This window comes from Capra hircus, chromosome 1 (genome assembly GCF_001704415.2).
Source record: "Capra hircus breed San Clemente chromosome 1, ASM170441v1, whole genome shotgun sequence".
In the NCBI taxonomy this organism is placed as follows: Eukaryota; Metazoa; Chordata; class Mammalia; order Artiodactyla; family Bovidae; genus Capra; species Capra hircus.
This window is the reverse complement of record NC_030808.1, coordinates 129,779,332-129,851,420: the sequence shown is the minus strand read 5'-3', so window position 1 is coordinate 129,851,420 and position 72,089 is coordinate 129,779,332. Positions and strand designations below refer to the sequence as shown.

Here is a 72,089-nt window from a genome sequence, read left to right as displayed (position 1 = left end):
TTGAAGAATTTTCCACAGTTTGTCATGATCCACACAGTCAAAGGCTTTGGCATAGTCAACAAAGCAGAAGTAGATGTTTTTTGGAAACTCTCTTGCTCTTTCTATGATCCAACAGATGCTGGCAATTTTATCTCTGGTTCCTCTGCCTTTTCTAAATCCAGCTTGAACATCTGCAAGTTCTCAATTCATGTACTGTTGAAGCCTGGGCTGGAGAATTTTGAACATTACTTTGCTAGTGTGTGAGATGAGTACAATTGTACGGTAGTTTGAACATTCTTAGGCATTGCCTTCCTTTAGGATTGGAATGAAAACTGAATTTTTCCAGTCCTGTGGCCACTGCTGAGTTTTCCATATTTGCTGGCATATTGAGTGCAGCACTTTCACAGTGCTTGAAATAGCTCAGCTGGAATGCCATCACATCCACTCGCTTTGTTTGTAGCCATGCTTCCTAAGGCCCCCTTGACTTCACATTCCAGGATGTCTGACTCTAGGTGAGTGATCACACCATCATGGTTATTTGGGTCATTAAGATCTTTTTTGTATAGTTTTGTGTATTCTTGCCACCTCTTCTTAACATCTGCTTCTGTTAGGTCCTTGCTCTTTCTGTCCTTTATTGAGCCAATCTTTGCATGAAATGTTTCCTTGGTATCTCTAATCTCCTTGAAAAGATCTCTAGTTTTTCCCATTCTGTTATTTTTCTCTTTTTTTTTTTTTTTCATTAATCTCTTAGGAAGGCATTCTTATCTTTCCTTGGTGTTCTTTGGAACTCTGCATTCAGATGGGTATGCCTTTCCTTTTCTCCTTTGCCTTTTGCTTCTCTTCTTTTCTCAGCTATTTGTAAGGCCTCCTCAGACAACCATTTTGCCTTTTTGCATTTCTTTTTCTTGGGGTGGTCTTGATCGCTGCCTCCTGTACAATGTCGCAAACCTCCATCCATAGTTCTTCAGGTACTCTATCAGATCTAATCCCTTGAATCTATTTGTCACTTTAACTGTATAATCATAAGGGATTTGATTTAGGTCATACCTGAACGATCTAGTGGTTTTCCCTACTTTCTTCAATTTAAATCTGAATTTTGCAGTAAGGACTTCATGATCTGAGCTACAGTCAAGTCCCGGTCCTGTTTTTGCTGACTATATAGAGCTTCTCCATCTCTAGCTGCAAAGAATCTGATTTCGGTATTGACCATCTGGTGATGTCCATGTGTAGAGTTCTCTCATATGTTGTTGGGAGAGGGTATTTGCCCTGACCAGTGTGTTTTCTTGGCAAAACTCTGTTAGCCTTTGCCCTGCTTCATTTTGTACTCCAAGGCCAAACTTGCCTGTTACTCCAGTTTCTCTTGACCTCCTACTTTTGCATTCCAGTCCCTTATATAAAGTAGATAGCCAATGGGAATTTGCTATATGACTCAGGGAACTCAAACATGGGCTCTGTGACAATCTAGAAGGGTGGGATAGGGTGGGAGATGGGAGAAAGGCTTGGGAGGGTGGGGACATCAGTGTACCTATGACTGATTCTTGTTGATATATGACAGAAAACCACAAAATTCTGTAAAGCAATTATCATTCAATTAAAAAATAAACAAAGTGAAGAAAAAAAAAAGCTCAGGTTCTCTCTCTTTTTAAAAAAATAATTTTTTTTATTTATTTATTTTTGGGTGTGCTGGTCCTTCATTGCTTCGAGCAGAAGCTACTCTTTAGTTGAGGTGCTTGGGCCTCTCATTGCTATGACTTTTCTTGCTACAGAGCATGAGCTCTAGAGCACAGGCTCAGTAGTTGTGGCACACAGGCTTAGTTGCCCTGTAGCATGTGGAATCTTCCCAAACCAGGGCTCGAACCTGTGTCTCCAGCATTGGCCGGAGATTCTTTACCGCTGAGCCATCAGGGAAGCCCAAAGGTTAGGTTCTTGATGTCTCATCACTGAAAGCATTCAGTGAGAGACAAAGTGATAGGTAGATTTATTTATAGAAAAACACACTTCACAGCGTGGCCCATGTCAGAATGTGAGAACAGCACCAAGGTATGAGGTTGTCTTTTTTATGTGTGCGGACGTGCTCAGTCATGTTTGACTATTGGCAACCCCATGAACTGTAGCCCCCAGAATCTGTCCATGGGATTCTCTAGGCAAAAATACTGGAGTGGATTGCCATTTCCTTCTCCAGAGGATCTTCCTCACTCCGGGATCAAACCCACATCTCTTGTGTGTCCTACATTGGCAGGCAGATTCTTTACCACTTCGCCACCTGGGAAGCCTGTCAGTTTTCATAGGAGTGAGTAATTTCATAGGCTAATGAGTGGGGAAAGTATTACAGCTAATTGGGGGAGGTGCCCAGGAATTGGACCACTGCCTACTTCTTGAACTTTTTGATTGGCCTTTGAATTGTCTTGACACATGTAGGTGTGTCATTTAGCTTGTTGATGTGTTACAATAAGGATAAGCTGAGGCTCAAGTTCTAGTGGAAGTCCACTTGTCTGCCATCTTGGAATTTGTCAGGAAGCATTTAACAGGAGGCTTCCTGTGTGCTGTTTTGGATCTGTCAGGAATCCTCTCTTCCTTATTAATTCCTGAATATTCAGGAATTAAGAGGAGATGCAAGCCTCTCCTGGGGCTGAGGGATCCAGGCATTTCCTTCGTTAGTTTTTCAATATGGTGATACGTACCCTCTTCCTTCTTGTGAACCGTGCGGTAAAAGTGATTGTTTATAACTCTCTCTCTCTTTAATATGGATCGCCTATGTTTTGTAAGTCTGGAATTTTAATCTTTATCTTTGCTGAGAATAACTACAGTATATATGCCCACATCATGTTGATTAAAACACCTTTGCTCCATCAGAGCTTTGGTCCCCGTGTCTTGCTTTCTCTCTCTCTTTCAGTGTATTTCTTTGGAGAGCAGAGGTCCTCTGGGTTCACTTTCCTGCCCAGGCTTCTAAGTCCCTCTGGAGAAGGTGCTCTGCGCCTTCACCCCATTGAGAGGGTGCCCGAGGCCTTCGTGAACAGAGCAAGCCCCGTGTCAGGGACTTTATTGGTTTTCTGTGTAAACCAAGGAATATCAGCCTCTTTTTCTCTCCTTTACTTTCTTATCGTCAACTCCAGACCACTAGGTTCCTGTCCATTAAAGGACCTCAACAGGACTTGCTTTGTTCTAATCAGTTTATGTCATGTCCTCAGGCTATATTATTCTTTTTAAGGTTGTGCCCTGCCCCCTTCCCTCCTGTTTTAGAAGTGCCAAGTGGTAATCACTGGATCTACAGGGAACTCCCTGAATAATCCATTTTTAGAATACCATCTCTATAATAAACTATAAATATATATATACACACAAAGTTTCACATATATAATTTCTGGGCTCTTAATTTTGTTTCATTAGTCTATCTGCCTAGTGTTTAAAAGCAAAATTCAACCAAGTAAATTTGAAGAATTACAATTGGCTTCATTGGGCACTTCATGATTTTTGTAGAGCCTCATTTAGCAACTAGAAGAACCTCCAAAGATTTGTACAAAATGGAAGGTTTTTATAGAAAGAAGGGTGGGGAAAGGGTTAAGTGCTAAGTCGCTTCAGTGGTGTCTGACTCTTTGAGACCCCATGGACTGTAGTCCACCAGACTCCTCTGTCCATGGGATGGATTCTCCAGGCAAGAATACTGGAGTGGGTTGCCATTTCCTACTCCAGGGGTACTTCCCAACCCAGGGATCGAACCCTGTGCTCTTAAGTCTCCTGCTTTGGTAGGCAGGTTCTCTACCACTAACTAGCACCACCTGGAAGCTCCATGTTGGGGAAAGAGAGCTATTAGCAAAAGAAAAGAAAGGATTATCTTTAGGCCAGGGCATCTATTTTAGAAGAAAAGGAATGGCGAAAGTTTTATCATGCAGACTGGCACTTCTTGAATGGAGGAAGAGGGGTGGAAAGGGAGAGGGCCAATGTGATAGATTACTTTACTGGTGTCAGATCTGAAAATTCCAGGCTGGTTGGTTCAGATTACATTTCTGGAAGAGGGTGAAACTTCAGGTTTGTTTTTGTTGTCCAGTCACTAAGACATATCCAACTCTTTGCAACCCGATGAACTGCATCAAGCCAGGCTTCCCTGTCCTTCACTATCACCTAGAGTTTGCTCAAATTCATGTCCACTGAGTCAGTGATGCTATATAACCATCTCATCCTCTGTCAACCTCTTCTCCTTTTGCTCTCAATCATTCCCAGTGTCAGGATCTTTATCCAGTGAGTCTGCTCTTCACATCAGGTGCCAAAGCATTGGAGCTTCAGCTTCAGCATCAGTCCTTCCAAAGAATATTCAGAATTAATTTTCTTTGGGATTGACTGGTTTGATTTCCTTGCTGTCCAAGGGACTCTCAAAAGTTTCCAGCACCACAATTTGAAAGCATCAAATCTTTGGCGCACAGTCTTCTTTATGGTCTAACTCTCACATCTTCACATGACTACTGAAAAATCCAGAGCTGTAGGCAAAGTGATGTCTCTGCATTTTAATACACTGTCTAGGTTTGTCATAACTTTTCTTCCAAGGAGCAAGCATCTTTTAATTTCATGGCTGCAGTCACCATCTGCAGTGATTTTGGAGCCCAAGAAAATCAAGTCTGTCACTGTTTTCACTTTTCCCCCACCTATTTGCATGAAGTGACGAGACCAGATGCCATGACCTTAGTGATTTGAGTTTTAAGCCATCTTTTTCACTCTCTTTTTTCACCCTCATCAAAAGGCTCTCTCGTTCCTCTTCCCTTTCTGTCATTAAAGTGGTATATTATCTGCTTGTCTGTGATTATTAATATTTCTCCTGACAATCTTGATTCTAGCTTGTGAGTCATTCAGCCCGACATTTCACATGATGTGCTCTTCATAAAAGTTAAGTAAACAGGGTGATAATATATAGCCTTGATGTACTCCTTTCCCAATTTTGAACCAATCCATTGTTCCCTATAAGGATATAACTGTTAATTCTTGTCCTGCATACAGGTTTCTCAGGAGACAAGTAAGGTAGTCTGGTATTTCCATCTCTTTTTAAGAATTTTCCACAGTTTGTTGTGATCAACACAGTCAAAGGCTTTAGTGTAGTCAATGAAGCAAAAGTAGATGCTTTTGTCGAATTCCCTTGCTTTCTCTATGATCCAATGGATGTTGGCAATTTGATCTCTGGTTTCTCTGCCTTTTCTAAACCCAGTTTGTACGTTTGGAAGTTCTCAGTTCACATACTGTTGAAGGCTAGGTTGGAGGATTTTGAGTGTAATCTTGCTAGCATTTGAAATAAGTCCAACTGTATGGTAATTTGAACATTCTTTGGTATTGCTTTTCTTTGGGATTGGAATGAAAACTGACCATTTCCAGTACTGTGGCCACTGCAGAGTCTTTCAAATTTGCTGGCATATTGAGTGCAGCACTTCCACAGCATCATCTTTTAGGATTTGAAATAGCTCAGCTGGAATTCCATCACCTCTTGTTTCTAGTAATACTTCCTAAGACCCACTTGACTTCACACTTGAGGATATCTGGCTCTAGGCGAGTGACCCCACCACAGTGATTATCCAGGTCACTAAGATCATTTTTTGTAGAGTTCTTCTGTGTATTCTTGCCACCTCTTCTTAATCTCTTCTGCTTCTGTTAGGTCCTTGCTGTTTCCATCCTTTACTATGACCATCTTTGCACAAAATGTTCCCTTGGTATCTTTAGTTTGCTTAAAGAGATCTCTAGTGTTTCTTATTCTATTGTTTTCCTCTGTTTCTTTGCATTGTTCACTTAAGAAGGTTTTTTTTTTTTTTTTTTTAATCTCTTCTTGCTGTTATCTGGAACTCTGCATTCAGTTGGGTATATCTTTCCCTTTCTCCTTTGCCTTTTGATTCTCTTCTCTTTGACTTTTCTCAGCTATTTGTAAGGCTTCCTCAGACAACCACTTTGCCTTCTTGCATTTTTTTTTCCTTTTGGATGGTTTTGGTCACCATCTCCTATACATTGTCAGGAACCTCTGTCCATAGTTCTTCAGGCAGTCTGTCTAACAGATCTAATCCATTGAATCTACTTGCCACTTCCACTGTATAATCACAAAGGATTTGGTTTAGCCCCTTCCTGAATGGTTTAGTGGTTTTCCCTACTTTCTTCAATTTAAGGCTGAATTAGGCAATAAGGAGCTCATCATCCGAGCCACAATCAGCTCCTGGTCTTCTTTTTGCTGAATGTTTAGTGCTTCTCGGTCTTCAGCTACAAAGAATATAATCAATCTGATTTCAGTATTGACCATCGGGTGATTTCCATGTGTAGAGTTCTCTCATGTGTTGTTGGAAGAGGCTGTTTGCTATGACCAGCGTTTTCTCTTGACAAAACTGTTAGCCTTTGCCCTGTTTCATTCTGTAGTCCAAAGCCAAGTTTGCCTGTTACTCCATGTATCTCTTCACATCCTATTTTTTCATTCTAATACCCTATGATGAAAATGACATCTTTTTTCGGTTTTAGTTCTAGGTCTTGTAGGTCTTCATAGAACTGTTCGCCTTCAGTTTCTTTGGCACTAATGGTTGGAGCACAGATTTGCATTATTGTGATGTTGAATGGTTTGCCTTGGAAATGAACCAAGATCATTATGACATTTTTGAGACTGCAGGCAAATACTGCATTTTGGACTCTTGTTAACTATGAGGGCTACTCCATTTCTTCTAAGGAATTCTTGCCCACAGTAGTAGATATATTGGTCATTTGAATTAAATTTGCCCATTCCTGTTCATTTTAGTTCACTGATTCCTAAACTGTCCATGTTCACTCTTGGCGTCTCCTGCTTGACCATATCCAATTTACCTTGACTCATGGACCTAACATTCCAGGTTACTATGCAATATTGTACAGCATCGGACTCTACTTTCACCATCAGCATGCGAGCTAAGTCGCTTCAGTGGTGTCTGACTCTTTGTGATCCCATGGACTGCATCCTGCCAGGCTCTCTAGGCAAGAATACTGGAGTGGGTTGTCATGCCCTCCTCCAGGTATCTTCCCAACCTAGGGACTGAACCGACATCTCTCACAGTCTCCTGCATTGGCAGGTGGGTTCTTTACTACTGCTGCCACCTGGGCACCAGACACATTCAGAGCTCAGCAAGGTTTGTTCCTTAGCCTAGCCCCTTCATTCTTCATGGAGCTGTTTCTCCATTCTTCCTCAGTAGCATATTGGACACCTACCGACATGGTCAGCTCATCTTCCAGGGTCATATCTTTTTCTTTTCATTGTGTTCATAGGGTTCTCAAGGCAAGGATATTGAAGTGATTTGCCATTCCCTTCTCTAGTGGACCGCATTTTGTCAGGCCCTGACTAGCAGGGACATTAAGTCAAGTATTAAATCTAGGCTTTGTATCATGGACTTTTAAGAGCAGTCATGCCGTTTTTAGGACTATGATTTTTCTTTTAACTTTTCTCATGTCACTTACCATACTGTTTTTGTTATTCTATGCTTAACATGTTTAATTCCTGGAAGATATGGTCATCTGTTTTTCTCAGCTATCTTGTGGATTTTGTGCTATTTTTTGAGCAAAATAGCTTTTAAGTATTTTTTAGCACAATGGCTTTGATCTATTTTGTGGATACTGAAACTGCCTCCAGGTGGGAGAAGTTAAGGTATGCTGCCCACAAGCATGTAGACCCTAGACCAGTTAAACCTGAAGGCTGACGATGTTGATTCCTACTTACCTCACCACCAACCCATCAGAAGAATGTCCATGAGCTGATCACACCCTCTTTCACTATAAAACGTGTCACTATCTTCCCCAAGTTGGGACACATGGTTTTGAAGGCATTAGCCTGCTGTGTCCCCCTTTGCCTGGCATAGCAACAAAGCTATCTTTTTCTACTCTCCCCCAAACTCTGCCTCTGAGATTTTATTTGACACAGATGTAACTTATACACTGAGCACATCATGAGAAATGCCGGGCTGGATGAGTTATAAGTTGGAATCAAGATAGGTGGGAGAAACATCAACAACCTCAGATATGTGGATGATACCACTCTAATGGGAGAAAGCAAAGAGGAACTGAAGAATCTCTCAATCAGGGTGAAGGAAGAGAGTGGAAAAGTCAGCATAAAACTAAATATTAAGAAAACTAAGATCATGGCATATGGCCCCATTACTTTATGGCAAATAGAAGGAGAAAGGTGGAAGTGGTGACAGATTTCCTCTTCTTGGGCTCTAAAATCACTGCGAATAGTGACCGTAGCCACAAAATCAGAAGACGATTGCTTCTTGGCAGGAAAGTTATGACAAACCTAGACGGTGTGTTGAAAAGCAGAGGCATCACTCTGCAACAAAGGTCCAGCTAGTCAAGGCTATGGTCTTCCAAGTGGTCACATATGCTTGTGAGAGCTGGACCTTAAAGAAGACAGAGTGCCAAAGTATTGATGCCTTCTAACTGTGGTGTCAGAGAAGACTCCTGAGAGTCCCTTAGAGACCAAACCAGTCAATCTTAAAGGAAATCCACCCTGAATACTCATTGGAAGGACTGATGCTGAAGTTGAAGCTCCAGTATTTTGGTCACCTGATGCGAACAGCCAACTCATTGGAAAAGTCCCTGATGCTGGGAAAGATAGTGAGGGTAGAAGGAGAAGAGGGCATCAGAGGAAGAGATGGCTAGATGGTATCGCCAATATAGTGAACATGAACTTGGGCAAACTCCAGGAGATGGGGAGGGACAGAGAGTCCTGGCATGCTGCAGGCCATGAGGTCGCCAAGAGTCAGACACAACTGGCCTACTGAACAGCAACAAAGAAGCTAAACTTTCAGCATCAAAAGGAATTCATACATGTACATGGAACACTGGGTAAGTAGATGAGGCTTTTTCAGTCCAAGATGATGGTGGTGGTAGGGAGCAAATCAGGCTACTCCAGGCCCTACTTCCGATGTGGGTGCTGAGGGAGCCACAGGTGGGACATGGTGAACCCCCACTGGGGCACATTATCTGGGAAGCTCTTCACTAGAAGGTCCACTCCTTTCCTCTCTCCACTTCTCCCTTCATTTCTGCTCCCCAGATTTGCTTTTCTTTCTAGACCTAAATATACCAAGCACATTCTCTTTCTTTCTTTCTTTCTTTCTTGTGTGTGGCTGAGCTGGGTCTTCGTTGTTGTGAGCAGGTTTTCTCTTGTTGCAGCAAGGGGGTCTACTCTCTAGTTTCAGTGCACTGGCTCTAGGGCTTGTGGGCTCAGTGCCTGTGGCCCACAGGCTTAGTTGCCCCTTGCCATGTGGGATCTTCCCTGACCAGGGATCGAACACTTGTCCCCTGCATTAGCAGGCAGATTTTTAACCACTGGACCACCAGGGAGGTCCCATATTCTCTTTTTAGGACCTTTGCATTTGCTCTTCCCTCTGCCTAGCTAGCTGTGGCCCCAGAAGTTCACGGAGCTGGCTACTCATTCTCTAGCTCACTTGATGATCTTGCCTAAAGGACCACCCCTCTCCTGCCCCAAGTCATGCTGCTTTCTTGGTATCACATCTGTTTTAGAAACTCCCAGAAGATATGTGTGTTTGTTGTCTTTCTCCCTACCACTAGAATGTAAGTTCCAAAAAGGCAGAAGTCAGATCTCTTTTGTTCTCTTCTATCGCCAGGGTCTTACTCAGTGCCCTGCCCATGCATTCAATAAATATTTGGTATATGAACGAGGGAGTGGGCTTCCTACTCTAGATCTTGGAGGATATTTTTTATGACCACATCAGTTCTTATTCCCAGGTTGACTCCTCTGTATCCATCTACTTCTCACAACCAACCAGTCTGATCAAAGGGCTGTTGGAGGTATTTGTCTAGCTATTTATGATTCCTGCTATCTACACTCTGTTTCATTTTTTGGGCATCTTGGCCACAGAGACACCACAGGACCTTATCATCCCCCTTGCAGAACCCAGATAATACTATGCCTGCAGTATTCTTAGAATCTATTCATTTAGTAACCTTATCAAAAACGGAAATGAGGTTAACTTGGCAGGAAATGAGGTCAGTTTGGCAACTGGTAGTGAAACACTGAACAATATGAGAGCTAATAGTCTGAATTAACAATGCAAGACACGCACAGCAGTGCAATAGAAAGATCAAATAGACTATAAGCCATGCAGGGCAATTTGGGCTCAGAGAGAGAAGATTCCAGTAAACTGGTGATTGATGGCTTTCTCTGTACCTTGTGCAGGTGAGTATATAGTGGAGCACTGCTGAGTCCTCCCAACCTGGGATAAAGATCTCTCAGGGTGTTGAGGGGGAATGGCTTCAGTTAAAATTGATAAGCACCACTTATTAAGCTTCCCATACCCTGTATTAAGCATCTGTTATCTCTACTTCTGCTTCTAATCCCTACAAGTAGGTGATGTTAACCATTTCAGAGAGAATGAAATAGAATTTTAAATGACTAAAGGACATAACTAGGGTCACTGGGTGCATGAAAAGGCAGGGAGGGAATCCAGCCCACACCCCCACCCCAATTTGCTCCCCCCATTTTTTTTCTTTTTTTTTAAATTATTTTCTTTTCTTTTTTTTTCTATATTAAATGAGGTGGAAAATGCAAACATAGGGCTCTAATTTTTTTTACCTTTCTGGCAGCAATGTGCAGTATGTGGGATATTAGTTCCCTGACCAGGGATCTAACCCACACCCCCTGCAGAGGAAGTGTGGAGTTTTAACCAGTGAACTACCAGGGAAGTCCTCTAAAGTATTTTTTAAAAATTAAAGTATGGTTGATTTACAATGTCATGCTAATTTCTGCCATATACTCAGTTATACACACACCTGCTGCTGCTGAATCGCTTCACTTGTGTCTAACTCTTTGTGACCCTATGGATTGCAGGACTGTGAAGAAGGCTGAGCGCCAAAGAATTGATGCTTTTGAACTGTGGTGTTGGAGAAGACTCTTGAGAGTCCCTTGGACTGCAAGGAGATCCAACCAGTCCATCCTAAAGGAGATCAGCCCTGGGATTTCTTTGGAAGGAATGATGCTAAAGCTGAAACTCCAGTACTTTGGACACCTCATGCAAAAAGTTGACTCATTGGAAAAGACTCTGATGCTGGGAGGGATTAGGGGCAGGAGGAGAAGGGGACGACAGAGGATGAGATGGCTGGATGGCATCACGGACTCGACGGATGTGAGTCTCAGTGAACTCTGGGAGTTTGTGATGGACAGGGAGGCCTGGCGTGCTGCAATTCATGGGGTCACAAATAGTCGGACACGACTGAGTGACTGAACTGAACTGAAGGCTTCTCTATCCATGGGATTCTCCAGGCAAGAATACTAGAATGGGTTGCTATGCCCTCCTCCAGGGGATCTTCCTGAACCAGGGATCAAACCAGTGTCTCCTCCAGTATTAGTAGGCAGGTTCTTTACCATTAGTGACACCTGGGAATCCATGAAAGTGAAAGTGAAAGTTGCTCAGTTGTATCTGACTCTTTCCAACCCCATGGACTATACATATGCAGTTCATGGAATTCTCTAGGCCAGAATACTGGAGTGGCTAGCCTTTCCCTTCTCCAGGGGATCTTCCCAACCCAGGTCTCCCACATTGCAGGTGGATTCTTTACCAGCTGAGCCACAAGGGAAGCCCATACACACACATATATATCTTAAAATATTCTTTTCCATTATGGTTTATCCCAGAAGATTGGATATAGTTCCCTGTGCTATACAGTCTAATGAATTCTTTTGCAAGTAAATGTTGGTTTGAATCTACCTACTTAAAAATGCTTAATTAATTCTGAAATGTATATTTAAGTCTTTGGAATTATTCTTGTTAATGGGCCAAATACTAAAATAGAAGTTAAGAGTCAAGAAAATCTACAGAAAAGTCTAAAATAGTTATTAAAGATGATCAACACACTCAAATTTCCAAATGTCACAGTCCATCAAAGCCAATAGCCATAAAAGCAATCAAAAGAATATATCTATAAATAAAAATAATGATGCTGCTAATGTAGATGAGGGATAACAGTTGAGCCCATTTACCTCTTGTTTCAGCCAAATCTTTTCTGAATTTGTGAGGTCAATGAGGCATTTATAACCAGAAAGAAATGAGGCAGATTAGAATTATACTCCATGCGTAGGACACTAAATGTTTTCATCACAGAATCATATGTCCCCATTTCTTTTGTATTATCATTGCCACTGGTTGCCTCTTCTTCCCCTCTGCTAACTAGCCCTCTATTTGAAAAGACCCTGATTCTGGAAAAGACTGAAGGCGGGAGGGAAGAGGACAACAAAGGATGAAACAGTTGGATGGCATCACTGACTCAATGGACATGAGTTTGAGTAAACTCCGGGAGTTGGTGATGGACAGAGCGGCCTGGCATGCTACAGTCCATGGAGTCGCAAAGGGTCGGAAACGACTGAGTGACTGAAGTGAACTGAACTGAACTAGCTCTCTGCCTGCCCCACCGCAACCTCTCCTGCCCCACTGACTCTAGTTCTACACCAGGATGTTTGAATTGGCACTGGGGGAAGGAGTAATGTTCTTGGGTGGGGTAGCTGGAAGGTGTAGTCTGAAAACTGCCAACAGCTATTATTACATTCTCTTGTAGTAACTTGTCTGCAAGAGAATGGTTAACATACAGAGAGATGCACAGACAAGAAAAGGAGGGGAGAGAGAGAGCCAGTCTTAGTTGTCATTGCCCTTGAGGCTCTTTCTGTGGTTATCTAAGCTAGTAGAACTGGGTTTCTTTCACTTGCAGCCAAGAGGCTGACTGTTTACTTTTTCATTCCAAACACCTCAGACATCAACCTTCTATTGACTGTTTGAGGTTCATCCTGTCTGATGGGGGAGAATTCGGTTCTCTGTGTGTGTTCATGAGGCCCTACCATTCTCTCCTGGGAAATCTCCCTTCTAGGCTCTTCCCCTTCCAGCAATGTGTTTTCAGGGACTATACATAAGCTTTAATACTCATTTACTTGAAATAAAATTAATTCTACTTTTTGAGTCACCCTCATTTATTTAAAAATAATCTGTTGGTGTTTTTCTTTCATTTTATCCCTACAACTGGGTGTGGGGAAGCCTTAGCCTAAACTGTGTGGTGTAGTAGATAAAGCACCAGAGTCAGAACTCGGGGCCAGAATCCTATGTGATCTTGAACAACTGTCTTGAAAGTTTTTGAATCTGTCTCCATCTGTTAAATGACACGAATATGTGTAAACATCTAGTACAGTGCCTTGTACACACTGTGATGCTGAAAGTTCAGCTTCTCTGTAGGAAAAGGAAAGAAAGGAAAGTGAAGTCACTCAGTCGTGTCTGACTCTTTGGGACTCCATGGACTGTAGCATACCAGGCTCCTCCATCCATGGGATTTTCCAGGCAAGGGTACTGGGGTGGGTTGCCATTCCCTTCTCCAGGGGATCTTCCTGACCCAGGGATCAAACCCAGGTCTCCCATATTGCAGGCAGACGCTTATACTGTGCTTTGCCAGGCAAAGAGGGAGACAGCAGGCTTATGACCTCTAAACCTCTAAGTGTCTCAGCTTGGGGAAGATAGTGAAATTGGAGGAGGGAGCACAGAAAAGCCTTGTGCCCAGGAGCCTCACAGGTCCCTGCATGGTGCCAATCACATGCTCAGTAAATGTTTGTGAAATGAATAATTTAATGAGGGAATTGAACCCTGGTGTACCCTTTTGAGTTTACTATATGGACAGTAAATTCCTTTTGGTTTTTAGAGCTCTACCCCTCTCTTAGTCCACTGAGACCAAAGGTTATACCCCTTCTCTCCTGTTTGTTCAAATAGCAATGCCCTGAGAGAGAGCATTTGATTGGCAGAGCTTCTGTCACATGCCCCAAGGGAACAGTAAGGGGAATTTCCTACTGAAAGTATCTTCTCCAGACACTTGCCACTTCCTGCTAATTAATTTATGCTTAGAATACCAGGGTGAACTTACCATAAAATTATCACACTACCAAATCAAATATATTCACAGAGTCAATTATTTGTGCCTTTTCCCCGTTCCTCTAAGAGAATAATCAGATTTGAATACAGAAAGTCAACAGCTTTGCCATCAACCAAACACATTTATTAATATGAAGCTTCTCAATGTGGGAGAAGAGCAGGGGATGTAAAGAGGTGGCAGGTCCAAACTTTAATCATGAAGACCTTGCCCATTCCAAAGACAATATTTCTGTAGTAGTGTCCATCTGTAGATCAGCAAGTATGTTTCCTAAAGGAACATCTCAAATCTTCTAGGGTTTAGATTGGGATAGTAGAAGATTAGATTTTTTGGGGGGGCCACACTAGGCAGCTTACAGGATCTCAGTTACTTGACCAGAGATTGGACCTGCACCCTCAGCAGTGAAAGTGCTGAGTCCTAACCAGTGAACCATCAGGGAATTCCCAAAGAGGACTTTATTTTTTACTTTTCCCCCAGTCTTGCTGTGCTGTAACTGACATTATATTACATTAAGGTTTACAACATAATGATTTGATATGTGTAACTATTGCAAAATGATTACTGTTTAGTGAATTTGAAACACCTAATCTGGATAACTTTTATTTTTGCATCTGTAATTGATTTTCATCTCCTTATTGACTCTTGTACACTAAATTTCCTCTGATTATAAATTAATTTATCCGTGGATTTCTTTTTAAAAGCTCCAAACTCTTTTTTTTCCCTATTTTAATATTTATGTATTTGGCTATGCCAGGTCTTAGTTAAGGCAGGAGGGATCTTCGATCTTCGTTTTGGCATGTGGCATCTAGTTCCCTGACCAGGGTTGAAACCCGGGCATGCTGCATAGGAGCACAAAGTCCTACCCAGTGGACCACTAGGGATGGCCTGTCTATGGATTCTTATCCCATAATGTACAGGATCACAATTAGATAAAGTACAGATGCCAACATAACTCCTTCCCTGGACGCCAGGACAGGCTCACACAGACACAGGTTTTGCTCAGCCCTAGCTGATGTGATCCTGGGCAGGTACAGCTGGGACCCTGAAGGACTAGCCTCTGGCTAAGACTGGGCAAGCTTGGTTTGCTTCCTGAAGTTAAGTCTAACAGGGTATTTTCCAAGGGTCTTTTTTAAACCAGAAATATAGATTTGCCCTTGTGGTCTAAGTAAACACTTTCCCCTTGAATTAGGCTCAGTGTTAAGCAATCGCCGACTGCCAGAGCATGTGATGCAGTCAACACCTTTACCCTGGTTCTCATCGCCTTGCAACCTGAATAGAGGAAGCAAAGTTCAGTTGGTGTGGGGTCCTGATCCTGGCAGAAGCAGTGCCCAGTCTCTCCTGAGGATACTTCCTTTACCAGTTGTTGACTTTGGAGTAGTTCTTTTCAGTAATCAAAGTTAGCCACATCCAGGGTGTCCTCAGTTCTGTATTCTGATCCCCAAGCCACCAGTTCTGCACCTTGGAATGCCTTTACTTCCCAGGGGCCTCAGAAGAGTATGAAGACTGAGGCTCCTGCTGGGCCATTCCTGTGCCCTGGGGCTGTATCTGGAGTTTCAAGCTGTCAGCAAGAGAGTCCTGGCAGAGCCTGAAGAAAGATAGTGACTTCAAAGGAAGAGGGAGAATTCCACACTAGAGATAAACTCTAGAGAAAGTTAAAGCAAGAATGGTAAACAAAATTTAAATACCACTCAGTCTCCTGGGTTAAAAAATTAGTTACAAAGAGAAGGAGCTGAAAAGATTAACATTAGCATGTTAACAGATTCATCTTTTAAAATGCGATTACAGCTAATTTTTCTTTTTAGAAAATTTTTATTGAAATGTCCTTGATTTACAAGGTTATGTTAATTTCTGCTATACAGCAAAGTGATTCACTTTTTTCTTTATATCTTTTCTATCAGTAGGTGTTAGCTTTCCTTTTATTAAGTTTTTTTATTTTGCTGCTCTGTTTATGGGGTTTTAGTTCATGACTAGGGGTTGACAGTGACAGCACCAAGTTCTAACCACTGGACTTCCAGGAAATTCCCTTAAGTTGTTTTTTAAATCACGAAAGTATTGGAGGATCATTGTAAAGTGTTCAAATCACACAGATAAGTGTATATAAAAAAGGAAAGGATCACTTCACCCAATCAATACCAGAGCCCCTCCTCGCAATTCATAACCACTGATAAAATTTTATTGTAATTGTATACATGCATGGGTATATATGGGCCTTTCCCAGTCAGTGTTAATGGTAAAGAACCCGCCTGCAAAATGCAGGAGTTGTACTAGATGCAGGTTCACTCTCTGGGTCGGGAAGATCCCCTGGAGTAACGGCAACCTACTCCAGTATTCTTGCCTGGAGAATTCCACAGACAGAGGACCCTGGTGCGCTAAAGTCTGTAGAGTCGCAAAGAGTTGGACACAACTGAAACTACTTGGCACTCACTCATAGGCATATATATTTAAATGTATGATCAAAGTTTTTTCTCTTAACAGTGAGTATTGATGACTTCTCAATGTTAGGTCTATCACTTTTAAATAGCTGTAAAGTATTTTGTAAATTAATATTGTAATTTGACTAAATATTCTCATTAATGTTTAGTTTATTTCAAAAATATTTTTCAATTACAAATTCTGTTATATTCAATATTATTGCATGTACTAACCTGTGTACATCTATGTATCTTTAGGATCAATTTAGGGAAAAGGGCTAAATATCTATCCACTTAAATTCTGGATAGAACTTGCTAAACTGCCTTCCAAAAGACTTACCAATTTATTTTCTGCTCAACAATAAAACAGAGCACCCATTTCTCCATAGCTTTGTCAGTAATGGACATTACTGGATGTTTAAATTGTTGCTAATTCTGTCCTCCTCCCTCCAAATCATTTTATGCTATTTTAATTCACATTTCTCTGATTCCTAAGAATGTTGAGTAACTTTTCATATCTTTATTGGATGTTTATATCTCTCCTACAGATTGTGTCGTTGTTATTCAGTTGCTAGGTTGTGTCTGACTCTTTGCAACCTCATGGACTTCAGCATGTCAGGCTTCTCTGTCCTCCACTATCTCCAGGAGTTCAGATTCCTGTCCACTGAGTTGGTGATGCTGTTTAATCATCTCATCCTCTGCTGCTCATTCTCCTCCTGCCCTCAATCTTTCCCAGCATCAGGATCTTTTCCAATTAATCAGCTCTTCATGTCAGGTGGCCAAAGAAGTGGAGCTTCAGCTTCAGCATCAGTCCTTCCAATGAATATTCAGCGCTGATTTCCTTTAGGATTGACTGATTTGATCCCCTTGCTGTCCAAGGGACTCTCAAGAGTCTTCTCCAGCACCACAATTTGAAAGCATCAATTCTCGGGGCTTCTTTATAGTCCAGTTCTCAGATCTACACATGGCTACTGGAAAAAACCATAATTTTGACTATATGGACTTTTGTTGGCAAAGTGATGTCTCTGTCATCTAGGTTTGTCATAACTTTCCTTCCAAGGAGCAAACATCTTTTAATTCTATAGCTGCAGTCATTCACTGTCCACAGTGATTTTAGAGCCCAAGAACGTAAGATCTGCCACTGTTTCCACATTTCCCCATCTATTTGCCATGAAGTGATGGGACTGGATGCCCTGATCTTAGTTTTTTGAATGTTGAGTTTTAAGTCAGCTTTTTCACTCTTCTCTTTCACCTCTTTCATCAAGAGGCTCTCTGGTTCCTCTTCACTTTCTTCCATTAGAGTGATATCATATATATATCAGAGATGTTGATATTTCTCCTGGCAATCCTGATTGCAGCTTGGGATTCATCCAGCCTGACATTTCATACGATGTACTCTGCATGTAACTTAAATAAGCAGGATAACAATATATAGCCTTGACAGGTGGATTCTTTTACCTTCTTAGCTGCCAGGGAAACCCAAGAATATTGGAGTGGGTAATCTATCCCTTCTCCAGGGGATCTTCCTGACCCAGGTATCAAACCGGACTTTTCTGAATTGCAGGTGGATTCTTTACCAGCTGAGCTACTAGGGAAGCCCCACACTCTAGAGGGCTGACTAAAAAGTTGTGGCACCTGGGCTCGTTGCTCTGTGGCGTGTGGAATCTTCCTAGACCAGGAATCAAACCAGTATCCTCTCCACTGGCAGAATTTTTGTCCCCTGCACCACCTGGGAAGTCCTTCCTTCTGTTTTAAGTTTTGGTTTTTTGACTACAAGACATATGGGATCTCAGTTCCTCAAGGAGGGATGAAACCTGCACCCCTCAAGTGGAAGCATGGAGGCTTAATTACCAGACTGGCAGGGAAGTCCCTTTAATACTTTCTTGGGTTTTTATATTGCACTTTGAAATCTGTCTGGAATTTTTATTGACATGTAGTGTGAGGTAGAACATAATTTCGAAATATTCATTTTTCTAACACCAGGGTTTTTTTTTAAGATTTATTTATTTATTGGCTGTGGTGGGTCTTCATTACTTCAAGTAGACTTTTTCTAGTTGTGTCTAGTTATGGCAAGTGGGGGCTACTTTTTGTTGTGGTGTGCGGGCTTCTCATTGCGGTGGATTCTTTTGTTGAGAAGCACAGGCTCTAAGCGCATGGGCTTCAGAAATTGCAATGCATGGGCTCAGTAGCTGCGGCAGACAGGTTTAGTTGCTCCATGGCATGTGGGATCTTCCAGGGCCAGCGATTGAACCAGTGTCCCTCGTGTTGCAAGGGAGATTCTTAACCAACAAGGAAGCCCCTCCAACATCAGTTTTTTACTGCGATTTGCTATTTGATAAGGCAGCTCTCATTATTAATCATTTTTTAAAAATGTTCTTTTCTCTATTCTTGATTTTCTTTTTATTATTATTATTTTTTTTAATTATGTACTCTTGATTTTCAACCTGAACAACCTTTGAGACTCAAAGCTTGAGGATGACTTTATGGTCATTTCAATAGATGTCAAAATAGCATTTGATAAAATTGAAAATCTACAATATGAAATATGCAGATGTCTAAGATAAAGAGAGACAAAGAGCAAGAAAAAGAGCTTTTTGTACCTTAAGGGAAAGAACTCTAATACAAGTGAAGAAAGCAATAAAACAATGCATCTTATGAATCCTTTAATTAAAGAAAAGTCATGTGCATATATGCCTGTGTATGAAAATATATATGAATTCCAAAACACAGGTCTGGAGGGATACATGTTTCAATGTCAAGGCTTTTGTTTCTGGGGAGAGATTAGGAGGGTACGGATGTCTTGGATACTGTGTGGTGTTCTGTGGATGCCCTTTCTTGGGACCAGCACACTTCACCCAGTTGCGAGAAATGTTGCCTATTGCCGGCTTATACAGAGTGCCTCTCCAGACAGTGCCCTCAGCTGCAAGAAGCTACCTTGCCAAGCCGAAGTTCCTCCCTGGGGACAGATTGCCTCCAATGACGGGCTCTTATGTAGTACAAATGCATGTGCCCTTTGCTTCAGTTTGGCACAGTGATGAAGGGCAATCCTAGCTTCAGAGCTCCCCTCAGGGATGGCTGCAACCTCTGTTGCAACCTGCAACTACTTGGCAACCTGTTTTCTCTTGGCTTCATCTTGCTCCTCTCTTCCCCTCCCAGATGTTTCTGAGAGTACTTCCCAATAACTTGCACACAAGTTTCCTTCAGAGTCTATATCTTGGGATACTCAGCCTACAACAATGGGCAATACATTATTGACTGGTGGAGGGTAGGTGGTTTTTTTTTTTTTTTCTTCACATTTTGCTCTCTTACTTAAACTGGAATAATTTATTTACTTATAAGACTTGAATAATTTTTACTTCATGTTTAAATATTACCATTAAATAGAAATCTAACAAGGATGTTGAACTAGCTTTTTAAAAGGAACTCTCCTGCCATGCATATCTTTACCCCTTCCCACCCAGCAGTCTCACTCCTTAGCACAAGTCATTTTATTTCTATGGACTTCCCTGAGCAGGGATCACACACAGCCTGGCTTGCTGTGGTGGAAAGAACCATACGATAATAGACAGTTTTCATACAGGTGGACATTTCAGTGCTGTATAAGAATGATAAAAGAGCAAGGCATCTTTGAACCAGAACAGCCATTCAAAGCATTCTGAGAGCGGTTGACTCTGCCTTGGATCCGGAGCAGGTGAGTGAGCCGCATTCCTTGAACAAGATTCCTGGAGGAACGTCACATCACAAACCTCTGAGCTAAAGCACCAGAATTGAAATCCAGGGTTCTGAGCTGCAGATTCTCAGTGCAGCTTTCTTTCTACCAAAGGAAGTCTCCATTTTCTACAGATTGAATATGCTCTGATTAGGATCTGCCTCCAGATGAACACAGCAGGTATCAATTTTCTGACAAGGGTAGAGGAATTCTTGTCCTTTGAAAGGAAGGGAATAAAGAAAGTTATTCAACCCTGAGGAAGTAGTTGTGTATTCCACAGGGCTGAATATTCCTTGAGGGAAGTGAGTGAAGTCGCTCAGTCCTGTCCGACTCTTTGTGGCCCCGTGGACTGTAGCCTATTGGGTTCCTCCGTCCATTGGATTTTCCAGGCAAGAATACTGGAGTGGGTTGCCATTTCCTTCTCTGGGGGATCTTCCCAACCCAGGGATCGAACCCGGGTCTCCTGCATTGTAGGCAGATGGTTTACCATCTGAGCCACCAGGGAAGTCTTATTCCTTAGCTGCTCAGAAATTCCTTCTTCCCCCAACTTTTCTCCAGAGAAAAGTTTTCAAGTTTCTCTGGAGACTGATCTCCAGAAGCTGTGGGGAAATACTCTCCCACTAGTTATTCTCACACTTCTGGGAAACCTCCTCTTTAGGAGCCAAGAGCTCAGATTAGCCAATGAAAACTTAAGCAGAATGAGGTTGTTGGAGACTTTCCTAAAAAACGAGGAATCTCAAAATTGTCCTGGATCAATTGTGTTTTATTCTTCCTCAAACAAACTTCATACAACTCCAAATGCAGCAAATAACAAGTGCTGATGAAGATGAGGATGTGGAGAAATTGCAGGCTTTGTGAATTATTGCTAAGAATGTAAAATGTTCCAGCCTCTGTGGAAAACAGTATGACAGTTCCACAAAATATTAAAACTAGAATTATATGATCCAGCAAACCTACTTCTGGGTATATACTTGGAAGAACTGAAAGGAAGGTATCAAAGAGAGATTTTCATGCCCATGTTTACAGCAGCATTATTCACAATAGCTAAAATGTAGAAGTAACCCAAGCATCCACCAACGGATGAATGAATAAACAAAGTGTGGTATATACATACAATGGAAGATTATTCAGCTTTAAAAAGGAAGAAATCCTGTCACATGCTACAACATGGATGAATTTTTTTCTTTATAAAATTTTATTGGAGTATAGTTGATATACAATGTTGTGTTAGCTTCAGGTATACAGCAAAGTGAATCAGTTATACATATATATTAATCCACTTTTTATTTTTAGACTCTTTTTCCATATAGGCTATTACAAAGTATTGAGTGGAGGTCCTTGTGCTGTACAGCTGGTTCTTGTTAATTACCTATTTTATATATAGTGGTATGTACATGTCAATCCCAATCTCCCAGTTTATCCCACCTCCCCTCCCTCCATAACAATGTTTGTTTTGCTCTGCCTTTATTTTATAAATTAGCTATTTGTACCTTTTTTGTTTTAAGATTCCACACATAAAAGATGTCGTATGATGTTCGTCTTTCTGTGTCTGACTTACTTCACTCAGTATGACAATCTCTAGGTCCATTCACGTTGCTCCAAGTGGCATTATTTTGCTCTTTTTTATGGATCAGTAATATTCCATTGTATACATGTACCGTATCACCTTTATCCCTTCCTCTGTTGATGGACATTTAGGTTGCTTCCATGTCCTGGCTATTGTAAATAGTGCTGCAATGAACATTGGAGGGCATGTATATTTTCAAATTACGGTTTTCTCCAGGTGTATGCCCAGGAGAACATGGATGAACTTTGAGGACATCATACTATGTGAAATAAACCAATCACAAAAAGACAAACACTGTATATGTGATTCTACCTATATTAGGTATTTAAATTAGTCAAATTTATAGTTTCAAAAAGTTGAAAGGTGGCTACCAGGGAAAGGAGAAAATGGGGAGTTGTTTAATGGGTGTAGAGTTTCAGTTTTACAGAATGAAAAATTTCTGGAGACTGGTTGCACCAGTAATGTGAATATGCTTAATATTACTGATGTGCACTCTTAAGAATGGATAAGATGGTAAATTTTCAATTATGTGGTTTTTCTTTACAGTTAAGAAATATATGGAATTCCCTGGCAGTCAAGTGGTTAGGACTCCATTATTTCACTGCCGAGGCCCCAGGTTCAGTCCCTGGCTGGGAAACTAAGATCCCACAAGCCATGTGGCATGGCCAAAACAAAACCAAACAAATACATAAAACAGGAAATGAACAGGTCAAAAAGCAAATTAAATGTAATTGAAAAGGGAATTAATAAACTAGAAGACACAACTGCTGAAAGTATTCCGAATGCAAGACAGAGGAACAGATGTTAGGAGACATGAACTACGCAATGAGAAAGCCTAACATATAGACCACTGGGTTTCAGCCGGAAAGAAGAAAATGAAAAAGAAATATTATTCAAAGACAAAATGCTTGAGAAAGTTTCCAGAATTGATGATGAGTCCTCTGATTTAGAAAAGAATGAATCTCAAGAATAAAAATAAACCCGCATCTACACTTTTCATAGGGAAACTACAGAATATTGAAGTCAGGGAGAGTATACTAAAAGTATCTTGAGAGCTACCCAGATGAATGATCAACTAGCGAAGGCAGTAGGTAAGTGGGTAAATAGGCAGCGGTACATCATACAATGGGTACACTGTACATCAGTGCATGAAATATTTAGGGCTAAAAAAGAAATGAGCTATCATACTTCCCTGGAAGTCCAGTGGTTGACTCAGCACTTCCAGCGCTTCTGCTGCAGGGGGCGAATGTTTGATCCCTGGTTGGGGGAACTAAGATCTGCACACAGGACATGACAAAACTTTTTTTTTCCATAAACAGACTTGAAGCTGCCAAGTCAGGGGAAGGGTGGGAGAAGGATATATTGGAGTTTGGGATTAGTAGATGCAAACTGTTGTATATAGAATGGATGAACAACAAGGTCCTACTGTATGGCATAGGGAACTATATTCAATATCCTGTGATAAACCATAATGGAAAAGAATAAGAAAAAGAATTTATATATGTATAACTGAATCACTTTGCTGAAAAGCAGAAATTAACCCAACAGTGTAAATCAACTCTACTTCATAAATTAAAAAAAGAAGCAAGTATGTTTATTATCCAAATTTGAAAAGCTGTGAAAAAAATTTTAATACACATTAAAAAGAAATTTAAAAAAATTTTAATGCACATTAAAAAGGTTGGTTATTGCTAGGTATGGTCATGCCCTATTCCCTATTCCCTTCCTCTTACCCTCTGTTGTCTTCATTAATGTGGATGATAGCTTTTATTTTGTAAGTAGAAGAAGGAATAGGCCAAGGTGCAGGAAGGGAGGAGAAAGTTTATTCAAGGAGGAAAGGGTGTTTGGTTTTAAATAGTGATATTGACCTTGGGAGAGAAGAGATCCAGAAAGGCCATTGGTCTGTTTTCATTTAGGGTGGTAAAATTCATTCTACTTCAGTCTCTATGGGGCAGGGGACCACTGCAGACAGTCACAATGCTGGTGCCCATTCACGGGAGCTTAGAACTCTAGATACACGGCCATCTCTGAGAGAAGTCATTCACCAACTCTGTCAGACAATGTCAACCACAATCTTTCTAGATATCTTGGTTGGTCTATATTATCTGATATGTATTGCCTGAAATTTTGCAGATTCCAACTTTTTTTTTTTTGCTTGTAAGCAGAGCAAGGTAGGATAAGGTTTTGAAATTTTTTATCTGCAGTTTGGATCTTTCTCAGAAACCCCAGACTGCTAATTGAATACTTTCATTAGAATGTCTAAAGAAGCATCTCAAATTTAATATGTCCAAATATCAAGCCCTTGATTTAATACTTTCAACTTGCTTGTCTTGCTGTTTTTCCTCTCAGAAAATGGCAACACCACCCTTTCAGATACTGAGGCCCAAAACTTGGAAGCATCTTTCTCTTCTTTCATCTCTCATACCTTATGTCCACTGCTTCAGGGAATTCTGTTGGCTCTGTCTTTCAAAATACATCCAGAGTCCACCCACTTCTCATCACCCCCACTATGATCATACCGGTCCAAGTCTTTTTTCTTTTTTTTGGCTGCGCTGGGTCTGGGTTGCTGCAAGGGCTCTTCTCTAGTTGCAGTGTGTGGGCTTCCCACTGCAGCGGTTTCTGTTGGTGTGAAGCATGGGCTCTAGCTGCACAGGCTTCAGTACTTGGGGCACGTGGGCTCACTAGTTGCAGTTCTTGGGCTCTAGACATAGGCTCAACAGCTGTGGCACACAGGCTTACTTGCTCCGAGGCATGTGGGATCTTCCTGGAGTGGGCTCATACCCATGTCCCCTGCTTGGTAGGCAGATGCTTTACCACTGAGCCACCAGGGAAACCCTCCATCATGTCTTACTTGGATTACTGCAATAGCCTCCCTAACAACCACCCATGGTAGGACCTGAGCAAATAGTTGTTGAATGAATAAGTGAAGCAGTTCCTACATATGAGTTATCTTTGGTGGTTCGATGGCGCATAGTTACTTTTGAGACCCTTTGCCATATTTTGGAGAGAGAATAGGAAGAAGTATATTTGGGCAGCGAGTACTGTGGGCCCATGGAGGAGACAACAGGGAGGAAAGTTGAAGCAAGCATGAAAAATACAGGAGACTGATTCATGGCAATGCATGGCAAAACAACTACAATATTGTAAAGTAATTAGCATCCAGTTAAAATGAATAAATTTATTTTAAAAATACAGGAGAGAGGAGTCAGTGGAATTGGGAGTCTGAGTGGGAACCAGCAAAGACAATCCAGGTCACTGAGTGCCCCTGTCCCTGCTGTTGTGATTGCCTATTCTTTGCATGTATAGAGAGCCTGACTGGATACCGGTTTCTGCCTGCTGACCCATCCAACCTGGGGTCTGTGAGGTGATCTCCATGAAGCTGGACAAGTGAATGACCCTCACTGAAGATCAGGTGAAGAGTGAGTTTCCTTCTGAGTTTCAGAGACGCATTCTCTAGAGGGAGGGAATTGAGTGGATCAAGCAAGATCTCAAAACTGGGGCTGGAGAGAAAGGTAAGGGAGACATCTTGGTATGGCTTCACCTAGGATTGCTTCCTCTCCTCCTGGGGAGCCCTGTGACCCTTTCTTCTCCCTGTTCCTGTAGGAGATCCAGCAGCTGCTTCCAGCAGTCTAGGTCTTCTGCCTATGTTGAGTCCTTCCGGAAGTTCATCCTTCTATCCCTTAACTCTTCTGTCATTCTTCCACTAGGCAGCTAAGGTGTGGTCCTGTCCTCTTGGTCACTCAGAGACTCGTCTCCAGACTAATGGCTAATGGATTATGCTTCAGGGAAAGTGCTTGGCTTGGTCCCCTACATGTGAGTTCCATTTCCTCCCTTGGGTGTGTTTCAGTTTCCAACTGGGATCTTTGCCATAGTAATTATAACAATCACACTCTGCATAGAAGATCTTAAAGCTATGTAGGCAAACAAACATAAAGGGATTCTTTTTTTTTTTTTTTCTTTTTAATATTTATTTCTTTGGCTACATCAGGTCTTAGTTGTGGCATGGGAGATCTTAATTATGACATGTGGGATCTAGTTCCCTGACCAGGGATCAAACCCGGGCCCCCTGCATTAGGACCATGGAGTCTAAGTCACTGGACTACCAGCGAAGTCCCCACAAAGGAATTCTTAAGGAAAGTCAAGTAGTTGTCAGAATCTCCAACTCCACCAGACCCAGAAGCTTTGTACTCACCTGCCAGTAACTGCTTGGTGAGGCTTACTTAAGCAGCTTGAAATTCTTTCTACAATCACATTGAAATAGGATATCCTGAGGGAAAGGGAAGTTTCCCACCCCAACCCTGCTCCTCCCCAAGCCTTCCCCTTCCAGCCAGTAACACTGTTATTCACCTGACTGCTTGAGAGAAAAGCCTAAGAGTTTACCTTCACTCTTCCTTATCCCTCACCTCTCATCCTCTCTATCAACAAGGCCTATGGTGTGTGCAACTAGAGATTATCACACTAGGTGACTAAGTCAGAGAGAAAAAGACAAGCGCCATATGATATCACTTATATGTGGCATATAAAACATGGCTCAGGACTTCCCTGCTGGTCTAGTGGTCAAGAATCCACCTGTTAATTCAGGGAACACGAGCTCAATCCCTGGTCTGAGAAGATCTCACATGTTGAGGAGCAGCTAAGCCCATGTGACGCAACTACTGAAGCCCGTGTGCTCTAGAGCCCATGCTCCGCAACAAGAGAGTAGCCCTCACTCACTGCGGCTAGAGAAAGCCTGTGTGCAGCAACACAGACCCAGCACAGCCAAAAAGAAAATAAAATGTGCACAGAAGAACCTGTCTATGAAACAAACAGGATTAGGAATGTAAAGAACAGACTGGTGGTTGCCAAGGGGAAGGGGGCTGGGGGAGGGGTGGAGTGGGAGGCTGGGGCCAGCAGATGTAAGCGTTTACATATAGAATGCAGAAACAGCAAGGTTCAACTGTATAACACAGAGTACTACCTTCAGTATCCTATGATTCGCCATAACGGAAAAAAGTATACAAAAAAGAATGTATATATATGTATATGTATAACTAAATCACTTTGCTGATAGCAGTAATTAATGTAACATTGTAAATCAACTATACTTCCATTAAAAAACTGATTAAAAACAAAACAAAAACCATGAGCTTTTGTTTACAAAACATGCCCAGAATCTACTTTCTTCTCCCCACTTAGTGACCTTTGCATTCAAGTTGAACAGCTGCAGTGATGTGCTAACCAGTCTTCCTGCTTCTACACATCTTGCTCCAGATCACCCTCTCCAGAGCAGCAAGAGCCATTTCTCAAGGACAAGCCCCTCCCACTATTCTGCTCATAACCCTCCAGAGGCTCCCACAGAACTTCTGACATATTTCAAACTTCCTACCGTGGTGCAGGAGGCGCTGCATGATAAGTCTCCAGCCTTCCTCTGTAGCCACCTGTCTTACTGCTCCCCTCCTTGGCCTTGCGGCCTTGCCTGCTCCTTCAGTGTGCTTAGAGCCATGGGATCTATTGCCACTGTTGCTGGCAGTGCTTAAAAGGCTTTGTGAAGATTTCTTCATGAATGGCTCCTTAGTATTTAGAACTGAGCTCAGCACTATAGATCCCTAATGAAATACCTCTGAACTCAGTGGCTTCAAAAGAGCAGCTATCTATTTCACTTACGATGTCTCTGTAATTCAGGCAGGGCTTCAGGAGGAAGATGCATTTTTGTTCCACTCAGCATCAGCAGGGGCAAATCAACTGAGGAACTACTTCTAAAGCGGCTCGCTTCCATGGCTGGCCCACTGAGACTGGCAGTCACCTCTTGGTTAAACCAGGGTTGAGGGCAAGGGATCTTGGTTGGGTCCCAGAAAAGTCAGGTGGAAGCTGTGCTGTCTTTTTATGACAAAGAAGTCACACAGCATCAGTAACATTGAACTTGGTTATTAGTTATGCAAACTGAAACACCTGTACAAGTTCAAGTGGAGAAAACAGACTCTACCACTTGAAGAGGGAACGGCAGAGTTCTGCAACAGAACACAGCAATAGGAATATCGCTTTTCTGGATGATTCTATCTGCTGTTACCTCCTCAGTGCAGCCTACTCTGACAGTCCTATATAAATTATCTCCTCCCCCTCACCCCAAATAGTCATTCTTACCATTGCAGTCTCTAGTGACTTCATAGCACATTAAGTTATTTTGCTCATTGTTGGCTCATGTGCAGCCTATTACAAGAATATAGCCCCCACCTCTCCCACCCAAGAACAGGATCCTTGCATGAAGGGATGCCAGACCAGAGGCTGTTGCATTAGACTCTGGCACATGCAGTCGGAGAGGTAAAGACTATTTCAAGATATGTAGAGATGAAGATATTGGTATTTTTGATTGAGGATGTAGGGGATGAGGGGGCTTCCCTGGCGGCTCAGCAGTAAAGAATCCACCTGCCAATGGAGGAGACATGCATTCGATCCCTGGGTCAGGAAGATCCCCTGGAAAAGGAAATGGCAACCCACTCCAGTATTCTTGCCTAGAGAATCCCGTGGACAGAGGAATCTGGGGGGCTACAGTTCATGGGGTTGCCAATAGTTGAACATGACTGAGCACACCCACAGAGTATTCTTGTCTGAGAAATCCTATGGACAGAGGAGCCTGGCAGGCTACAGTCCAAAGGGTCGCAAAGAGTCGTACACGACTGAGTGACTGAACATGCACACAGGGGATGAGGGGAGAAGGGAGGACACTGGGTTGCTGGTCTGTCTCAAAGCGAGGAACTGCATGAAACTGGGGGTATTCATGGCTTAGGGCTGCCTCACAGAGGCCACGCTGAGCCTTGCATTACTAGAGGGGTAAGGGGTGCTAGGTGTGTGCTAAGCCTAGTTGGATGCTCAGCATATTCCTTTCTTGTTCCTCCCAGGCTTCCAGGCTCATCTCCCAACTCTCTTGCAGTTGGGTAGGGGCCAGGCGAAGCTGAAGCATACCACTGTCAGGCATGGATTAAAAGCCAATCCGCAAGATCCTGCATATTCTCTTTCCCTTCCTTATAGGAGGCGTGAGAACCACGGCAGCATCACGAATGAGAGAGGCCTGGGTTCCTGCATGACAAGTAGAATAGAGAACCACCTCTTCATAACCTTTTAAAATTCATGACGCAGCAGTTTTGAAGAGACTAGGACAGTCGTAGAATACTGCCACATTCAGGATTTGTCTCAGTGTTTCTTCATCTTGTTTAACTTCCTCCTCGATTCCTTGTGTTTTCTGCAATTGGAAACCCAGCTCTGTAATGTGGTTCCATTCAGGTTAACTTTTTTCAAACATGATGTCATACTTTATACTGCATCCAATCAGAGGGACATCAATGCCCAGGCTCCCACCTCCCGTGATAACTGTTTGAAGACTGAGCTCAGATGGTGGCTGCAGATGTCTCCACTGTAAAAGCACTTCCCACTTTCACAATGAGCATGTAAACTGTGGAGTAACTCTTGGTCACTATCCTGACATCCTGTTCCTGAACAACATTTCACCCAATATTTTCAACATCCATTGTGGTGCCTTCCCTCAACTGTTTTTATTTAGCATTTATTGAGCAATTTACTATGTACTAGGCTCTCTTCTAAGGGTCTGAATGGCTTGGCCTATGGTCCCCTTCCAGCTTCAAAGCCAGCAGTGATGGGTTGAGTTCTCATATAGCAGCACTCTGAGCTTGCTTCTATTATCACATCTTTTCTGAGTTTGACCGAATCTCCTTCAGTTTCCCTTGTCCATTTTATAAATATAGCAGCACCTGGACTCTCTGATCTTCATTACAGCATGTGGGATCTTTTTACTTGCAGTATGGGGGATTTTTAGCTTTGGCACACAAACTCTTAATTGCAGCATGTGAGATCTAGTTCCCTGACAAGGGATCGAACCTGGATCCCTGCACTGGGGGCAGAGTCAGAGCCACTGGACCACCAGGGAAGTCTCTCCTTCATCCATTGTTAAGGACCCTTGGGATTACACTGGACCTACCTGCATAACCCAGAAAACCTCCCTGTCTTAACACCAGTTGATTAGTCACCTTAACTCCACTTGCAACCTTAATTCTCCTTTGCTATAGAACCTAATATACTCACAGTATCTGGAAATTAGGGCATGGACACCTTTGGACAGGCCCTCATTTTTGCTACCACAGAAGGTGAGTAACTTTCTTTCATCACACAGTTAGCAAGAAGCAGAGATGGGGTTTAGACTTTGGAAGACTGATTCCAGGGCCTACATTTTTAATTTGAATGTTTTGATTTTTATTTTTTACTGAAGTATGGTTAATTCGATCCCTGTGTATTATACTTCCTATGCAAATGTACTAAGTAACAGGTTTGGAATAGTTTATTATGACTTGCACAATCCCTCTAGATACCCTCTTCCCCTGATTTCATAAGTTATCATGAAATTCCCTATGGCAGTTTGACTTCCCACAGTATGCTAGCTTATCTAGATCAGTCTGGAGCTAGCTGGATTAAGTCATTTACTTGCTGCATGATTTGGGCTCATTATTAAAGTTCTCTGTGCCCTAATTTTCATAATATAATGTGGAGAATTAATGATATTTATTCTATAAGTAGGTTGTGAGGATAAAGTCATCATAATTAAAATGTTTACACTCTCAGTCATGTCTGAGTCATGTCTCAGGTCTCTTTGTGACCCCATGAATTGTAGCTTGCAAGGTTTCTCTGTCCAAGAGATTTCCCAGGCCAGAATACTGGAGTGACTTGCCATTCCCTCATCCAGGGGATCTTCCCTACCCAGGGATCAAACCAGTGTCTCCTGCTTTGTAGGTGGATTCATTTCTGCTGAGCCACCAGGGATGCCTCAAAATGCTTACATAGCAAGTGCTATGTATTAGCTAGGATTGCTTATTATTTCTGTATAGTCCTAAGAGATCACAAGGCCAGACTGGTTTTCTGACCCTTATCTTTCATTTGCAGTCATCAAGAGAGGCAGTCACACAGGGAACAATCCTGTGCCCCAAATCACAAAACTTCCATAAGAAACAAATGGCCTCTTACAGCAACCACCAGCACTGGCATAAACAGCCAATGCTAAACTTTTTGGGCGTAAGCACCAGAATGAATTTGATCTCTTTTTAAAAAAAAAAATCTGTCAACTTTTATAATTTTGGAGAATACTGATGTATTTGCAGCATTGACTTTTTTGTCATTAAATTAAAAAAAAATAGACTTTTTTTATAGCAGTTGTGGATTTATATAAAAATTGAAGAGATGGTATAGAGAGTTTCCATACAGCCCAAACCCCCAGTTTCCTCTATTATTAACATCTTATATTAATATGCTACATTTGTGCCAATTAATGAACCAATATTGATAAATAATCATTAATCATTAACTATGCTTTATTCATATTTTCTTTAAAAATTTTTATTGGAGTCTAGTTGCTTTACAATGTTGTATTAGTTTTTGCTGTACAGCAAAGTGAATCAATTACATGTATACTTACATCCCCTCTTTTTTAGATTTCCTTCCCATTCCAGTCATCATAGATCACTGAGTAGAGTTTCCTGTGCTACACAATAGGCTCTCATTAGTTATCTATTTTATACATAGTAGTGTGTATATGTGGAGAAGGCAATGGCACCCCACTCCAGTACTCTTGCCTGGGAAATCCCATGGACGGAGGAGCCTGGTAGGCTGCAGTCCATGGGGTCACAAAGAGTCGGGCACGACTGAGCGACTTCACTTTCACTTTTCACTCTCATGCGTTGGAGAAGGAAATGGCAACCCACTCCAGTGTTCTTGCTTGGAGAATCCCAGGGATGATGGGATTGGTGGGCTGCTGTCTATGGGGTCGCATGAAGTTGGACATGACTGAAGTGACTTAGCAGCAGCAGCAGTGTGTATATGTCAATTCTAGTCTCCCAGTTCACCCCATCCCCTTTCCCCGTTGATAACTATAAGTTTGCTCTCTACATCTGTAATTCTATTTCTGCTTTGCAAATAAGTTCATCTGTATCCTTTTGCTAGATTTCACATATAAGCGCTATTATATATATTTTTGTCACTTATACTAGGTCTGTCCATGTCTTTGAAAATGACACTATTTTTTCCCTTTTAATGGCTGAATAATAATCCACCATATATTTCTACCACATCATCTTTATCCATTCCTCTGTTAACGGGGGATTTTCTCAATTTTTACCTAATGTCCTTTTTCTGATTCAGGACACCACATTACATTGAGTTATCATATCTCCTTAAGGCTCTAGTTGGCTGTGAGAGTTTCTCAGACTCTTCTCGGTTTTGATGACCTTGACAGTTTTGAGGAGTATTTGTTCCCTTCATACAGTGTTCCTCTATTGGAATTTGTCTGTCTTTTTTCTCAAGGTTAGACAGGAGTTATAGGTTTTTGAGAAGACCACAAACATAAAGTCCTATATTCATTGTATCATAACTTTGTGTACACTACCAACCTGAGTGATCACTACTGGCATGGCCTTGATCATGAGGTTGTGTCTGTCAGGCTTCTCCGTTAGAAGGTTACTCTCTTTCCCCCCTCTCCCCAGTGCTCCTTGGAAGGAACTCACTATGCCCAAAGCACACTTAAGGACTGGGGAATTAGGCTGTAGCTCCTTGAGGAATGCCTTAGTTTCCTAGATTTGTATAACAAAGTACCACAAATGAGTGGCTTTAAGTGACAGAAACTTATTCTCCCACGGTTCTGGAGGCTGGAAGTTTGAAAGCAAGTTGTCAGCCAAGCTAGGATCTCTCTGAAGCTTCTAAGGGAGAATTTGCTTCAAGCCTCTGTCCCTGCATCTGGCGCTGCTGGCAACCTTGATGCTGCCAGGCTTGTAGACACACTACTCCAAGGTCTCCTCCACCGGCACAGAGTGTTCTCCCCCCACCCACGCTGTCTTTGTGTCCCTCTCTTCTTACAAGAACACCAGTTATGTTGGATGGGGGCCCACCCTAATGACGTCATCTTAACTGGGTTGCATCTGCAACACTGTTTCCAAGTAAAGTCACAGTCACATGTACTGGGCTTTAGGACTTAAACATAATTTTTTGAGGGACACAATTCAACTCATAACGACAGGGGAATATCTATTACATATAAATTATCTGAAATTCTTCTGCATAGAAGATTTATCACTTCTTTCCTACTTATTAAGTATTTATTTTGTTTTATTTTATTGAATATAAATTCTATTTTATTGACTATAAATACAATGTTGTGCTAGTTTCTGGTGTACATACATCAAAGTGATTCAGTTATACATATATTCATTCTTTTTCAGGTTATTTTCCCATATAGGTTATTACAGAATATTGAGTGGAGTTCCTTCTGCTATTTAGTAGGTCCTTGTTGAGTATCAATTTTATGTACGTGAAAGTGTTAGTCGCTTAGTCATGTACAATTCTTTGTGACCCCATGACTGTAGCCCACCTGGCTTCTCTGTCCATGAGATTCTCCAGGTGAGAATACTGGAGTGGGTAGCCATTCCCTTCTCCAGGGGATCTTCCCAATCCAGGGATTGAACTCAGGCCTCCTGCATTGCAGATGGATTCTTCAGTGTCTGAGCCATCAGGGAAGCCCCATTTTATGTATGGTAGTGTGTATATGTTAATCCCAACTCCTAATTTATCCCAACTCCCAACTTTCCCCTTTGGTAACCATAAATTTATTTTCTAAGTCTGTGTGTCTGTTGCTGTTTTGTAAATAAGTTCATTTGCATCATGTTTTAGATTCAACATATAAGTAACATCGTACAGTATTTGTCTATGTTTGACTTAATTCACATAGTGTGAGAATCTCTAGGCCCAGCCATGTTCATTTATTTAATCATTTATCTATATCAGTATGAACTGACATCTTGCTATACCTGTTTAGTAGCTCCAGAAGTTGTTTCGGGATTTTCTTTTCATTAATTTTATGTATGACTGCACTGGGTCTTCTTTGCTGTGTGTGGGCTTTCTCTAGTTGTAGCAAGTGGGGGCTACTCTTCATTTTACAGTCTGAGGGCTCTCGTTGCGGTGATTTCTCTTGTTACAGAGCACAGGCTCTAGGCACTCGGGCTTTGTAGCTGCAGCATGGGGGCTTAACTGCTGTGCGGCATCTGGGATCTTAGGTCCCCAACCAGGGATCAAACCCGTGCCCCCTACAGCAGCAGGTCAGAGTTTTATCCACCGGACCACCAGGGAAGTCCCTACTGTCTGATTTTAACTGAGCATTTTATATAATTCCATTTTAAATTTTATCCCTTTTTGAAGAAAAGCTTTGCTGCTATTAGTTACATTCAGTCAGTTAACTTCAGTTCAGTGGCTCAGTCGTGTCCGACTCTTTCAGTTCAGTTCAGTTCAGTTCCTCAGCCGTGTCCGACTCTTTGCCTCCCCATGAATCACAGCACGCCAGGCCTCCCTGTTCATCACCAACTCCCGGAGTTCACTCAGACTCACGTCCATCGAGTCAGTGATGCCATGCAGCCATCTCATCCTCTGTCGTCCCCTTCTCCTCCTGCCCCCAATCCCTCCCAGCAGCAGAGTCTTTTCCAATGAGAAAAGAGACTTTGGTCTCTTCACATGAGGTGACCAAAGTACCAGAGTTTCAGCTTTAGCATCATTACCTCCAAAGAAATCCCAGGGCTGATCTCTCAATTGACAGTAAGTTTGCTCCCTAGGTGACCTCTGACAGTGGCTGGCAACATTTTTGGTCATCACAATTGTGATATCCAATAAATGAAGACCAGTGATCTTGCTAAACCTCCTGTAATGCAAAGTTCTGTGTCTCACAGCAAACAGTGATCTGATCCACAGTGGCAATAGTGTGGCTATTGGCAAACACTGAATTAGGTAAAAGAATCAAAGTGTATTAGTCAGGAAATTGTTAGGGTTCTAAAAAGGATTCCTTGAACCTTACTGACTTGGAGCAGCTTAGTTCAAGGAAGCAATCTTACTAGTGTGCCCGGAGGTAGGGGAAGTGGATGAAAAACATTATTTGATGAAAAACAGTAGTGACTATCGCACAATAACACAGGCTTTTTCCTTTGGTTGCAGAGAATTTTCAGAACAATGTTTTACACACAGTGGTGATAGCATTTGTGTTAGTTCAGGTCTTCCAAGTAGAGGCTAAGATGAGGTTAGATCCCAAGAGATTAGCCAGGAAAAGACCTGAGAGGGAAATGGTAAGGAAGCTAGAGGAGGTTGAGAGAGCCTCAGGCCTTGAGGAGGAGAGGGGAAGGGGAGGGAAGGGTGGACAGGAAGTCTTAGAGTGCAGTGTACTTCTAAAAAAGTTTTAGCTCTGCTGCTGAGGAGTCCTTGAGCCAAAGTTGCCTGTCAGAAGACTCCCCTGTCTCCAGGGTACAGCCCTGCCTGGAGGTCCCTGTGGTGCTTAGTTACTGATTGTGACAGCCTGAGAGAAGTCATTACGGTCAAACATACTCCTGCAGGGTGGAGACCTGAGAGGCACTGTCCCCTTGCTGCTTCAGTCTACCCCCTTGCACTGCACTAATATGCTTTCCCAGAGTTCCAGGGGGCAGCTCCTGCATGGCTACTTCAGGCCTCTCTTTCTGAGGGGAAACAGAGGGAGCTTATCTGACAACTAGAGCCCCATTCATGGAGCTGATTTCTGGTTTACAACTGGAACTTATCTTCTCTCTGCTCCACTACTTGTAATGTTCACTCACTTTCATTGGTCATCTCTGCAGGTTGTCGCTTACCTGGTTGTATGACTCCTGTTAACTGTGGACAAAGAATGCCACTTGCCATATCAGTCAACAAAGGTTGTTGGCCCATCAAGCCCCCAGTCACTACAGCTGCCACACGTACTCCCACCCCCAAAGGTGAGCCCTGAAGGAACTCAGGGTGGACATAGAATCATCAAGCAAGGTATCAACCACTGCAGCAGCCCTCAAAGCTGCACCCTGAGGGAAACCAGGATGGGAAAAACAGGATACATGCCTTAGATAGATAGGGTGCATATCAAAGGAATGATTTCAGAGTCCTGACTCTTGCATCTTCCCTTACAAATAAAAGCACTAAATTCATTAACTTGATGTCTGGTTTTCTTTAATGAATAGTGATCTTTTGATGTTCTGATTATCTGGTTTCGGTTGCAAAACCCCTGTATGTCCTGGCTCCTCCCCTCCCTCTTCTGAGCAGTCCCTCAGAGCTGTCTGAGAAGCTGCCTCCTGGGCTTGAAGGCCTCAAAGTTTACCAAATAATACATAAGTCTCAACTTTGGGGCTGAAGATTTTTTGCATTTTTTCTCCAGTCGATATAATCATAACCTTCTCAGGCTGGGGTTGCTGTATCCATTCATAGGGAGTACCAAGGGGCACTGATGTGAATCATGTGGGTTCCATGTGTCGCCTCCCCACCCCACTGGCTTATAATGGTATAAAGGAAGTTCTGCCTCCTTCTGCTCATCAGGGTCAATGTCTCTTGCCAGTAGGAGGAGAAACTGTAGCTTGTAGTTCAGTGAGACCCTGGTCACATACCCTGGCAAGAGTGCAGCCTCTCAGGGGTCAGAACCTCTAGAGCCCAGAGTTGCAGGCATGAGAAACACAAATGTGGGTCTTCGGAGTGATGGTGAGTAGGGAGGACCACTCTTGCTTCCCCTCTTTGGGGCCCAGACCCAGAACCCTCTGGTCCACCACAGACCACTTCCTCCAGCTTGGCTGGTCAGTTACCTCTTGGCAACCTGCACCCTAGTCTCACCCTGTCTGTTAACTCAGTGTCCCCTCAAGCAGTTTCGACTCCTCGGGCTGCCTCTAAGCTCCTGCCACCAGGTCCCTGGCTTCCTGCCTCACTGATGCCTCAGGGCGGGGCCAGCCCAGCAGGAGCTCAGGAAGCTCAGACTAGCACCTGTTTAAGACTTTAAGTCTAGTGTCACCCAATGGCTCCACCGAACTTTGCCAGTCAAAATGTCCTGGGACAATACACAAAATAAGAATAGAGCAGACTTTGGGAGAAGGGACCCCCCCATTGCTGAGATTATCTATCTGTCTGAGTCTTATTATGTTAATACTTTGGTGAGAGTGAGGTATTTGATAGAAATACACTGAGAGCCCTGCCAGGGCTGCTTGTTATGTTTGTTGTGTTTTGAATAGGTAATTATTCACAGGGTTCAAAATCCAAAAGCTACAAAACAATATCCAGTGAAATGTTTCCCTACTACCTCTATTTTTCAACCACCCAAGTTCCACTTTCCAGGCAGAACAAACGCCTTCAGTTTTTCCAGATACTGTAATGCACACATTTATATTTGTTAACCAAGATGGCAACATAATATACACATTGTTCTGAACCTTGTGTGTACGGTTTTAAAAATCTATCACTGTATTTTAGGGATCATTTCATTGGATATTTAGCGATGCTTTGTTTTTGTGTGTGAATGTACCATAATTTATTTACCCAGTCTACCAATGAATGGGCATTTAGTTGTTTTCTAATCATTTGAGATTGCAGAGTGTGGTGAATAACTGTGTACATCTCAGGTATGTGTAGAATAATTTCCTAATGGAGCAATAGCTGCGTTAAAGGGTATTTACATTTATCATTTGAGAGATAGTTGCTTCCATAGAGACTGTACAAGTGAGCCTTCTGCCTTCAAGTGAAAGTGAAAGTGAAGTTGCTCAGTCATGTCTGACCCTTTGCGACCTGTGGACTGTAGCCCACCAAACTCCTCCGTCCATGGGATTCTCCAGGCAATAATACTGGAGTGGGTTGCCATTTCCCTCTCCACGGGATCTTCCTGACCCAGGGATCGAACCCAGGTCTCCCACATTGCAGGCAGACACTTTAACCTCTGCACCACCAAGGAAGCCCTTCAAAGTCCATGTTATTTCAGAGTTTTACCAACATAAGGTGTTTACAAATCTTTTTCATCTTTGCCAAATGGAAAGGATAAAACCGTATCTCTATCTTGTTTTAATTTGTATTAATATTAGCTGTATGAAATTGTTGTGATCTTTAGGTAAAAATAATTGTTGACTCTTGGCAATTTTATGTTGTTTTATTTCTCTCAATGTAAGATTGAGAATATTTTAATCTTTGAGTTATTTATGGGGGGTGGAATGGATTGAGAGATGGCGATTGGCATATATGCACTGCTGTGTATAAAAAGGGCTTCCCTGGGGGCTTAGCGGTAAAGAATCTGCCTGCCAATGCAGGAGATGGGAGTTCAATCCTTGGGTTGGGTGGATCCCCCAGAGAAGGAAATGGCAACCCATTCCAGTAGTCTTTCCTGGGAAATCTCATAGACAGAGAAGCCTGGTGAGCTACACAGTCCATGGGGTTGCAAAGAGTTGGATATGACTCCGTGACTAAATCATCACAACCACCACATGTAAAATAGGTATGTAATGAGAACCTACTGTATAACACAGGCAACTCTACTCAGTGGTCTGTGGTGACCTAATGGAAAGGAAATTTTTTTAAAAAAGAGGGGATACATGTACATGTACAGCTGATTTACTCTGTTATACAGCAAAAAATAACGCATTATAGAGCAACTATACCCCAATTTTTAAAAAAGTCATTTATCTATACCTTTTTTCAGAACTTTTGCCATTTTAAAATTCAGGGGTTGCCCTTTACCAGTTTAGAATATCTCTTTTTATATTAGAGAAATTAAGCTCTTCTTCTGTTATATGAATTAAAAAATATTTTCCCAGTTTGCTATTTGTCTTCTGAATTTGTTTACAATCAAGGTTTTCAATCAAGAATTTAAATTTTTTAAAATTTTAGTTGAATTTATCAGTCTTCTATTTTATGGTTTCTGGATTCAAATCATAGTTAGAGTGAAATGAAAATACCTCCTGTCATATTAGTGAACAAGAAATGTCGCAGCCATCAGTGATTTCTGGCCTCCAAATGTGAATGAGAGCTCCCAAAACTGTGATCCATCAAATGCTGCCAACTCCCCCATGGTAACTGCTGAGGTTCAAAGGAAATGCAAGAAGCAAGGTGAGCAAGGAAACAGGATTGGCCCCAGATAGCTGAGGTGCGTAAGAAGGAATGAATTCAGTGAGCCCAAAGGCTTGCATCTTCCCGTACATAGAATGTTAAATTCCTTCACTTGAAACCTGATCTTTGATGTTCAGACTGCCTGCTCCCTTTGTTGCAAACTTGTATATAGCCTGACTTCCCTCTGCCTCCTTGGAACAGTTTTCTCGGAGCTACTGAGATTCCCTCTCCCAGGCTCAGAGTCCTAAACATTCCCACCAAATAAAATAACTCTCTACTTTCAGGTTGTGACTTTATTTTTTAGTCAACATTAGCAATGCTTTTCTTTTTCTCCTCCAAGATCATATGGGAATTTTGTCGTGATCGCTTCTCATACTGGGGCAGGTGTACTGGGTGAAGTCAGTCATTTCGGGAATCACTGCTCTGGGACTGGAAACTGCAGCAGCAAGGGATCTGCCTCACTTCATTTAAAGTTCATGGACTTCAGGATACCGAGGGGGAAGTTCTGAGTGTTTGGAACTGAGATGGCCCTCTGCCAGGAGGCCAAGACTTATAGAAACCAGTTAAGAAGCAGAAGGGGGTGACAGAGGATGAGATGGTTGGATGGCATCAATGACTCAATGGACATGAGTCTGAGCAAACTCCAGGAGATGGTGAAGGACAGGGAAGCCTGCAGTCCATGGGGTTGCAAAGAGTCAGACATGACTTAGAGACTGAAGGACAAGAAGAAGCTTCAAAGCATATGTGTGGTGAGAAAGCCTAGAAACCCTAGGGCTGGGCTAGCCATGAAAGAATGGATCAGTGTGTCTTAACTGCTGCTGCTGCTGCTAAGTCGCTTCAGTCGTGTCCGACTCCGTGCGACCCCATAGATGGCAGCCCACCAGGCTCCCCCATCCCTGCGATTCTCCAGGCAAGAACACTGGAGTGGGTTGCCATTTCCTTCTCCAATGCATGAAAATGAAAAGTGAAAGTCAAGTCGCTCAGTCGTGTCCGACTCTTAGCGACCCCATGGACTGCAGCCTACCAGGCTTCTCCATCCATGGGATTTTCCAGGCAAGAGTACTAGGCCACCTCTAAGCTCTTGTGTTTGCTCCAAATCTACCACTAGCTGCTGCAGCCCAGCCCTGAGCACCAGCAGGGACAAGGAACAGGAGCCCTGGGGTCTGCACCCCTAGCCAGCTTGCAGGCTCACAGAGCTCACGCTGGCATCACTCCAAGGGGTGCCCTGTCAGATCCTGTCCTGTCTGCTTATGGTGAGGCTCAGAGGACCTGCAGCCTGTCTCATGCTGCCCCTTTTCCCGGGGTGCTCAGTAAATACCTGTCCTGCCCAGTTCTGTTCTGGGCACTGAGGGTGGAGAGAACAACAAAGCAGAATTTGATGGGTTCTGCCCCCAGGAGCTCAGCACTATGACAGCACACCGCCTCCAGGGGTCCCCAGGGCAGCCCCATTCCCCTCAAATTCTTGATGACCCTCATTGTGAAGGCCTAGGCTGTTCTTTCTTTTCTTTTTCTCAAACTGAGGAATAATTTTACATTCAATAGAATGAACAAATCTTGAGAGTTTTCTGACTTTTGATAACGTGTACACCCTTATAATCCAAATCCCACAGAAAGTTCTCAGTTGATTTTCCATTTAAACGTGCTCTGCTGCTTAGTCACTCAGTCATGTCCCACTCTCTGAACTCATGGATTGTAGCCTACCAGTCTCCCTTGTCCATGGGATTCTCCAGGCAGAATACTGGAGTGGGTTGTCATTCTCTAGGCAAGAATACCAGAGTGGGTTGTCATTCTCTTCTCCAGAGAATCTTCCTGACCCAGGGATCGAACCCAGCTCTCCCACATTGCAGGCAGATTCTTTACCATCTGACCTACCAGGGAGGCCCAGTTAAACATCCCCAACCCCAATTCACTGGTCAGCTTTCTATCACTTTAGCTTAGTTTTGCCTGTTATAGAACTTCAAAAAATGGAATTGTTTTTGTGCTAGCTTCTTTCACTCAGAATAATGATTTTCATGGGCTTCCCTGGTGGCTCAGACAGCAAAAAATCTGCCTGCAATACAATAGGATTGTATTGGATTCTATCTCCGGGTCAGGAAGATCCCCTGGAGAAGGGAATGGCTACCCACTCCAGTATTCTTGCCTGGAGAATTCCACGGATCAAGGAGCCTGGCAGGCTGCAGTCCACGGGGTCTCAAAAAGTTGAACACAACTGAGCAACAAACATTTGCATGCAGTTGCTTATGAGCAGTTCTTCTTCTTCTAATTGTTGGCTGGGAGCTGTAAGTTCACACTGGTGAAGTTCTGGAGGCAGAATACCATTTTTATAGTTGAGAGTTTTAACACAGTCCATTTACCTACTTATCTCCTGATGATCTTTTGAGTTGTTTCTAGTTTGAGGCTATTACAAATAAAATTGCTATCAACATTTGTGTACAATATATGTATAAATTTTTATTTCTCTTGGATAATACCTAGGAGTGAACTTGCTAGATCTCTGCTTACATGTATGTTTAACTTTAGTTAAGAACAAACAAACAAATACAACCTGTTTTCTAAAATGGTTGTGTCATTTTATACAACCACTGGCAGAGTGTGTAGGTTCTCGTTGCACCACAGTTTTATAAATGTTAGGTGTAGTCAGTTTTTAAAATTTCAGCCATTTAAATGGGTATGAAGTGGTAGCTCATCGTTGTCATGTTGTGTCTTTAAATTAGTGCATCTTGGGGATTTTTCCACTTCAGCACATACAGATCTGCTTCATTAACTTTAATGGCTGCTCAATCTCTCACAGGATGGATGCATCACCATTTATTTAACTAATCCTCTGTTGATGGACAATGAGGTTGTTTCCGTCTTTGATAATGCTGCCACAAACCTTCTTGTTGATGAGTCTGTGTAAATGTGCAAGTACACCTTCAGGATAGGTATACCTGCAAGTATACCTTCCAGGATAAGCTCCTGGAAGTAGAATTTCTGGGTCAAAAGATATTTGCACTTAAAATTTTGGATTGATATTGATGGACTATTCATGTAACAGATCAAATTAGCTCTTATCAGAGGAACTAAGATCCCCAGAGCCAAGTCTTCCCCAGTCCTCCCATGATACACATCCCAGCATTCCAGAAGACTCAACACTTTTTGACATTTGATATGATATGATGTCTCTCTTTGACACAATCTTTCTAAAATTACATTTTCTTCTATAGAATGGATGTACTATAATCTGCTTAGTCATCTCCCTACAGTTGGATATTGACTGCTGCTGCTGCTGTTGCTGCTAAGTTGCTTCAGTCATGTCCAACTCTGTGCGACTCCACAGATGGCAGCCCACCAGGCTGCCCCGTCCCTGGGATTCTCCAGGCAAGAGCACTGGAGTGGGTTGCCATTTCCTTCTCCAATGCATAAAAGTGAAAAGTGAAAAGTGAAAGGGAAGTCACTCAGCTGTGTCGGACTCTTAGTGACCCCATGGACTACAGCCTACCAGGCTGCTCCGTCCATGGGATTTTCCAGGCAAGAATACTGCAGCGGGGTGCCATTGCCTTCTCCGGAGGTTGCTCTAATCTGGAGTTCACTGCAGAGAGGATTGTGGTGAAGAAGTCACCTTGAACTTTTGGGACTTCCCTGGTGGTCCAGCGGTTAAGACTTCATCTCCCAATGCAGGGAGTGAGTGTTCGATCCCTGATCAGGGAGCTAAGATACCTCTTGGGCAGAAAACCAAGACATGGAACAAAAGCAACATTGCAACAAATTCAATAAAGACTTTGAAAAAAAACAAAAAACAAAAAACAAAAAAACCCTGCATTTGTGTGCAAACAGTTGCTTAAGCAAATAATAATGGCTAACATTTATTGAACACTTGCAATAAGACAGGTACTGCTCTAAGCCGTTTGTGATGTATTTTCTGAAAACTACTAAAGGCTGGCTAATATTATTATTAGCTTAGAGTTACAGATGTGAAAGCTCAAGCACAGGTGAGGAGTATTTTCAGGGTCCTAGGGCTGATAAGAGACGTTAGTGTGTAGAGCTTAGTTGTGGCCAACTCTTTGCGACCCCATGGACTGTATCCCACCTGGCTCCTCTGTCTGTGGGATTTCCCTGGGCAAGAATCCCGGAGTGGCTTGCCATTGCCTTCCCCAGGGGGTCTTCCTGACCCAGGGGTTGAACCCGTGTCTTCTGCGTCTCCTGTACTGGCAGACAGGTTCTTTACCAGTGAGCCACCTGGGAAGCTGAGATAGGATGCTGCTGGAGTTAAAGTCCAGCCAGTCCAGCTCCAGTCAGTGGTCCTGACCGCCATGCTGAGAGGCCTGGCCTGGAGTCCCAGGCTGAGGATTTGGTTCAAAGTGCGCCCACATTTAAAAGTGAGATGCTGTTAAATCACTTCCCAAGAAGGCTGTGTCATTCTCTGGTCCTACCAGAGTGAGCGTGACGGTCGCTTTCCCCTCCAAGGAGTATGTTTTCTTCATTTTTCTACCCTGGGTTTGGATATATAGAAATGCAATACACCCAGCATAAGGTCCAGCATAAAGAAGGTAGGTGACCGAGGGCTGCTGACCAAAGGAATCATTGGGACTTCCCTTGTGGTCCAGTGGTTAAGAATCCGCCTTGCAATGCAGAGGTTTGGTACCTGGTTGGGGAACTAAGATCCCCAGTGCTTCCAAATAAATAAAAATAAAATAAAATAAAATGATTGGATGGATGAAGTGGGGCAGACAGGTGTGACCTATATCACATCAGGAGTGCCATTGCCCAGTGTGGGGTCTTGCCTTGATGTGGACATTTTAAGTCTATTGAATTTGTTACAATATTGCTTCTGTTTTGCCTCTTGGCTTTTTGGCAGGAGGCATGGGAGATCTTAGCTCCCGAATCAGGGAATGAACCTGTACCCCCTGCACTGAAAGGGGAAATCTTAACCACTGGACCACCAGGGAATCCTGCCTTGAATATTAATTCATTTAATACAAGTGTGAAGTGTTCCTTATTTTTCTCTTCTTACCTCAGAGTGGCTGCTCTCTGCCCCTGATGACGTGTTTCCTTCTGATAAGAAAGGCCTTCTGTGACCATCCTGTATAAAACAAGAATCCCCACATCACCCTACAGTTCCATAATCCTCTTACTCTGCTTTTTCTCCATTGTACCTATCCCTTTCTGACACCTATTTACTACTTTTACCACTTCTATTTTATTGCTTATCTCCTTGGTCTCCCCTTCTCTCTTCCACAACAGAATATAAGCTTCACAAAGGAAGTGGCTTTGTTTGTTTTGATCACTCATTTATCATCAGTGCCAAGGACATTTCCTGGCCTTACCAGCAGTTCAGACACTCTTTGGTGAAGATGGCGCTTATTCTTCTCTGTTCCAGGAGCTGGAGCTGCAGCAGCCAGTGGGACAGAGGACCTGCCCTCAAGGCCCGACAGGAAACCTGACTGGGCCTAGGAGCCTGCAGATGCTCTCGGGGCGGGGCTGAAGGTCACTTGGATCTTTTAAGGAAATTTCTAGAAGAGGCAGCAAGTGCTCTCAGAGACGCGGCCCGCCCGCCCCACAGCGCCTCCTGGCGGCCTCCCTGCAGGCGGAGCAGGAGCCGCGCGGGGCGGCGGCGGGACCTCCCTCTAGCTTGCGCACTGGGGACCCGGCGAGCTCTCCGGCCGCTTCTTCCCGACTTTCAGATACTTCTGTTTTCGGCCGTGGCGGAAAGAGGAAGGAGGACTGGGGAAGGGCGAAGTGAGGGGCGGGGCCGACAGGGAATTGGAAGGGAGGTCAGAATATTGACGACTTCTTCCTCCGCGTCATCCGCAAGACATGTTTATTCAGTTTCGAGGTCCCCTCATTTTGGGACATCCTTGCTTTTCCTCCGGACCCCTTCGAGTCTCATCTTCGTTCCCTTCCTCCCACACCTCGCGAGGCGAGGAGCGAGGTCAGAAGGCGGAGACGAGTGCCGTGCTTATGTCCTCCTGGGACACGAAGTCCCTCGGCATTGTCCTGGGCTTTGAGATCACGCAGGCGGGGCTTCCGTGTTTGCGTTCAGGCTCCACGGTCGGCGGGCACTGGGCGCGTCGCTTCGGGCTTGGTTTGGTGGAAGCCCTGCCCTACGACCTCCTGGGAAGGAAGAGCCTGCACGAGCCGAGGCCAGGACGCCACCTGGCGGCCGAAGCCCGCGTCCCGCAGCCCATGTGCGCCTTGTACGTGCATTGCTGAGTCGCTTCAGTCTTCCCTGACTTGATTCCTCACGCAAGAACACTGGAGTGGGTTGCCATGCCCTCCTCCAGGGCATCTTCCCCGGCCAGGGATGTCTCTTACCTCTCCTGCATTGGCAGCCGGGTTCTTTACCACTGGCGCCACCACCGCCTTGAGGGGCTCCTTGAGCACAGGGATCCCGGTGTTGGCGTCACTTCCCAGGTTCTGCCCTCCTGCCGTTAACACAGGATCCCTGGGTCTATTTCACTTCGTGATTGGATCATTTGGAATAGGCATGTTAAGGTGGTATTCGGTGCTGTTGTTGCTAGGTCGTGTCTGACTCTGCGACCCCATGGACTGCAGCACGCCAGGCTTCCTTGCCCTACACTATCTCCTGGAACTTGCTCAAACTCATGTCCATTGAGTCGGTGATGCCATCAAGCCATCTCATCCTCTGTCACCCCCTTCTCCTCCTGCCCTCAATCTTTCTGGGAAAGGGTCTTTTCAGGGTCTTTTCCAATGAGTCACCTCTTCATGTTTGGTGGCCAAAGTATTGGAGCTTCAGCTTCAGCATCGTTCCTTCCAATGAGTATTCAGGGTTGATTTCCTTCAGGTTTGACTATATTGATCTCATTGCAGTCCAAGGGTCTCTCAAGAGTCTTCTCTAGCAATTTGAAAGCATCAGTTCTTCAGCACTTAGTCTTCCTTATGGTCCAACTCTCACATCCATACATGAATACTGGAAAAACTATAGCTTTTTTACTAGACAGATCTTTGTTATAAAGTGATGTCTCTGCTTTTAGTATGTCTGAGCTTGTCATACCTTTCCTTCCAAGGAGCAAGCTACAGTCACTGTAGTCATGGCTATAGTCACTGTCTGCAGTGATTTTGGAGCCCAAGAAAAGAAAATCTGTCACTGTTTCCACTGTTTCCCATCTATTTGCCATAAAGTGATGGGATCAGATGTCATGATCTTTGTTTTTTGAATGTTGGGTTTAAAGCCAGCCTTTTTACTCTCCTCTTTCACCCTCAAGAGGCTCTTTAGTTCTTCATCACTTTCTTCCACTAGAGTGGTTTCATCTGAGGTTGTTGATATTTCCCTGGCAATCATGATTCCAGCTTGTGATTCATCTAGCCTGGCATTACGCATGATGTACTCTGCATGTCAGTTAAATAAGCAGGGGGACAATATAAACCTTGACATACTCCTTTCCCAATTTTGAACCAGTCCATTGTTCTATATCCAGTTCTAACGATTTCTTTTTTTTTTTTTAATATTGTGTGTGTGTGTGTGTGTGTGTGTGTGTGTGAACCATTTTCAAAGTCTTTATTGAATTTGTTAACAATATTGTTTCTGGTCTATGTTTTGTTTTTTGGCCATGAGACATGTGGGATCTTAGCTCCCCAACCAGGGATCGAACATGCACCCCCTGTATTGGAAGGTAAAGTCTTAACCACTAGACTGCCAGGGAGGTCCCTAATTATTTCTTCTTGACTTGCATACAGGTTTCTCAGGGGACAGGTTAGGTGGTTTGGTATTCCCATCTTGTTAAGAATTTTCAACGGTTTGTTGTGATCCGCAGTCAAAAGCTTTCACGTAGTCAATGAAGCAGATGTTTTTCTGGAATTCCCTTCCTTTCTCTATGATCCAATGGAGGTTGGCAATTTGATCTCTGGTTCCTCTGCCTTTTCTAAACCCAGTTTGTACATCTGGAAGTTTTCAGCTCATGTTCTTCTGAAGCCTAGCTTGGAGGATTTTGAACATTACCTTGCTACCATGTGAAAAGAGCTCAATTGTGCAATAGTTTGAATGTTCTATGGTGTCTTCCTTCTTTGGGATTGTAATGAAACCTGACCAGTCCTGTGGCCACTTCTGAGTTTTCCAAATTTGTTGACATATTGAGTATATAACTTTAACTGCATCCTCTTTACGATTTGAAAAAGCTCAGCTGGAATTCCATCACCTCCACTAGCTTTGTTTGTAGTAATGCTTCCTAAGACCCACTTGACTTCACACTCCCAGATGTCTGGCTCTAAGTGAGTGACCATACCATTGTGGTTATCTGGGTCATTATGGCCTTTTTTTGTATAGTTTCTCCCTGTATTCTTGCCACTTCTTCTCAATCTTTTCTGCTTCTGTTAGATCCTTACTGATTCTGTCTTTGTCATGCCCATCTTTGTATGAAATGTTCCTGTGATATCTCCAATTTTCTTGAAGAGATCTCTAGTTTTCCCGTTCTGTTGTTTTCTTCTGTTTCTTTTTGTTGTTCCCTTAAGAAGGCTTTCTTATTTCTCCTTGCTCTTCTCTGAAAATCTGCATTCAGTTGGGTTTATCTTTCTCTTTCTTCCTTGCTTTTTGCTTCTCTTCTTTCTCAGCTATTTGTAAAACCTCCTCAGACAACCACTTTGCCTCCTTGCATTTCTTCTTCTTTGGAATGATTTTAGTCACTGCCTCTCGTACAATGTTATGAACCTCTGTCCATAGTTCTTCAGGCACTCTGTCTAACAGATCTATTTGTTACTTCCACTGTATAATCTTAAGGGATTTGATTTAGCTCATTCCTGAATGGCTTAGCGGTTTTCCCTACTTTCTTCTATTTAAGGCCGAATTTTAAAATAAGGAGCTCATGATCTGAGCCACAGTCAGCTCCAGGTCTTGTTTTTGCTGACTGTATAGAGTTTCTCCATCTTCGGCTGCAAAGGCTAACAGAGTTTTGTCAAGAGAACACACTGCAAAGAATAGAATCAATCTGATTTCAGTATTGACCATCTGATGGTGTCCATGTGTAGAGTTGTCTCTTGTCTTGTTGGAAGAGGGTGTTTGCGATGACCAGTGTGTTCTCTTGACAAAACTCTGTTAGCCTTGCCCTGCTTCACTTTGTACTCCAAGGCCAAACTTGCCTGTTACTCCAGGTGTCTCTTGACTTCCTACTTTCGCATTCCAATCCCCTTTGGTGAAAATGACATCTTTTTTTTGGTTTTAGTTCTAGAAGGTTTTGTAGGTCTTCCTAGAACTATTCAACTTCAGCTTCTTTGGCATTTGTGGTTAAGGTGTAGACTTGGATTACTGTGGTGTTGAATGGTTTACCTTGAAAATGAAGCAAGATCATTCTGTCATTTTAGAGATTGTACCTAAGTTCTGTATTTTGGACTCTTTTGCTGACTTTTGCTACTTCATTTCTGCTTGTAAGGAATTCTTGCCCACAGTAGTAGATACAATGGTCATCTGAACTGAATTCACCCAATCCTGTCCATTTTAGTTCACTGATTCCTAAGATGTCGATGCTCACTCTTGGCATCTCCTGCTTGACCATGTCCAATTAGCCTTCATTCATGGACCTAACATTCCAGGTTCCTATACAATATTGTTCTTTACAGCATTGGACTTTACTTTTGCCACAAGACACATCCGCAACTGAGCACTGACTTACTGAATGGATGGTTCCTTTTGGTGCTGGTACTCAAATTTTCTGCCTTCATGGATGGTGTGAAGACTCCATCCATGGATTGTTAACTCCAGGACTGTTAATCCAGAGTTTACATTTCCTTCCAGGTGTTGGTAGGGCTGGTCCATCTGCCCCCGGGGCTGGAAACTACACTGGAGGCAGCTGTGGAACTAGAGGAGTGGCCACAAGAAAAAAAGGGGGGGTAGCACTGGAAGAGCCTGGTGGCGCTCAGAGAAAAGGCAGGGGCATCTCTTCGGGTTTCCTACTATTCTCTTTTTTCATAACTTGATTATAAATTTTTTTGTCCTTGTCAGGTTCTTACCTACTCAAGGAGATTTTTTTTTTATTGAAGTAGTGTTATTTTGATATACTAGCAGCCACTAATGCCATGCGTGAACCCCTTTCTCAGTTGATCTGAATTACTTACAAAGGGCCACCTCCGCGATGGGACAGCATTGCATATGTAGGGTGGCAAAGGCCAACTCTGTAGCCTCCTCTCCTGGTTTAGTCAAGGGTGTCCAGCCCCAGAAGTCCAGGTTCCATTAGTAGCAAAATTATGCTCATTTTCTACTTTACATAGTACAAAATTGTATTTTTTTTTATCCCAATAAACACCTGAAAATACCCAGTTCAGCAATTCTGAACAGATAATGGTGGAAAGGGAAGAGGAACTAAAGAGCTTCTTTTTTGTTTTTTGTTTTTTTTTTTTAAAATATAAATTTATTTATTTAACTTTATTTTACAATATTGCATTGGTTTTGCCATACATCAATGTGAATCCGCCACAGGTATACACGTGTTCCCCATCCTGAACCCCCTCCCTCCTCCCTCCCCGTAGCATCCCTCTGGGTCGTCTCAGTGTACCAGCTTGATGAAGGTGAAAGAGGAGAGTAAAAAAGCTGGCTTAAAACTCAACATTCAGAAAACTAAGATCATGACATCTGATCCCATCACTTCATGGCAAATAGGTGGGGAAAAAAATGGAAACAGCAATGGACTTTATTTTCTTGGGCTTCAAAATCACTGCCGACAGTGACTGCAGCCATGAAATTAAGATGCTTGCTCCTTGGAAGAAAAGCTATGACCAACCAAGACAATGTATTAAAAAGCATCACTTTGCCAACAAAGTTCCGTCTAGTTAAAGCTATGGTTTTTTCCAGCAGTCAGGTGTGGATGTGAGAATTGGACCATAAAGAAGGCTGAGCGTTGAAGAACTGATGCTTCAAACTGTGCTGTAGTGTTGGAGGAGACTCTTGAGAGTCCCTTGGGTTGCAAGGAGATCCAACCAGTCAGTCCTAAAGTAAATTAGTCCTGAATATTAATTGGTGGGACTGATGCTGAAGCAAAAACTCTAGTACTTTGGTCACCTGACGTAAAGAGCTGATTCATTGGAAAAGACCCTGAGGCTGGGAAAGATTGAGGGCGGAAGGAGAAGGGGGCAGCAGAGGATGAGATGGTTGGATGGCATCACTGACTCAATGGACATGAGTTTGAGCAAACTCTAGGAGATGGTGAAGGTCAGGCAAGCCTGGTGTGCTGCAGTCCAGAGGTTCCAAAGCGACTGAACAACAAACAGCAACAATGCTCCAAAACAGATATCCTCTTTCAAAGAGCTGACAGCTTATGTGTATCACGTAGTTCATTCAGGAGCCTGTGGGTGGACAGGGTGGGGACAAGCCTGGGTGCAGAAGGTGACACTTCCAGAGATTCCTGCTCATATGTGGCCCCAGGTCATTGTCCTAGAGTGGTTGTTCCCAGGTTTTGGAAACCAGTGAAATATCCCCCAAAGTTATTGGGGAAACTATATAGATTTGACTGTCCTTGGAATTTCCCAGGCATGAAAACTGGAGCGGGTTGCCATTTCCTTTCTCCAGGGGATCTTCCTTACCTAGGGGTGGAACTCATGTCTCTTGCGTCTCCTGCATTGGCAGGTGAATTCTTTACCATTAGTGCCACCTGGGAAGCCTGTTGTTTTGGTACATCAAGACATTAGTGTCAACTACAATTGTCAATTGCCATCTGCCTCTACAAGGATTAAATCATATGCTGCTGCAGCTGCTGATTTTCAACACCCCCTGAAGGGTGGAGAGCAGAAATAAGGCACTCTGTGCTCAGGGAAAAACTGGCAAGACAGGTCTTCAGATAGTTAGATATTTTCAGGAGCTGATTTTATGAGCCCAATTCTTGTATCTCCTCATATCTAGAAAACCACTAAAATTCTTCGTGGTGATGACTGTTCCTTGTGACTAGCAAAAGCCTCATGAGACTAGTAAAAAAACGTTCGGAAAAATAAGTGCTTGATTGCATGTATTCCCCCTTCACAAAAATCATGTATATATACACTAAACTGTCTCCATTGCCGCTTTGGAGCAGTTTCTCAGAGGTATCTGAGGTTCTGTCTCCTAGGCTGCAGTCCTCATTTTGCCCCAAATAAAACTTAACTCACAACTCTCATGTTGTGCTTTTTTTAAAGTTGATATTGTAAAAACAAAATTCTATGATCAGTTTAGAAAAGAAAGGATATTTTAACCCCAAGAGTTTTGAGAAAACTCAAAACATGAAGTTTTTCTCATTTTACCAAGCCCCTTTTCCATTTCACCTGAGCCCCTGCGGGCTTGCTGATCTAGAAGGGATATCCACCCAGGGTGTAAGTCTCTGAGAACACAGACACCACTGTATAAAATGCAGTGTTCCACCTGCCAGGTCTGTGGCAGTTCACCCACCATCTCTGGACTCTGGCACCTTTGGGACAGCTGTCTGTCACTGCCCTCTGCACACTGCTTTGCTGTTCTGACGGCCCCACTCAAAGGCTTGCTGGCTAAAGACAGGAGCTGCATTAGATCTGGCTGCTGGCTGCCTGGCGGCGCTGTGCCCAGCTCTCAGCAGGTGCTCACCAAATGCTTATTGCCCGAATGAGTTAGAGTCCATTTCACTCTTTTGTATTTCCAATTAAATAATTAAGGAAGTCCTCACTGTAAGCTACTTCAAAATCAGAGGGGAAATGGCTAATTTCATGCTGAGAGAGGAAATATAGTTGCTAGTTTTCCCCGCAGGCTATTTTATAGCTACTTGATTTCCTTTTAGGCTGTATATTTTCTGTTGGGCAACCTACACTCCAAAACCAAGAGGAACTCATGCCTTTCACTGTGACACCGTTTAGAACAGGGATTCTCAGCCTTGCTGCACATTAGAACCAATAGGAAGGAGTTAAAATACTGGTTCTTGGGCTCAGTTCTGACCAGTGGAACCAGAATGGGGTCTGAGCATTGACTATTTTTTTTCTTTCTGGTTTTGTTTAATTTGTTTTGAATTAAAAAAAAAATTTATTTATTTTTACTTTTTTTTAAATGATTAGCTCCCAGAGGGATTAAGAAATACACATAACAGGGAAACAGAAGAGGAAATCTAGAATATAAGTGCAGCCTCACAGTTTCTTTTTTCTAATTTTTTAAAGAAATTTTTTTAATTTTCAAAAATAATTGAAAAATCAAAATTTTTTTTCTTTAAAAATTTTATTTTGCTGCCCTAGATCTTAGTTGCAGGACACAGGATCTCTACTGCATCATGTGAGATCTTTCGTTGCAACACACAGACTCTCAAGTAGTGGCGCACAGGCTCAGTATTTCCAGGGTGCACCATGTGGGATCTTAGTTCCCTGATCAGGGATTGAACCTGCATCCCCTTCACTGCAAGTTGGATTCCTAACCACTGGATCGCCAGGGAAATCCCTAAAACTCTTTCTTAATTAATTTTTTATTGGAGTATAGTTAATTTACAATGTTGTATCTTTCTTTTTTAAAATTGAAGTATAGTTGATTTACAGTGTTTCAGCTGTACAGCAAAGTGATTCAATTATTATTTAGTGATATACATGTATGATATATATATATCAGTTATTTTTCAGACTCTTTTCCACCATAGGTTATTATAAGACGTTGCATGTAGTTCCCTGTGCTGTACAATAGGTCCTTGTCATAATCTGCTTTACATACAGTAGTGTGTTATCTTTGGTTTTTAAAGGGGTTTTCCCTGGTGATTCTAAAGTGCATCAGTGACTGAGAGCCTGAAGCCTAGGAGCACCTTTTTGTGCTCTAGCAACTGAGTGAGAGGAAACGATGAGGTACAGGGAAGTTGTGAACAAGCAAGGGAGACTGGGGTTCCAGGCATGGTCCACAGTTTTCTGTGGGCTTATCCCCTGGCTTTTCTTCTGTGAGATGGGGATGATGCTGGCTGTCTCATAGCGTTGTTTGAAATATCTGAGTGCCTGGCACAAAGTGCTTGTGATGGTTGGTTTTATGTGTCATGGTCTAAGTGATGGTTTTATGTGTCATGATCTGGGTGATTTTTTGGTTAAACACCAGTCTAGATGTTGATATGAAGTTATTTTTTAGATGTGGTCAACATTTAAATCAGTAGAGTTGCATAAAGCAGATTACCTCTCATTGTCTGAGTGGCCTTCAAACAGTTGAAGGCCTTGAGGGGGAATGAATGAAGTCCTCCTGAGAGGAAGCAATTCTGTCTTTGGACTGAAGACTGCAACGTGGATTCCTGCTGAAATTTCCAGCCTGCTGTCATACTTTGTGCATATTAGGATTTCAGATTTGCCACTGAAATCCTCCCACTCCAGTACTCTTGCCTGGAAAATCCCATGGAGGGAGGAGCCTGGTGGGCTACAGTCCATGGGGTCGCTAAGAGTTGGACACGACTGAGTGACTTCACTTTCACTTTTCACTCTCATGCATTGGAGAAGGAAATGGCAACCCACTCCAGTGTTCTTGCCTTGAGAATCCCAGGGACGGGGGAGCCTGGTGGGCTGCCATCTATGGGGTCGCACAGAGTCGGACACAACTGAAGCGACTTAGCAGCAGCAGCAGCAGCAGCAGCAGCAGCAGCAGAAGGCTGTATATTGTCACCCTGCTTATTTAACTTCTATGCATCATGAGGAATGCTGGGCTGGAAGAAGCACAAACTGTAATCAAGATTGCCGAGAGAAATATCAATAACCTCAGATATGCAGATGACACCACCCTTATGGCAAAAGGTAAAGAGGATCTAAAAAGCCTCTTGATGAAAGTGAAAGAGGAGAGTGAAAAAGTTGGCTTAAAGCTCAACATTCAGAAAACGAACATTATGGCATCTGGTCCCATCTCTTCATGGCAAATAGATGGCGAAACAGTGGAAACAGTGGCAGACTTTATTTTGGGGGGCTCTAAAATCACTGCAGATGGTGATTGCAGCCATGAAATTAAAAGACACTTACTCCTTGGAAGGAAAGTTATGACCAACCTAGATAGTATATTCAAAAGCAGAGACATTACTTTGTCAACACAAAGTAATTACTTTGACTAGACATTCCGTCTAGTCAAGGCTATGGTTTTTCCAATAGTCATGTATGGATGTGAGAGTTGGACTGTGAAGAAAGCTGAGCACTGAAGAATTGATGCTTTTGAACTGTGGTGTTGGAGAAGACTCTTGAGAGTCCCTTGGACTGCAAGGAGATCCAACCAGTCCATTCTAAAGGAGATCAGTCCTGGGTGTTCATTGGAAGGACTGATGCTAAAGCTGAAACTCCAATACTTTGGCCACCTTATGTGAAGAGTTGACTCATTGGAAAAGACTCTGATGCTGGGAGGGATTGGGGGCAGGAGGAGAAGGGGATGACAGAGGATGAGATGGCTGGATGGCATCACTGACTCGATGGACATGAATCTTAGTGAACTCCAGGAGCTGGTGCTGGACAGATGCTGCAATTCATGGGGTCGCAAAGAGTTGGACATGACTGACTGAACTGAACTGGACTAAACTGAATTCCTTAAAATCAATCTCTCTCTCTCCCTCTCCTTCTTTCTCCCTGTTGGTTCTATTTTGCTGAAGTATCCTGACTAATACTAGTGCTCAATGAATGATAGTTGCTGTTGTTACCAGGTAACTGAATTCTGGCTATTTATTGCCTGGAACCAGCCTTAGCCAGAACTCAGTTAGATGGCGTTGTCTCTTTCTTCTTCTGAAACATGGAGATTCCCTGGAGTGGGGAGGGGGTGTCCTGAAGCTTGGGCCACAGAGCCCCAGATCTGGGGCTGGGAGGCCTGGTTTTGGCTCCTGGCTGGGCCACCAACTCTCTGCATGATCTCAGGCAAGTCCGTTGCCTTCTTTGGCTTTTAGCTTCCTAAGTGGGTTGGGCTTGGTGATGCGTGAGAAGGTTTCCATCTCAGAGCCTCTGAATCTAGAATTTCCCCTGATGCTTCCATGTGCAGAGCAGGTTTCCTACCACTCTGTTAATTTATTACTGGAATTTGGTTTCTGCTTCCTCAGGTGGTTGCAGGTTGGGGCACTTGCCCTTTAGCTCAGGAGAGAGCCCGAGTGACTGAATTATGGCTACCCCATCCTGGCTAAAAAGGATGCTTCAGGCCTCACACCCAGGCTTCTAGGGACAGGGGCCCTGGCATAAGGGAACCTGGACTTCTAGGGGTCTCTCCTGCTGGGATCCCCTTCCCATCTGCTCAGGTGCTCAGGGACCTTTCTTTCCCTGACAGCTTGCCCTAGACAGGCAGAAACCACACAGAGAGAATGGAATGCTCTTCCACAAATTCAGGTGTGGAAGAAACAGCGCAACCTGTGGTCCTCTTCAGTTCTGTCTAATCCTTTACCTTGCCTGATGTCCGGGGTCTTGGTACATCAGTTCTCAGAAGTTACCGCCAAATTGCTTGCTCTCTCAGGCTGCACGGTCCCTTTGGGCCTGGCATCTCTGCTTTGTTGGTGCCATGTTGGTGAAGCTGGGAACCTCAGTTCCCAAGTCACAGATGTAGCCTGTGGTCATCGGCCTCCTCAGGGCATCTTCAGGGAAACTTACTGAAACTTAGCGCCACGAAGCCTTTCCTATGTGTGAGAGCTAAGGGTACTCAGGTCTGACTCCAACTTGGATGGCTACATTCTCCATCTGTGGGATGCAAGACCTTGACTTGCTGCAAAATTGCCAGTTTTTCTTGCTGCTGGGGTTGCCAGGCAACATTTCAGGAGAGCTCACACGTTGCTCTCACCTTATACTCAGGTCTGCCCCGCCCCCTGGTGGAATTTGACTGCCTGAGAAACCACTTCAGGGTGGCAACTCTTCACTGCCATTGCTGCCCAAGTCTGCGATGACTGAGAGGCTCGTCTCCTGTCCAGGGGGCATCAACCAGCGTCTCAAAGCTGCAGACCTTGAGGATCTAGGGGTCCACACAGTTGTGGTTTCCTTGCAGCCAGGCAGCGACCTCAGCAGAGGTGGGAGGTTGCCCCCTCGCTTGGTCTGCATTGCACCTGGTGACCTGGGCACGGATGTAGTGCTGACTGTTGTCCTGGGTTCTTAGGACCCTTCTGAGAAGGACTCTACTGCCTCAGTCTATGGTTCCGTAGGACCCTGCTATACAGTCATGATGACCTAACTCCTAAGAAAGTTAGACTCATTTGAAAAGACCCTGATGCTGGGAAAGATTGAGGGCAGGAGGAGAAGGGGACGACAAAGGATGAGATGGTTGGATGGCATCACTGACTCAATGGACATGGATTTGGGTGGACTGCAGGAGTTGGTGATGGACAGGGAGGCCTGGCGTGCTATGGTTCATGGGGTCGCAAAGAGTCGGACACAACTGAGTGGCTGAACTTAACTGAACTGCTGTTAGTCACATATTAGTCATGAGTCTGTGTTCACAATTGATGGAAACTCAACTCAAGCTGCCTTCTTGGTTTTTAAAGGAAATTTATTGATTTAGGTCACTGAAAACTCATCGCAAGTCTTCAGGCATGGCTTGAACCAGGGACTCAAATAATGTGGTTGGAATGCAGTCTCTTCTGTTTATTTTGCTTTCCATTGTGTTGGCTTCACTCTCAGGCAGACTTTCTCCAACTGCGTGTCTGCGTAAGTTCCAGGCTTATGTCTTCTCTAGAGCTATCAGTCTTGGTGAAAAGAAAGCTTCTCTTTGCCCTCAGTGCCTACAAATTTCTGGAATCGGGTCTCCTTACCTTAAATCACTTGTCTGCCGTTGAAGCAATCCCTGTGGGAGATGGGGGGTGAAATATACATCCCCTCCCATGAGAGTGGAGGTGGAGTGTGTATGGCTCCCTCTGAACTGCTGGAATGAGAGTGAGGGAGAGGTGGCTCCCCCAGAAAAATCAAAGTTCTCTTGGAAGGAGAAAGGAGAACAAATGCCAGGAAGGACCAAAATTTCAGGTGTGTTCTACACCCAGGCCCACCTGCATCCCTGCATTGGGAGCGACTGAGGGTCATGCTGGGGTCCCAGCTCCCGCTAAACACTAGTGGAGATGAGGGGTGAGGACCCCTCAAATGAGAGGGACAGAGAGCGAGGACTCTGAGAGCTCAGAGGACAGAGTGAACATACATGTGAATCACTTGGGACCCTGTTAAAATGTAGATTCTGATTCAAGGTCTTAGGTCAGTGGTTCTCAGCCAGGGGTGACTTTGGCAGTGTCTGGAGACATTTTTCGTTGTCACAACTGAGGAAGGGGACTCTTGGCATCTAAGGGGTGCAGACCAGGGCTGCTGCTCAACACCCTCCAGCAGATAGGGCAGCCCTTCACAACCAAGAATTACCTGGTCCAGAATGTCAGTAGCGCTGAGGTAGAGTGGAGCTCATGGAACCATGGGAGGGCATTCCTAGCAGAGGACATGCCCAAGCGAAAGTACTGCAGGAGAAAGTATCTGGTCAGTGGGGGCAGGTCATAGGCAGCCTGGCAGGAGGGGAGGGTGCATGCTGACAGAACCTTAAAACCATAGATATCTGGGCTGAAAGGAAATCCTGAGGTCCTCTACAACCTTCTGCCATAGGTATGCTGGGGCTGCCTCCTGTGAGCCTGAAGAAGAGACTGTAAGAAATGCAGTGCTCAGGCCCCACCCCAGCTGTTCCGAATTAGAATATGCATTTTTAACAATCCCAGGTCATTTGCATGCACATGAAAGTTGGATACAGAGTGGCCTATAACAGCCCCTTCCCTGGTAGCTCAGCTGGTAAAGAATCTGCCTGTAATGCAGGAGACCCCGGTTCAATTCCTGGGTCAGGAAGATCCCCTGGAGAAGGGATAGGTTACACTCCAGTACTCTGGGCTTCCCTGGTGACTTAGATGGTAAAGAATCTGCCTGTAATGTGGGAGACCTGGGTTCGATCCCTGAGTTGGGAAGATCCCCTGGAGGAGGGCATGGCAACCCACTCCAATATTCTTGCCTGGAAAATCCCATGGACAGAGGAGCCCAGTTGGCTACAGTCCATGGGGTCGCAAAGAGTTGGACATGACCGAGTAACTTCACCTCAAGCTGCGGCCTACGTGCTCATCCTGGGACATTCTTTGTAAAGATCCTTGAGCAAATGTCAATGGTTATTTTGTAGATTATTTTCTGGGCACAACTGCAGAAGGCTTTGTGCTTTCTCATGCTTCTCTCAAGCACCCTAACGTTCTTTTTTTTTTTTTTTTAAAGAGTATGTGGATTTTATTTTATTTATTTATTTATTTTAATTTTATTTTTACTTTATTTTACTTTACAATACTGTATTGGTATTACCATACATTGACATGAATCCACCACGGGTGTATACAAGCTCCCAATCCTGAATCCCCCTCCCACCTCCCACCCCATATCATCTCTCTGGATCATCCCTATGCACCAGCCCCAAGCATCCTGTATCCTGTATCGAACATAGACTGGCACTTCGTTTCTTACATGATAGTATACATGTTTCAATGCCATTCTCCCAAATCATCCCACCCTCTCCCTCTCCCTCAGAGTCCAAAAGTCCGTTCTATACATCTGTGTCTCTTTTGCTGTCTTGCATACAGGTTCATCATTACCATCTTTCTAAATTCCGTATATATGTGTCAGTATACTGTATTGGTGTTTTTCTTTCTGGCTTACTTCACTCTGTATAATCGGCTCAAGTTTCATCCATCTCATTAGAACTGATTCAAATGTATTCTTTTTAATGGCTGAGTAATACTTCATTGTGTATATGTACCACAGCTTTCTTATCCATTCATCTGCTGATGGACATCTAGGTCATTTCCATGTCCTGGCTATTATAAACAGTGCTGCAATGAACACTGGGGTACATGTGTCTCTTTCAATTCTGGTTTCCTTGGTGTGTATGCTCAGCAGCGGGATTGCTGGGTCATAAGGCAGCTCTATTTGCAATTTTTTAAGGAATCTCCACACTGTTTTCCATAGTGGCTGTACTAGTTTGCATTCCCACCAACAGTGTAAGAGGGTTCCCTTTTCTCCACATCCTCTCCAGCATTTATTCAAGCACCTTAACATTCTTTCCAGCAACCGAAGAAAGGAAAGAACAAGTCAGAATCACAAGGCCTAACTCCTTCATCCTGGGACCGTGCCTGCAGGATGAGGAGAGGGGTTTGGGGCTGTGCCTCCATTTTGTCAGTAATGCCTAACACGGGCTCCCGACATACCAGGAGTGTAGGTTCGGCTACAGAAAAGCAAAATGAACTCCAAGGGTCAGACCTTCTAATGGGATGTGCCCAGCCTCACCATCCCACCCCCATCTCATCACACCTTCACCCCACAGCTGAGGCCTCCCCATAGGTGCTGATCTCAGCAGTCAGTTTTTCTAACAAGTGACCCTGCTTCCTTCCTTGGTCAGCCAGATGGACCTAGGGTAGCTCGTGACCCCACGGTGGTCACTCCAGATGTCGGCCAGGTCAGCAACCTCCGAGGTAGCTGTCTTGACAGGATGAGCAGCCCAAACAGTCGCTCTCTTCGAGACTGGGAGTAGGAATTTTCAAGAGAGGCTGTTAATTTGCAGTGGGAGTGGCCACCAAATCCAGGAGGCGAACCAGTGGCTCAAGGGAGCAGTTGATAAGGAGAGGGAGGGGGGACTTGCAAGGGAAGCCAGAGTGGAGGTGGTGGGGATGCTGGGAGAGACTAGGCAGCTGAGGAGAGAGACGGGGTCAGAGAGCAGAGGAGCCGCTGATCCAGACAGCAGTTCAGTCTCAAGACCACACCACTGAGCCCCTTTTCTTTCCCCGGTCACTTCACAGTCTAACTCAAACACAGTCATTTGACAGTTTATGTTTAACCGTTTTGTTAATACTTACAAGTTTAAAACCAGATAATAATATTCCAAGTGGAGGGAGGAGATTTTCAAATTAATTTCACTTTAGCTCACATACATTAATTTATATTAATGTATATTTCCCCCTTTTTTAAACAATGGGGAAGATGAAGTCCTCCCTTCAGTGTTTTCGTTTCTTTTTTAAAAATTGGTTTTTTATTTGGTTGCACTGGATCTTCACTGCACCCGCGGGCTTTCTCTAGTTGCGACGGGTGGGGGTTCCTCCTCTTTGTGGTCCACAAGCTTCTCGTTGCCATGGCTTCTCCTGTTACCGAGCAGCAGCTCCAGGCCCACGGGCTTCAGCAGTTGTGGCACAGGGGCTTTAGTTGCTCTATGGAGTGTGGGGTCTTCCCGAGCTAGGGATTGAACCCGCATCCCCTGCATTGGCAGGTGGAAACTTATCCACTATACCACCAGGAAAGTCCTACATTTCCCTTTCAGATTATTGTGTTAGCTGCCCCTCTAACAGCCATCTCTCCCTCTCTTCCTTCTTCAGTGATGCAGGTAACTCAGATACTGCTGAGACCCTGGCCCCACTCCTGGGCAGACCACAGTTAGCTGGGCCAGTCACAGTGCGCTCATCTTTTCGTCAGCAAATAGGAACAAGCATGTGGCCCATGAGATGAGTGGGGAGTCTACCGAGGGTTTCTGGGTAAGTGGTCCAGAGTCCTAAGAAAGAACCTGGAAGAAACGGTTCCTTTTCCCACGGACATTTAAAAATAACATGATGCTTGGACCAGCTACAGTCTACAAAGGAGAAAGATGACAAGGAGCAGGACTCATACTCAAATCTTTGAGTGGCTACTCATAGCCAGGAGCCACTAATCTCTGAGTCTTCTCTTTCATGAGATAATAAAGACCTCATCGTTAAAGTTCTTTTTTCAAAAAATCCAAAAACATTGTAATTGATGCAAAGATACAACAGGTTATTATTAATAACAACCAGATTACTATAATCCTGAACCAGTAAAGATTTTAGAAGCTGTCTCCCAATACAATTCTGCTCTTAAGTTCACACAATGGAAAGGGCATGAATGTGAAGTCAGTTTCTCTCCCAGGGCTGCTATTTACAAGCTGAACGACCCTGCATAAATTGTTTAATCTTGCTCAGCCTCACTTTCCTCATAGAGTAAAAGGAAACAAAGTATAAGAGTGGGAATTCAGTATGATAATGTATTATGTCTGGCACAGACTGTTGTTCAGTTGCTAAGTCATGTCCAACTCTTTGTGACCCTGTGGACTGTAGCATGCCAAGCTCCTCTGTTCTCCACTGTCTCCCAGAGTTTGCTAAAATCATGTCCATTGAGTCAGTGATGCTATCTTACCATCTCACCCTCTGCTTCCCCTTTCTCCTTTTGCCTTCAATCTTTCCCAGCATCAGGGTCTTTTCCAAGGAGGCAGCTTCTCATATCAGGTGGCCAAAGTCTTGGAGCTTCAGTTTCAGCATCAGCCCTTCCAGGAAATATTCAGGGTTGATTCCCTTTAGGATTGACTAGCTTGAACTCCTAGCAGTCCAAGGGACTCTCAAGAGTCTTCTTCAGCACCACAATTCAAAAGCATCAGTTCTTTAGGGTTCAGCCTTCCTGGCTCAGACTAGGCACCCAGTAAAAACTAGCTCTTGCGATTATTATTGAGATGAAAAGGGTATAAATCTTTGCTTCAGTAGCATTACAATCAAAGACTACGGAAAAGACAAACAGCCATTAAATACAAAGCAAGACCTGACAAATGAAAGGGTGTGAGGTTGTAGGAGTACAGGGACATGTGCTCAGTGATGAGAAAAACTTGATGAACAAAAGGGGATTTGGAATTGCAACTGATTTTTTTTTTTGGGCCGAGCTGCCCATTTTTTGGGATCTCAGTTCCTTGACCAGGGATTGAACCCGGGTCATGACAGTGAAAGGTTGGAATCCTAACTACTAGGCCACCAGGGAACTCCGAATAGTTGATTTTTATAACGTTCTGAACTTTTCAAATTCCCTGTAAAAAAATCCATTGCCTAATTGCATAAACGTTATTAAAATACACTATACATTTTATTATTCTATTTTATTATTCTTCAACCAGTGTTTTCTTTTTATAATGGTGAAAAACTTGGGCCCATCATAAATGGCAGAGTAAAATAATTTATACCACATCCACATGGCTGAATATCACACACTTGTTAAATAGTTGTGAAATGTGTAGCAAAATGGAAAAATGAAAAGAATTGCTTTGTTAGTGGTCAGACTTTGGATGACTGTTGGCTTTCCATCCTATTTTAAAGTTGTCGTGATTATTAGAATATTGTTTGTGCAATAAAAAAAGAAATGAGATCAAAGAAAATAAATGTGAAGTTGAACGGGACTGTGGTGGCCATTTGTTACACTTTGGTGGTTGTCGGGGTGTCCGGCTCTTTCCCAAGCACTGGCAGGTCCCCAGCACAGAACTTTTGTCACCTTGGGGACACCAGGATGTGGCAGGCACAACCACTTCATTTGGCTCCCATCTCTTCTTAAATAGGTGGTGGTAAGCTTCAAGGTCCCCCTTGTCTGCAGAGGATATTAAGGCAGGGCGACTGACTGTGGCTTTTCCTTCTTAATCTTCTTATCAGTGAGGTTCTATACTGTTTGTAAAGTGCAAGTCACTCAGTCATGTCCGACTCTGAGACCCCATGGATGGTTCATGGAATTCTTCGGGCTGAACCACTGAAGTGGGTAGCTGTTCCCTTCTCCGGGGGATCTTCCCAACTCAGGGATCGAACCCAGGTCTCTGGCATTGCAGGTGGATTCTTTACCAGCTGAGACACCAGGGAAAAATGAATACCAAAGTAGGAGAAAACCAGGTCAACCTGTTTTCCCTGAGCAGTTGTGTAGGGCCTGGGCTTAGGTGCTGTTAAACAGGTAACCTGGAAACCTTTCCCTCTCCACCTAGGGAATCCCTGTGAAGCTTTCCCCCCTCAGGGGACACTTTCGGTAGGCCCGTGTCTGAAATCTGAGAGCCCTTTGAACTTCCTTCCACTGAAGAGCTAGGGGCCTGTACCTGCAGCTTTGGACCACGACCTGAGCCCTGGTGGCTCAGAAGGTAAAGAATCCGCCCAGAATGCAGGACACCTAGGTTCAATCCCTGGGTTGGGAAGATCCCCTGGAGAAGGGAATGGCAACCCACTCCAGTATTCTGGCCTGTAGAATCCCCATGGACCGGGGAGCCTGGCAGACTACAGTCCACGGGGTCGCAAAGAGTCGGGACACGACTAAGCGACTAAACGCACAGCCTGAGCCCAAGAATGCCCTCTCGATGTAGCTGCAGGGGCGGGGCAGCCAAGCAGCGGAGGCCAGCTCTTGGGACTGCCAGGGTCGGCTCCAACTTCTCTTCTTCATCTGTAACGGGGTAGAGGGTGGGTCTCTGGATGTCGCGGCGCAGGGGTGGGTCAGCGTCAGTACCCTTGGCGGGACGGGATCAGCGCGTAATGGGGACCATGCCAGCCCTAATGGGAAGCAGCCGCCGCACCCCGGCCGAGAGCCTCTGAGATAAAACGGAAGCGCCGCAAGAGGCGCTTTGATTCCAATACGAAACAAATTATTCCTCCCGGAACGGAACAAAGCAAATCAGAGTGGAGTCTCACGGCCGTCATTCCAACCCGCAAGGCCTCTGCCGGCGGCCGCGGGGCCTGACGACCCCGCAAAGCTTCGCAGGGACGGTGCACTGGGGGACTACTCGCCCCCTGCACTGCGGCGGGGATGGGGGTAGGGGGGTCCTGGCCCGCGGGGCTCCGAATCCTTCCTGTCATTTGAGCACCCCGCTTCTGGGTGGGCTGCCGGTTGAGCCGAAATCGCCCTCAGGCCAGTGATCCTCAAACTTGGGCTAGGGTATCCCAGAATCTTCCAGAGGGCTGGTTAAAAAGCACATTGCCGAGCCCTACCGCACAATTTCAGATAGGGTGGGGTTCAGGTAGGGTGGGGTCTGAGAATTTGCATGTCCCAGGTAATGCTGGTGCTGCTCGTCCAGACACATAACTTTGAGAACCATTGGACAAATATGACATTCAGATGGCTGAGTCCCACAGAGGTCTACAGGGGGTCAACTATCCAGGAACTGCTCAAAGGACATCTGTCCAAAAGTGAACCAACCAAGTCCTGCTCCAAAGCTCCCTGTCTGGAATTTCCCAGCAGCCTGTGAGGGTAAGTGGGCAACTGCCAAAGGCCTTTGAAAGAAACTGATGCCAGCTCTAGGATTCTAGGCAGCTTCTCTGGATGATGCTTCTGTTCCAGCTTCTTGGCCTCTAGAGAAGCTCCTGGGCTCTGTGTTGTCCTGCCTGGGCCAGAGGTTCCTAGTAGAGGGTGTGTGTGTGGGAAGGGGAGTGGAGTATGCGGGGTGATCAGGTGGATACTGGAGAGGACAGGAGCAGTAATTCTTACTGGGGTGATATCTCTGAGGTCCTGCCTGGCTTCATGGAAACCATTGAGAGACCTGGAAGAGTTAGACTTACTAAGTCTGGAAAGAGTGCCTGCAGCCCCACTGATTCTCCAACTCTAGTGCACCACAGTCACCTGGAGGACTTGGATTGCTTCCCATCCCCACCCGAGTTGCTAATTCAATGGGTTTTTCAATAAGGTCCTAGGTGATGCTGATGATCTGGGTTCCACACTTTGAAAACCATTACCCTAGGCTTTATTTCCAGGTGGCTCAGTGGTAAAGAATCCACCTGCCAATGCAGGAGACACAGGTTCTATCCCTGGGTTGGGAAGATCTCCTGGAGAAGGAAATGGCAAACCCACTCCAGTATTCTTGCCTGGGAAATTCCATGGACAGAGGAGCCAAGCAGGCTACATGTCCATGGGGTTGCAAAGAAGTTGGATGTGACATTGACTGAACAATAATAGCAACAAAGCCCTTACTGTAGCTACAGAATGGTCATGGTATATGTGCTCAGCCCCACCCTCTGTACATCCTTCATCAGTCACTGGCCTTTATGTTGACTGCCTTTCCAGCCTTCAGAAGCAGTTTGGTCTTATTCTCTGTGCTCTCTGATTCTTGGGGCAGGAAACAGTTCTCAGGGTGATTCAGGCATGGGAAGAGCAGCATTCCCCACTCCCATTCTTGCACACAACCAGGTACCACAGCTCCCTTCTTCCTGCTATCCCTCACCCTCTAGATGTGCTTGAGTCCTAGTTGGGGTGGAGGCAGGGGCTGGAAAGGGCCCTTTAATGTATTCCTTTGGATCCATGCAAGGCCAGGCCCAGAGGGGTCGCTGTTGCTCTTCTGCCAGCAACAGAATGTCTGGAGAGTGACACTTTTCCCTCCCCTGCTTTGTACATTATAGCGATTTATGAAATATTTGCTGTTCAGCTGATTAACTGTTTAGGGAAACTTAGCAGAAGGAGAAACAAAACAAAATGAAGACCTGCCTCAAGTTTTCCATGGACTAGGACAAGGTGATTGGTATTTTTTTGGCCACTTTGCACATCTCGTGGGATTTCAGTTTCTGGACCAGGGATTTGAACCTAGGCCTACTGCAGTGAAAGTGCCAAGTCTTAACCGCTGGCCCACCAGGGAATTCCCTAGGACAAGGTTTTGATCAGCATCCTTCAGCTTGGCTAAGGAGGCAAGGTCTCTCCTTTATAGTCTCCTGTGTCAGAGGCTCCTAGGTGGGAACCCTGAAGCACAGATGTGGGGTGGGAGCCAGCAAGGTCAGTGTACTTCGGTGCTGGGAGCTTTGAGACTGCCCCAGCAAGCTGGAGACCTTGGAAAAGAAAGGGTAGGTAGTCCCTGGGAGGCGGGGGTCAACCAAAGCCACAAGGAGGCATCCTTTGCTTTTTGTTGCTCAGGATCTCCAGAAAAGGCAAGTTTCCTTAGGAATGTAACAACATTTGCACCAAGAGGTTTAGAGAATGTCAAATGTGAATACTCATGGCATTTAACATTGGGATTAGGTTGTCAGTCTCCAATTTAGATGAAAATAAGCAATGGCACCCCACTCCAGTATTCTTGCCTGCAAATCCCATGGACGGAGGAGCCTGGTAGGCTGCAGTCCATGGGGTCGCTAGAAGTCGGACATGACTGAGCGGCTTCACTTTCACTTTTCACTTTCATGTGTTGGAGAAGGAAATGGCAACCCACTCCAGTGTTCTTGCCTGGAAAATCCCAGGGATGGGGGAGCCTGGTGGGCTGCCATCTATCTATGAGGTCACGCAGAGTCGGACACAACTGAAGCAACTTAGCAGCAGCAGCAGCCACCCATTAGGTTTTCATACTTTTCCTCTTAATGAGTTGTACTTTGAAACTGTGGATTTAGGAAATGGCTAAATTGGCTCTAGGTTCCCTATTTAGTTATAGCTATTATGTGTTGTAATCACCAGGGTTGCTTTGAAAACTCCTGATGCCCTGCTTACATCCCATATATGGAGCCTGGACACAATGTTTTTTAAGGCTCTCTGGGTGATTTTTGGAGTGCAAAAGCTCTGAGCTACTGATTGAGTGGTTGGAGGGGCCAAGAAACAAATTAGGCTTTGGGGGGTGTCTGCTTAGCCTACAATGAGCATCATGACTGCTCTCTCCCTGCAGGGAGGAACCATCCCAAACTATCAGACGCCCCCACCCTCTACCCCGTCCCTCACCAACAGTTCTAGTTGACAGGACCCAACACTGGTAGGCCAGTTTCTCTCTCTTTCAAAGGAAAAGAGAATTGGGATTCAGAGATTTGAGCTATGACTAGGCTCCTCTCTAGAACACAGCAGAGGAGAGGCCTGTTCAGAGCAAAAAGAAAAGTCAGTCTGTAGAGGAAATCTACCTGGGTTCTTGCCATCACCTCAGCCTCTTTTTTTAACAATCTCACCCCACCCCCTCTGTTTGGTTTAAGCCAGCTCCAGTGGGTTTATGTTAGTTATGACCAAAGAGGCCCGACACACGCACAGGCAACAGTACAACAAAAGCCCACAAAAACAAACATGTATTCACACCCCACCCCCCCACCACACGCGCGCGCACACACACACACATGCACATGCACACACACCCACTCACACACACACGCACATACACACTCACACACACACGCACATATACACACATGCACACACACGCACACACACACACTCATACACACACACACATCCGGTGTTTGAATCAGGCTCTTTGTAACTCCATGTGGTCCCAATGGAAGATTCTTTGGAATCTGTATTTTCCGGCGTCCACTAGGAGAAACCTCAGCTTTCAATTCAATTGGGAACAGCAGTGGTTCCATAATGTGGCTCCACTGGCTTCATCAGAATCACCTGGAGAAGCTGACTTAGAGACGCACATGCATAGATCACCAAGCGCCAGCCTCAGGGAAGCAAAAGCTGCCCAGTATGAAGGGCATCATGAAATCTGCCCTTTAAAATCTTTCTTTGTGAGATTTTGATATGTATTTGCATCTACTGGCATCAGGCTGGCTGAATTAATGTAACTTATGAAATTCCCTTTTAACCTCTTTTCTAATTGGAGGTGGTATCCCCCATCATGTCTGGGAGATGGCTTTTGAAGTCGTTTTGTTTAAGGGATGGATAAGATCCTGTACGGACAGAACAGAGCCCAGTGAAGTTCAGGCTTGTTGAACTGGTCAAACGAATTAGATCATTTACTTTGCCTGTAGACACAACTCCCTCCCCACCAACACACACACACACACACACACACACACACACACACAGCATTTGTATGTGTGAGTAAAGCAGCAAATGTACTTTTTATTTTAGAAACAAAAATGTCATTTCTGACCCAACAATAGCCGGATCCTTGTGAATGAAGGGTTTGCATATTTTCCTGTTTTAACGGTTCTAGTATAAACAGCCCAAGCCCAGGCCTGATTGTCAGTAGGTCCTGAGCAGCCCAACCAGAGTGCTGGAAACTCCAGCCCTGAGAACCTGGACCCGGCTTAGTGCCAGGATTCAGCCTTGTGTTTAACAGTAGCAGTGGGGTCAGGAGTTGAGGGAGAGGGCAACTGCAGTGATCCTTGAGACCAAAGTAAATGCCAGAAGCAATAGCAGCAGCAGCTGCAGAGGCAGTGGCTACTATGTATTGAGACTTTCTTGGTTCAGGTACCAGGCTAAATGATGTAATCATTTAGTGGAATACTTAAAAAAATCTCAGTGTGGTAGCATTATTATTGCAATTTTTTGAATGAGGTTCAGAGAAGTTGAGCAGTTTTTATGAGGTCACACAGCTTCTAAGGGAAGACCCAGGATGCAGATAAATGCATGTTTGACTCCTGTTATAAGATACTGCACACAGAAACCCAGGTCTCAGCTACCTTCTTGAGTGCTAGCTGAGGATTCAGGGCTTTGGTCCTAGAAGCAGTCCAGGGCAGCTTTTCAGACACATTCCTCATCCCTGTTTTCTTTTGGAACATTTCAACCAGCACCCCAGCTCTGCTGGTCTCCAGCAGAGGAAAATAGCTGTCAGCAGGCTGTGGAAGGCTCTCTCCCAGCTCAACGCAATTTCAAATTTCTGGGTGGATCCTTTGTGCCCTGAGAGTGGAACCACAACACCCCTTTTTGGGCTAGCAAAGGACTCAAGATTTTTTATCAACAATTGATTCTATATTTAATGACCAAGAGAGTGTGTTTCCTAGACCTAAAACAAAGTGGATTAGTGTCATTATATTAAAAAATTATGGCTCACCTATTTGATGGATTATTAAACATTCATTGAAAATCCTCTTTCAAAGGATCAGATGTGGAGAAACCCTCTTGGTGAAAGGTAAAAAGAAGTACTATACAAAATGGCAAATTCCATATAAAATATATTCTTTTAATTATGTAAATTAGATTTATTAAAATAGATGGAAGATCAGAGGAAAGTCATCAAAATATTAACTGTGGTTACACAGAGGAGGAGGGGTGCGATCACTGTAATTTTTGTTCTCTTTTTCTCAATTTTCATTAATCTGGATTAGCTTTATAAATGAGAGAAAAAGTGAAAACATGCAAAGTCCTGATATGTAGCACTGGAAGGGAAGGGCACAGGTATGATTACTGAATAATTTTTATCCCACCTTGGATTTCAGCAGGCGCAAGAGGCTTCCCACCGCACTGCCCAGGGCTTATTTTCAAGAGTAAGGATGGCAGCTCCGTCTCCGCTCGGCAGACTCCAGGCAAGGCCGCGCGGTATAGGCTGGGGACCGGTCCTGGTCCTTTCGGTTCTTTGAAGCACCCTAATTTGGTTGAGGAGACAAGTGCACTGAGAGAAATAGAGGTAGCCAGGCGCCAGGGCGACTATATAGTGGAGTTGGAAGTCGAGCGGAGTGGGAGGGCAGTGTTTTCTGGGTCTTGACCCAGGGGTGCCAATGAATGCCATGATGCCGAAAATCAAGGAGCCTGAGCACAGTCTGGACTCTTCCGAGTCCGCCAATGGCCTGCTGTGACGCGCCTGGTGGGCGCCTGTAGGTTGCGGCGTGCGCCCCCCGCCCCGAACCCCAGCCCGCTTTCCCGGAGGGACGGTGAGTTCGGGATCTGGGCAGAAACCCCAGGTCAGTTAGATTGCCAGCACAAAGCTTTGGCTTTCTGAGCGGCTCCGGGTTGGAGCACGCGGAGTGTCCGGTGCCAGCGGGCAGCAGGGACCAGAAGCTGAGAGGTATCAGAGGGTACCGGCAGTGGTTGAAGGCGCGTCGGCCACTCCCGGGATCCGGCGAGAGTGGTGTCACCCACTCGGCGGTGTGGGCTTGTCTTGCCTTGCGCTAGCCCCTCTTGTCGGCTCAGGTCCGGGGCAGCCGAGGGAGGCGGCGATGATGTCGTTTAAGGCCAGCAGAGGGCAGCCTCGAGGCTGTGAGGCCGCCGGGCGACCTCGCCACGCCGCAGGCTCCCTTCCAGCGCCGCGACTCGGCGGGGTGCGGGCGGCCTTGGAGCCCGGAGCCCAGCGACCTCAGCCTGCCGGAGACGGGCTCCGGGACCCAAGGGCACCCGACGAGATGTGGTCAAGCTGCAGCCCTCGGACAACCCCAGTCTCAGGAGTGCGAAGGCTTGGGGCCGGGAAACCAGATAACCCAGGAGAAGAAGCAAAGCCCGACACACACAGGGATGTTGCTATATAAGCAACATGTTACAAGCATGTAGGAACCTTTTTAGTGATGTGGGTGAGAGCTAGAATAGTTTTTGCGTCCTTGGTGAGGGAAGTCAGAGGCTAAGAGCCGGGCGACTCCGAACCGCGCGCAGGAGACTTGGCGCAAGGAGGGACCTGGCGATCCCGGTTGGAAGCAGAGGAACCGCTCATTAGGATCTAGACTCGGCTAACTGGGGATTTCCGCCCCGACCCCGGCCACTTCTCGGCTGTTGAATCTGGGGCAACTTACTGTACCTTTCTTGCCTCCGACTAATCACTTCTGTAAATTGGGCATGGTGGGCTCAAGGGTTTGCAGGGCCATTCTGGATTTGAGACAGCAGAATTCGTTCGTTACTGTTCCTGCTCTGGCACAACTCAGGGCTCATGGGCTTGCGGCTGGGGTGAAAGGATCGCGCATTTGCCTGTTGTGGCTGTCGTGAGGACGCAGGCCCGCCAGGCTTTGGGGACCCAGCTGGGCGTGGGCTGTCACAGCCCTGGAATCTTCGGCGCTCTTCCGCGGCACTCCGGCGAGCCCTAAGCTCCCTTGCCCTGGGCACCGGGGCCACCGAGCTCCGGCAGAGCGCACTTACCATCAAACGAATTGAGACCAGAAACCCGGCGCGGTGGGTTTCCCGGGAAGCCTGGCCAAGGGCCAAGGCCAGCCGGGCCTGGGGGTAGCTTAGTGAGCTAAACAGGCCAACCTTGGTGCACCTCTAGCAAACACATCCACCTTTAACAAACTGGCCAGGTCTTTGGCTGGCCCGGGTCTCTCAGGGTCTGTGTGAAAACGGCACCCATTAACTTGCCTGGGCTTGTTTCCCCATCGAAAATTCGGAAGGGCAATATTCTCCGCGTGAGTTGTAAAAATCCTGATTAGAAACTGTCAATGCCTGTGTAAATGTGAGGCATAATTGCCACTCACCAGCAGCCGGCTCCATCAGCGTCTGCACAGCTCACGAACAGGACAGAGGCAAGATGAGTGTTCAGATATATGCACAGGTATATCACACGTATGTAGATGTGTCTGTCTCTCTAGGCTCAGATGCACACACGTGTGCATGTACATGCGCACAGATATGGGATTCTCTCGTGTAGATGTGTCTGTGAACACTCCGCATGCCGACGCTACTGTTTGCGTCTGAAGGCAGAATGTGCACGTCGTTCAGCTGACTGTTTCTCTCAAACTGAGTCAGTGCCACCTGGGGAAGTAGGATCTCAGGTGCTGTTCCTGGGTGTGAGAAAGCCCGCATCCGGTCAGTGCTTCGGCGCCCTGGAGCTCCTTTATCTCTCATCAGACGGCCGGTGGCCAGCTCCAGTTTCAATAGGGACCAGGATCCCCGAGTCGGCTGGAGGGAGCAAGGGTGGAGAGAAGGAAGAGGTGGAGGGCACTCCGGCACGCGAAGCCTGGGGACCTCACTTCCCTGGTCTGTCGCCTTTCCTCTTCCTCTCCAGGTTGCGTCTCTGTAGAAGATTAAAGAGGGGCCCGGATCTTCCATTCGGCTCTGGAAAGGCGGCCCAGGCCCCTACTCCACAAGCCATCATGAAGGGAGGGGAACCGAAGATTCGTCATCAGCTTGGGAAAACGTGCAGCTGCAGCACTGGCCGGGGGCCCCAGGGCACAACCTGGTGTTCATGGGAGGCGCGCAGCGTGGCTGCTGGAGACCCTGCTATCTGCTCATGCAGTTGCCAGGCTCGTCTTCCCCTTCTTTCTTCGGAATAGTTCTAAGCTTCGAGGCACTCCCATCACCTGCGAGTGTCTGCGGAGAAACGGCCCCAAGCAAGTACCCTGGAAAGCCCGAGGCCGCCGCCTTGCAAAGTCAGTATCGCCGCGGCTTGAGCTCCGCTGCTACCCACATTTCAGATCACAGAGAGAGCAGCAGAATAAGGTCACAAACGCTCTCCCGTCACCACCGCAGACCAGCTCCGCCGACAGGAGGGCATGACGCAGAAAATTTGAGGCCAAGAGCTAGAGGAGCCTCAGGTCTGCCCAGACCTGAGACAGTGGCACAGAGGCTCCGCCGCGAAGGCAGGGCACGGGTTCGGATCCTGTGGATCAACCGAGCCCAGCGACCGCAAGCGCCAGAGATGCAGCAGAAGTTGCTCACAAGTCCACTCCAGAGGATCAAGTCAGGAACAGTCCGTCTGGGTGGGGAGCGGGCATGGCCCTCACCTCTCTCCTGGAGTCCTTAAGTAGGAAAATGTAATGCTGGTGGGGCTGGGTCCAGGAAATTTAGTGGCTGAAGACGCAGGGCAGGTTGAGAAACTTAGGTCCATGCCTCAGTTGGGCCTGGGGGTTGGGGAGCAGCCCCTGGCCGAGTAGCCCCATTCCAGCAAGGCTGGCCTGTTGGAAGTGGCCAGTGGATGGCCCCACGGCCCCCTCCCTCGGGATTCCACAGGGCTCTGACCTGGCCTTTATCCTGGCGCGGTCAGCAGTCATGGGGGCTTCAGGAAAGAAGACAAAGGCCCGGTGTCACTGCAGGCGGGGGCTCGGTTTCCTGACTCTCTGCTCACACTCAGACTTTTAGGGCTTGTTGCGGGGAGACTTTTAAAAATATGTGTCGAATTTCCTTCTTTCTCCCTAGAAACAAACAAAAGAGCAAGCAGCACATTCCCCTTCCCTGTTTGTCCATTAATATTCCCGGGATTCTGTCCTTTTCTTTGTCTGCCTAAAGAAAACTTTCCGTGGAGAATTTGGGAAAGGTTTTATTTTATTCGGTTTGATAGGGCCATTATTAAGGACGAGGGGTCAGGTTGTGCTCCTAACAAGGAGAAGCGGAGTCGGTCTCCCGGCGTGGCGGGAACTCTGGCGGCCAATGCCGGGTGCGCTTAGCC

The 72,089-nt window shown here is 44.7% G+C and overlaps 1 long non-coding RNA gene across 1 annotated transcript; it reads right to left on the bottom strand.

Moving 5' to 3' along the window:
- LOC108636917 lies at window positions 40,939–44,481 on the bottom strand. Its single transcript, XR_001918632.1, has 3 exons — window positions 43,780–44,481; window positions 43,467–43,535; window positions 40,939–41,431 (listed from the first exon to the last, which is right to left on the bottom strand). It is a non-coding gene; the product is annotated as an uncharacterized LOC108636917 (long non-coding RNA).